Source organism: Heptranchias perlo, chromosome 3 (genome assembly GCF_035084215.1).
Source record: "Heptranchias perlo isolate sHepPer1 chromosome 3, sHepPer1.hap1, whole genome shotgun sequence".
NCBI classification, from domain to species: domain Eukaryota; kingdom Metazoa; phylum Chordata; class Chondrichthyes; order Hexanchiformes; family Hexanchidae; genus Heptranchias; species Heptranchias perlo.
Genome location: NC_090327.1, coordinates 116,822,120 through 116,894,208, shown reverse-complemented (window position 1 = coordinate 116,894,208; position 72,089 = coordinate 116,822,120). Strand labels below are relative to the sequence as shown.

The 72,089-nt window shown below is 44.2% G+C and overlaps 1 protein-coding gene across 1 annotated transcript; it reads right to left on the bottom strand.

Moving 5' to 3' along the window:
* Nucleotides 1-43,602: 43,602 nt before the first annotated feature.
* On the bottom strand, nt 43,603-64,978 carry has2 (hyaluronan synthase 2). The gene is made up of 4 exons (XM_067981641.1): nt 64,376-64,978; nt 53,175-53,801; nt 48,298-48,399; nt 43,603-46,388 (listed from the first exon to the last, which is right to left on the bottom strand). Exons 2-4 carry the CDS (start codon nt 53,799-53,801, stop codon nt 45,459-45,461), a joined length of 1,659 nt encoding a protein of 552 aa, XP_067837742.1. The 5' UTR covers nt 64,376-64,978; the 3' UTR covers nt 43,603-45,458.
* Nucleotides 64,979-72,089: the final 7,111 nt, after the last annotated feature.

Below are 72,089 nucleotides of genomic sequence, written 5' to 3'. Positions count from 1 at the left end.
CTAGGAAGCTGTTTGCAATTTGGATTTCATCTCAATCTCCTGCTATTGTTCATTGCAACTTGGCTTCAAATGAATCCCACATTAACTTGAGTGTAAAGTGCAGATATAATTTGGATTTGTTTATCTTTTTCCAATTTTCTCCCCTTTCAAGACAGTGATTCAACACTGGAGAACGAGGTTCCATGGATACCAACAGCCCTTCAATACCTCAGCCAAGTAATTATTCTTTGTGTTGAAACTGGACAAGTGAGTATTGGTGGGTTTTTGACCATGGCGGGGCTTCACACCCAAGCCTGATTTGACCTCACCCAGTGTCCATGCATGTAGGGGTCGCTGGCCATAGAGCAGAAGTGGAAGCCTGGGTTAATTTTTAATCTTCCTCATCTATTGACACTTTTGTAATAACCCACCACCCCCACCCCCCACCCCCCACACACACACCTCTGCCCTGAGGAGATCAGCTATCTTTTCTGAACCGAGAACCTTCCTTGGTCTTTTTGGATTAGTATCACTCAAGCGGGAGCATCTAACCACTGTATAATTAGAGGAGGCTGTGTAAGAAATTGGTGGGTGCATCATCTTACTTCTGATGATCTTAAAATAAGAAGGGTGATTTTTCTCTCACCCACCCGCCTGGGCACAAGCAGCCTGCACCTGAAGCGTGCTCCACCAATCTAATTCTAACCTGAGTCTACCCGTATTTCAGGTCATTTTAATACACCCACCCAGGGGTTGCCAACTCTGCTTGGATGCATTCCTGGAGGTTTCACCATATGACCTCTCGCCTCCAGCCGCCCCACCCAGTCAAACAGCCTTTCTTCTCCCCACCCACCCCCACTTCCAATATTTTTATAACTAATAAACAAAAGTGTTCCAAGAAAATGTTAAAAATGCACAATTTTTTTTAATGCCCCCTTATGATTTTTCTCCCGGGTTTTTGCTGGCAGCCGTGTCCTGGAGATTCATCTTCAATTCCTGGAGACTCCAGGGCAATCCTGGAGGGTTGGCAACCCCTAGCCTAACCCTTTGGCAAGGGTGTGCACCTGGAAATGGAAGAATGGAAGCCAACTGATGCTGCTGACTTCTCAGGTCTGCAGCAGTGGTAACAGTTGCCACTTTCCAGGTCTTCAAGCTGCTGTCCAAAAACATTGAAGGCGGTAGGACAAGTTGAGAAGGCTGTTAAAAAGGCATAAGGGATCCTGGGCTTTATTAATAAAGGCACAGAGTACAAAAGCAAGGAAGTTATGCTAGACCTTTATAAAACACTGGTTCGGCCTTAGCTGGAGTAACGACCCCAGTTCTGGGCACCACACTTTATGAAAGATGTCAAGGCCTTAGAGAGGGTGCAGAAGAGATTTACTAGAATGGTACCAGGGATGAGGAACTTCAGTTATGTGGAGAGATTGGAGAAGCTGGGGTTGTTCTCCTTAGAGCAGAGAAGTTTATGGGGAGATTTGATAGAAGTGTTCAAAATTATGAATGGTTTTGATAGAGTAAATAAGGAGAAACTGTTTCCAGTGGCAGAAGGGTCAGTAAACAGAGGACACAGATTTAAGGTGATCGGCAAAAGAGCCAGAGGCGACATGAGGAAACATTTTTTTACACAGCGAGTTGTAATGATCTGAAATGCTCTGCCTGAAAGGGTGGTGGAAGCAGATTCAATTGTAACTTTCAAAAGGGAATTAGATAAATAATTGAAGGGAAAAAAAATTACAGGGTTATGGAGAAAGAGCAGGGGAGTGGGACTAATTGGATAGCTCTTTCAAAGAGCCGATATGGGCATGATGGGTCGAATGGCCTCCTCGTATGCTGTACCTACTATGATACTATGATATTATGAAGAAGGGCTAACAGCCCTGATTCTGGTCAGGCTGCACCCATGCCTTCTGAGTCGTGGGTTCAACATCCCATTTCAGAGACTTGAGTACAAAATCCAGGCTGATACTCCTAGTGCAGTACTGAAGGGGTGCTGTCTTTCAGATGAGATATTAAACCGAGGCCCTCTCTGCCCTCTCAGGTGGGTGTAAAAGATCCCATGACCACTATTTTGAAGAAGAGATGGGGAGTTCTCCATGGTGTCCTGGCCAATATTTATCCCTCAACTAACATCACTAAAAAAACAGATTATCTGGGTATTATCATATTGCTGTTTGTGGGATCTTCCTGTGTGCAAATTGGCTGCCGTGTTTCCTACATTACAACAGTGAATATGCTATTTAATAGCGTGTAAATCGCTTTGGGATGTCCTGAGGTCATAAAAGGCGCTCTATAAATGCAAGTCTTTCTTTCTTTTTCTTTTACTGGTTCGCCCCAGAGGTTTGTAACCTGGGGCCTTCTTGGGTCCTCCTAGGGGAATAGATAGGACTCCAGGAGTGAGGCCCACGGTCAGTAAATGCCCCTACGTTTGGGTCTCTATTGATGCGAAGAGCCAGGAAAATTAGGCAGGAGGCATTGTGATGCCACTTCCGCCTCCTTGCCATGGGATGACCAGGGTTGTGCCTAATCTAGGCCTAGTTCTGCCTCGTAGTCTCTGAGTAACATAAAAGGGGGCAAACAGCCGCCTCTTTTTCGTCAGCTTTGCGTCTGGGAAATAAGTATTCCCTGGCGCACAAACAGATTAAAATTGGCCTTAGCGTCTTTTCTTTTAAACTCACAATGCATTTTTATTTAAGTGGCTCTTGTTTTGGAGTGAGGGTAAATTAATCTCTGGTGTTATTTGACCCTGAGCTAAGCTTCCGACCCCATGTTCTCTCCATCACCAAGACCACCTACTTCCACCTCCGTAACATCACCCATCTTCACCCCTGCCTCAGCTCATCTGCTGCTGAAACGATTATCCATGCCTTTGTTACTATTCCAATGCTCTCCAGCCTCCCACCTTGCACGCTCTGTAAACATGAGCTCATCAAAAACTCTGCTGCCTGTATCTAACTCGCACCAAGTCCCGTTCACATCATCCCTTTGCTCGCTGACCTACATTGGCTCCCAGTCCAGCAGCGCCTCAATTTTAAAATTCTCATCCGTGTTTTCAAATCCCTCCATGGCGTCGCCTCTCCCTATCTCTGTAACCTTCTCCAGCCCTACAACCCTCCGAGATCTCTGCGTTCCTCTAATTCTGGCCTCTTGCACTATCCCCAATTTCAAGCGCCCCACCATTAGCAGCCATGTCTTCAGCTGCCTAGGTCCTGAGTTCTGGAATTCCCTCCCTAAACCTCTCCACCTCTCTCTCCTCCTTTAAGACGCTCCTTAAAACCTACCTCTTTGACCAAGCTTTTGATCACCTGTCCCAATATCTCCTTATGTGACTCGGTGTCAAATTTTGATTGATAATCGCTCCTGTGAAGCGCCTTGGGACGTTTTACTATGTTAAAGGTGCTATATAAAGGCAAGTTGTTATGTTAATAACAAAATTGAGAAACAGTAGAGCTGTTTTTTGATATCTTATGATTTCTATCTGCAGCTAATAATGGTCAACCCTTTTCCACCAATTCAATTCAATGAGAAATTGCTCACAGACAATTTTGACTGCTTTGGGTGGGATAAGCATGGTCAAAGCAGAAACTGTAATTATGGTATTATAGACTTTCCTTAAGGAAGGCGAAATTCTCAAACCTCAAGCACCTTCTGGAGGCTTGTGATTGATAATCGTTCTTACAGGATGCGGGTATTCATTCCAACTAGTGTTTACCAAAGAAGAATGTCCAGCCACTATATTGAAAAATACTAAAAGGTCATAATGATTGCATGCAAAGCAAAGCAAAAAACATAAGCATGCCAACACTCACAGTAAGAGTGGGAGACTCCCATATGTTGACACACCACCAAACTTGTGCTTTCTGGCTTCTGAGAAGAAACTTATTCCCAGAATGATTGCTGGGCACACATGGCTAAATTACCTGACACAACGGGGGAAAAATTGGATAGGGGCCATTTTTGGGCGTAGGTAGCATGATGTGCTAGTACCCCACGCCCGATGACCCCTGCGCAGGCAGGACGCGAGTTTCGGCCGGCCTGAGGACTCACCTGCAATCAGCGTTCCTTTCCAGGCCTTGCACGTGGAATCAATGCAATTCGCACTTTCCACCACCACAGGGAGCTCAATCTCTTAAAGGGAGGATGTTTCTTAGAAATCTCTTAAAGGTAGCTGGTACCTGTTATTGGCTGAAAATAACAGTCTGCTGTCTGCAACGAGTCTGAACGGAGATCAGACATCGCACACGTAAAACACAGATGCAAGTCACATCTCCATGTTAACACATTGATGAGTTAAGTTATAACTTTGAATAAAGGTTGCACACTACTAAATCCCACATCCTCCAATCAGCACGCCAGACCTCACCAATCTGCCCATCTGAGTTGGTACCAGGCCTGCGAGAGTGCATGCACCAAGGTTCTCAGCTGATGCACTAGAGACCTTGGTGCAAGAGGTGGACAGAAGGAGGAACATTCTATATAGGCAGGGGGTGGGGTGGTGGGGGGGGGGGGTGCAAAAGGCCCTCCAGACATATACTCAAAAGGCAGTGGGAGGCAGCGGGGGATGAAGTCAATGCCAGGCGCACAGCATCATGAACATGGATGCAGTCCAGGAAGAAGTTCAATGCTTTGACATGAGTGGTCAAGGTGAGTGAGGTCAACTGGCAAGTAGTGTCTCCTACCAACTGCACCACGAACTACACCCCCCATCCCCCACATACCAACAAACTCTTTCCATCAGTACTCAACTCTTCCAATCAGATGCTTCCTCTCACCCTTACACATTACCACTGTTTCAAACCGCCCACCCACAACTCACAGGCCACACACACTGGCAGCCATTCAACCATGACAGGCACATCACCCAGACACACGTCCTGCTTTCTTGCAGGAGAAGGTGGCACATATCAGGAGGCAGCAAGTGGCAGTGGCATTTAGCCCCTCGAGCCTGTTCCACCATTCAATGAGATCACGGTGGACCTGTGACCTAATTCCATATACCTGACTTAGCCCCATATCCCTTAATACCCTTGGTTCACAGAAATCTATCAATCTCAGATTTAACATTCACAAGTGAGCTAGCATCAACTGCCATCTGCAGAAGAGCGTTCCAAACATCTCCCACCCTTTGTGTGTAGAAGCATTTCCTAACTTCACTCCTGCACGTCCTGGCTCTAAATGTTAGGCTATGTCCCCGCGCCCTAGTATTCAAGTCTAGGAGATCTCCAAAAACAGTTAGAAATGTCTCAACAGCCAGAGGCAATAATCCAGCCACTAACCTGTAAATCCTGCATGGTCCCTTTAAATAGCGCTGGTGGGGGGTCCTCCAGGCATTCTAAAACATATTTGGATGGTCTGGGTTAAGACTATACGTTGAGTTGAGAGTTAAGTGCCAAAATTTTCTCCCCACTTTACATGATTCCGGCGTACGTTATCTGTGCCTGCACAAACTCCTATACCAAGATGGCGTCCAGCGCACGTCACACTGGAAACGTGCGTGCGCATCCAAGACGTCATCTTGGATGTCGGAGAGGCCGTGTAGCGCCGAAACAATGGGCGCTACACGGCCCAATTTAGCGCCCATAGCCTGCTGTCGTGGCAGTTGGAACTTATAGAATTTACAACCTCAAAGAAAGAATATTCAACAGCCTGCATTTATATAGCGCCTTTAACGTAGTAAAACGTCCCAAGGTGCTTCACCAGGAGCGTTATCAAATAAAATTTGACACCGAACCACATGAGGAGGTATTAGGACAGGTGACCAAAAGCTTGGTCAAAGAGGTAGGTTTTAAGGCACATCTTAAAGGAGGAGAGAGAGGTAAAGAGGTGCAGAGGTTTAAGGAGGGAAATCCAGAGCTTAGGGCCTAGGCAGCTGAAGGCACGGCCGCCAATGGCGGGGAGATGAAAATCGGGGATCGCATGAGGCCAGAGTTGGAGCAGTGCAGAGATCTCGGAGGGTTATAGGGCTGGAGGAGGATATAGAGAGAGGTCGAAGAGATTTATCAGTTCAATTTCAAATGGCATTTGTTTCACTTCAAAAGGGGCCTCCTGCCCATCACAATTTAACTCTGGGAATCACCAATTTCTCCAAATATGAGCTCAGATGAAGGGAATTTTACAGCACCCTTCAAAACCCTCCTCATTCACCTCCAGAAAGCAAACAGAGATGGGTGGGGGTCTAGCAGAGGAGTGTAACCCTGTAGAATTTTGGGAAAGTTAAATGTTTCCTTCCTTCCCTGTTAGCTATCATCCAATCCTTTGAGTTTTTAATCAATATAACCTATAATTTAGTGATCTTCCAGGTAGAGCTCTGAGATCAGATACTATTCTATAAAGGTTACCTTGGGGACCTGACAATGCATTCTATTCTTATGGTCCTGTATTATGGAAAACTCCATAATAACAATGAAGCAGATTTCTCATACCCAAGAATCACATTATCTACAGCTGCACTAATGATGTTGCATATTTTCCATGAAGGAAATGCTCAATTATCCCATCCAACAATCCATCAGTAATTAGTTATTCTGAGCTTGGAAATAATACAAATAACAAATCCTTGCCATCGACTGCTTTAGCTCTGGCTAATGGCACACTTACACACCAATCTCCTATAAAATATAACAGTCGCATCCTCTTGGGAGATTTTTAAAAAATATTTCTGAAAAATATTTTCTGTTACGTTTTGAAATTATTTAACCTTTTCATTTTTTTTTCAATAAATGGCCAGGAAGAAATATAATTGTATCTAAATCTAGTATATGTCTCGCAGGGCTTTCACTCCCAGATGAAACCCCTTAATCTAACCGGGCAGATGTGCTGCACCACTATTGAGTAAATGATTCCAGCTAGTCATATCATAATCCTAGTCTAAATCATCACTAAGCAAGGACCACCGCAGAGCCAGAACTACAGCCTGAACTTTGTAACCAGATGTTCAACACAGTTTAAGCACCACTGGCTACAATAGTTTTAAATATATCCCTAATTGTAAACAAATAAGAAACAAATTAATTGAAATCCTTTACTGTACAGTCTTGTTTCTACCATGACAAAATGTCACTATATCAGGAGGCAGCTAACTGAATCGAAACTTAGGAAATAGAAAGTCACAATCCTTAAACACACGATACTTGAACTTATTGTTCCCTTTAGCTACGTCACATCGTCAGCTGGATGCAGACCATATAGCTGTAAAACAGCCAGTGATACCGAGACTGAACACTTCCTGCAGCTGAAGTACATGGAGCAGTTTTTAGAAGTGGAACTATAAAAATGGCAGAAAATCTGCACCTCGACCCATTCACACTCGATCTGCAAAAATGCAAAGAGCAAGCCATTCAAACGTTTAACACAAAGCCTGCTGTATCCCAAGTCAGCTACGTCAGATAGACTTCTGAAGACAGTTCGAACAGCTTTCTATTTGGGCTGGGGCTGGGGCTCTTTTCTCTAGAAAAAAAGAAGACTGAGGGGTGACCTGATAGAGGTCTTTAAAATTATGAAAGGGTTTGATAAGGTAGACGTGGAGAAGATGTTTCCATTTGTGGGGGAGACCAGAAGTAAAGGCCATAAATATAAGATAGATACTAATAAATCCTATAAGGAATTCAGACGAAACTTCTTTACCCAGAGAGTGATGAGAATGCGGAAATTGTTACCTGGAAGTTCTGACCTCACAGCACTGTGGGAGAACCTTCTCCACACGGACTGCAGCGGTTCAAGAAGAAGGCCCACCACCACCTTCTCAAGGGCAACTAGGGACGGGCAATAAATGCCGGCCTTGTCAGCCATGTCCACATTCCAAGAAAAAAAATATTCAAATAAGGGGACCACAGAACATTGAGACAGTCAGTCGCTGGCTAGTTTCACTTCAGCAACTAGGCAATAAAAGCCTAAATTGTTCTCGCAGCAGAAAATCTCCCCTAAGATTACGACAGATTCATGCACATTTAGCATATGTTGTTAGGCCTGACACACCAGGAACTTCATCCTTAACAGAAATCACTTAATAACTAAAAAGGAAAGCAAAATACATAGATGCTGGAAATCTGGAATAAAAACAGAAAATGTTGGAGGACACTCCACAGGTCAGGCAGCAGCTTAATTGCTTCTTTATTGTCCCATTATCACCCCCTTTTGGCCTCGCACATCATCCCTTTTGTTGTTTAATCACTCCTGCCCTCACCCTATCACAGACCCTTTTATTCTTTCCCTCCCCCCTTTTCCTGGGCTCTGTATTTGCTTTAAAGCTTTTAATAACCAGCACCTTTCAGTTCTGACGAAAGGTCATCGAACTGAAACATTAACTGTGTTTCTTTCTCCACGGATGCTGCCTGACCTGCTGAGCATTTCCAGCATTTTCTGTTTTTATTTCACTTAATACCTTGTGATTCCTCGGACATCTGTACTGAATCAACCTGCATCTTTAAGTGGAGTGAAACGAACTGTAGGAATAAGAGTGTTGCCTATTCCTCCTTGTGGCCTTTTGTTTTAAGACTGAGCTATTAAACTACCCGCAGATGTATTGCATTGCATTTCTGTGCAAGGTTAACAATTACCCCCTTATTCTTATGGATTCTGGAATAGGGTTACCAAACCTCCAGGATTGTCCTGGAGTCTCCAGGAATTGAGGATTAATCTCCAGGACACTGGGAACAAAAACCCGGGGAGAAAAATCATAGTGACATTTAATAAGATTTTGTTTTTTTTCATTTTCTTTGAACGCTTATGTTTATTAGTTATAAAAGTATTGGAGATGGTGGAGGGGGGGGAAAGACTGTTTGATTGACAGTCAAGCATCATCCAATAACAACAACCACCTGCATTTATATAGCGCCTTTAATGTAGTAAAACATTCCAGGGAGCTTCACGGGGGCATTATCAAATAAAATTTGACACGGAGCCACATCAGGAGATATTAGGACAGGTGAACAAAAGCTTGGTCAAAGAGGCAGGTTTTAAAGAGCGTCTTTAAAACAGAAAAAGACAGTTTCCTAGAAGTAAAGGAAATTAGGGGTTACGGGGAGCGGGCAGGAAATTGGACATGAATTTAGATTTGAGGTTAGGATCAGATCAGCCATGATCTTATTGAATGGCGGAGCAGGCTCGAGGGGCCGATTGGCCTACTCCTGCTCCTATTTCTTATGTTCTTATGTTCTTATGTCTTAAGGAAGGAGAGAGAGGTGGGGAGTTGGAGAGGTTTAGGGAAGGAATTCCAGAGCTTAGGGTGAAACAATTAAAATTGGGGATGCGCAAGAGGCCAGAATTGGAGGAGCATAGAGATCTCGGAGGGTTATGGGGCTGGAGGAGGTTACAGAGATACGGAAACTATTCAATCGGGTAACGAAGAGTCTGTTTGCTTTCCAATTGGCAGTGCACCGAGAGGATGGACGTGTTGGGCGACCAATGGTGGCGGCCTGGGGATAAGTCTTGTGATGAAATCTCCAGGAATACATTCAACCAGAGTTGGCAACCCTACTCCGGAAAGTGTCGCATTTAATTTTGACACGAGGCTGAAGGAAAATCAAAAGGAGCAAAGAAAAGAAATGGTGTCGGAACAGTGTTCATAGAAAAAACAACTGTTTATATTTGAGTATTATAAATTGAATTATTTTAGTTGTCTTTTTCTCAAATTGAGTGAAACCATCAACACATTGCAACGCTATTTTCCATGGCCAGCTTTTCTCCGCAGCGACCTAAGAAAATTTGAGTGAGGATAACAACAAGTTAACTGCCATTTAAAAATAACAGCATTTTGTTGTGATAGATAGCACTAGCTTATGTAGGTCACCAGAATATTGAAGCTAAGTGGATTCTTCCACAGAGATGTTATTGGTGCATCTTGATTTTGTTAAAATATAAAGAGGCCAACAGTACTTTTATTTGCTGAGCTGAATCTGGCAACGAAAACTTTGGATTCGTGCTTTGTTCATTAAATTCCTCAATTGAATTGGCAAAAAAAAAACTTCCATAAGTACAAACAACTGTGCTTTTCAGTTTGGCCGTTTAATGGCAAAGCTAAACTTATTTGGCAAACTTAACTTTTTGGGCCAGGAACACATCTCTATGTATATTATAGCCCTAAATGAATAAAATAAACTAGGCAACAAATGGTTTGCTTATAACCAGACTTGAGTATAACAATTGCCTGTGTTGTCCAAGCCAGGTGAAAATTGGTAAAAGAAAAAGGTGCATTTATTAGAGATGAGTTCTCAGGTAAATGTAGGCTTCAGATTTGTCCTCCCCTAAAGTTCCAGGACAATCCCGGAATGGTGCCATGAGATGGAGAATTTAACTGTCCACACAGCAAGTCAATAGTGGCAGCACATTCACCTCAGAGTCAGAAGCTGTAGTTTAAATTCCCACTCCAGGGACTTGAACACGAAATCTAGGCTGAAACTCCCAGTGCAGTACTGAGGGAGTGTTTTATCCCTCAACCACCACCTAAAAACAGGTTATCTGGTCAATATCACATTGCTGTTTGTGGGAGCTTGCTATGCACAAATTGGCTGCCGTGTGTCCTACATTACAACAGTGAGTACACTTCAAAAGTACTTCATTAACTGCAAAGCACTTTGGGACATCTTGGGGTTGTGAAAGGCACTATATAAATGCAAGCCTATCTTTTTCTTTCTTTTATGATTTCAAGCATGCTAAATGAGGAACGCTGACATTCCTGCCCCCACCTCAATTTCTTGCACGCGCAGCCAAGGGGCACCCTGACAGTTGGGCATCTCATGAAGCTGGTGGAGGGAGTGCTTGTGCCAAAACTGTCCTCAGATCAAAGGATCTGAAGTGGTCCGCCAGCAAGCAGAAGAAAGGCCCAAAGGTGAAAAGGCCATTTTAAAAAAAAGTTTAATGTCAATTCTTGGTCCGCAAATCTTGTAGCTTCTGTTCTCCAATAGCAACCAGAAGGTCCTGGACAGGCATCCTCTTCCTTCCAGCCCTGTTAGGAGATGGGCTTGTGCTGAGGCCATATTAGTGACCCAACCCAGAAAAATTGTTTGGCCTGGACTAGTGCAACAACTTGCATTTATATAGTGCCTTTAGTGTAGCAGAATGTCTCAAAGTGCTTCACAGGAGCGATTATCAAACAAAATTTGACATCAACCCACATAAAGAGAGATTAGGACAGGTGACCAAAAGCCTGGTCAAAGAGGTAGGTTTTAAGGAGTGTCTTAAAGGAGCAGAGAGTGGTGGAGAGGTGGAGAGGTTTAGGGAGGGAATTCCAGAGCTTAGGGTCTAGGCAGCTGAAGGCACGGCCGCTAATGTTGGGGCAGTGAAAATTGGGGATGTGCAAGAGGCCAGAATTGGAGGAACACAAAGGTCTTGGAGCGTTGTAGGAGGTTACAGATGGGCAAGGCCATGGAGGGATTTGAACACAAGGATGAGAATTTTAACGCTCAACTTAATTTGAGATCAACGACTAAAATTGAGACTGTACAGAAGAGAAAGAAATAATAGAAACTGGGGAGGGCAAGGGAAAAATTGATAGGTGAACTCTACCGAGTAAGAGAAAAGATAGCAAACCATAATCACGGTCATAAAATGCAAACTGCGTAAACACCAAATATTCTGAGGGCAGCACAAACGAGCCAAATCTGTAAGAACTGAAATGAGAAATGCACAGAAGCAAAGAAGATACCACGTAAATCATTTTAATGTAGCCCTGTCATGAGTATGATTGTACGACAGTAATTTTTTTTTTATTCGTTCATGGGATGTGGTGAGCCTCCTTCTTGAACCGCTGCAGTCCGTGTGGTGAAGGTTCTCCCACAGTGCTGTTAGGAAGGGAGTTCCAGGATATTGACCCAGCGACGATGAAGGAACGGCGATATGTTTCCAAGTCGGGATGGTGTGTGACTTGAAGGGGAACGTGAAGGTGGTGTTGTTCCCATGTGCCTGCTGCTCTTGTCCTTCTAAGTGGTAGAGGTCACGGGTTTGGGAGATGCTGTCAAAGAAGCCTTGGCGAGTTGCTGCAGTGCATCCTGTGGATGGTACACACTGCAGCCACAGTGCGCCAGTGGTGAAGGGAGTGAATGTTTAGGGTGGTGGGTGGGGTGCCAATCAAGTGAGCTGCTATGACCTGGATAGTATCGAGTGTCTTGAGTGTTGTTGGAGCTGCACTCATCCAGGCAAGTGGAGAGTATTCCATCACACTCCTGACCTGTGCCTAGTAGATGGTGGAAAGGCTTTGGGGAGTCAGGAGGTGAGTTACCCACTGCAGAATACCCAGCACCTTACCTGCTCTTGTAGCCACAGTATTTATAATGCTGGTCCAGTTAAGTTTTTGGTCAATGGTGGCCCCCAGGATTTTGATGGTGGGGGATTCGACGATGGTAATGCCATTGAATGTCAAGAGGAGGTGGTTAGACTCTCTCTTGTTGGAGATGGTCATTGCCTGGCACTTGTCTGGCACAAATGTTACTTCCCACTTATGAGCCCAAGCCTGGATGTTGTCCAGGTCTTGCTGCATGCGGGCATGGACTGCTTCATTATCTGAGGGGTTGCGAATGGAACTGAACACTGTGCAATCATGAGCGAACATCCCCATTTCTGACATTATGATGGAGGGAAGGTCATTGATGAAGAAGCTGAAGATAGTTGGGCCTAGGACACTGCCCTGAGGAACTCCTGCAACAATGTCCTGGGGCTAAGATGATTGGCCTCCAACAACCACTACCATCTTCCTTTGTGCTTGGTATGACTCCAGCCACTGGAGAGTTTTCCCCGATTCCCATTGACTTCAATTTTGCTCGGGCTCCTTGGTGCCACACTCAGTCAAATGCTGCCTTGATGTCAAGGGCAGTCACTCTCACCTCACCTCTGGAATTCAGCTCTTTTGTCCATGTTTGGACCAAGGCTGTAATGAGGTCTGGAGCCGAGTGGTCCTGGCAGAACCCAAACTGAGCATCGGTGAGCAGGTTATTGGTGAGTAAGTGCCGCTTGATAGCACTGTCGACGACACCTTCCATCGTTTTGCTGATGATTGAGAGTAGACTGATGGGGCGGTAATTGGCCGGATTGGATTTGTCCTGCTTTTTGTGGACAGGACATACCTGGGCAATTTTCCACATTGTCTGATAAATGCCAGTGTTGTAGCTGTACTGGAACAGTTTGGCTAGAGGCACGGCAAGTTCTGGAGCACAAGTCTTCAGCACTACAGCTGGGATGTTGTTGGGGCCCATAGCCTTTGCTGTATCCAATGCACTCAGCCGTTTCTTGATATCGCATGGTGTGAATCAAATTGGCTGAAGACTGGCTTCTGTGACGGTGGGGATATCGGGACGAGGCTGAGATGGATCATCCACTCGGCACTTCTGGCTGAAGATCGTTGCAAATGCTTCAGCCTTGTCTTTTGCACTCATGTGCTGGACTCCGCCATCATGGATGGGGATGTTTACAGAGCCTCCTCCTCCTGTTAGTTGTTTAATTTTCCACCACCATTTACAACTGGATGTGGCAGGACTGCAGAGCTTTGATCTGATCCGTTGGTTGTGGAATTGCTTAGCTCTGTCTATAACATGTTGCTTCCGTATGTTTAGCATGCATGTCGTCCTGAGTTGTAGCTTCACCAGGTTGGCACCTCATTTTGAGGTACGCCTGGTGCTGCTCCTGGCATGCTCTTCTACACTCCTCATTGAACCAGGGTTGATCCCCTGGCTTGTTGGTAATGGTAGAGTGAGGAATATGCCAGGCCATGAGGATACAGATTGTGCTGGAATACAATTCTGCTGCTGCTGTTAGCCCACAGCACTTCATGGATGCCCAGTTTTGAGCTGCTAGATCTGTTCTGAATCTATCCCATTTAGCACGGTGATAGTGCCACACAACACGTTGGATGGTGTCCTCAGTGCGAAGACGGGACTTCGTCTCCACAAGGACTGTGCGGTGGTCATTCCTACTAATGCTGTCATGGACAGATACATCTGCGACAGTTAGTTTGGTGAGGACGAGGTCAAGTAGGTTTTTCTCTCGTGTTGGTTCGCTCACCACCTGCCAAAGGCCCAGTCTGGCAGCTATGTCCTTCAGGATACAATTATAATACAATTATAAGAACACACTCTATGAAACAGTAGCTGTATGTCCTCATCAATCATGTGAGGGGAGGGGGTGGGGGGAGAGACTTTAGGTTAACGTTGAGCAACCTATATTTTTTTTCTCCAAATAGCTTTATATTGTTACTGATGAATTAGACAGGAATTTACTAGCTTCCTCAGATAACAAAGTAGACGGAGCAAATAATAGGGATAATTCTGTAATCTGACACTTCCAATGGGGAGTGGTCCACATCTTAGGAAATCATGGGCATGCAGCCCACAATGTTCCAGCCATTAACATCTGCCACACATCTGGTAGTCTGCAAAGGGGCATAATTTGAACATTAACCCACCCAGTGGGAAACTGACGGGATCGGATCAGATGCCTGTTTTACATCCCCCGCCTTTTTTTTTGGAACTCAATGATAAGTAAAATCTGATCGCGTCAGTTTCTCCTCATGTGGGTTGGGTTACAATGGATGGAATGTGAGTGTGTGATGGTACATTTTGGTAGGAGGAATAAGGCCACCTACCCTTTGGAAAATAAGAATCTAAATGAGGCAGAGGTGCAAAGGTATCTATGGGCACAGATTCACAAATTATTAAAGGTAGCAACGCAGATTAACAAAACTATAACCCAGTTCAGTTTTTATTTTTAGATGCTCATTTCTTTTCATTTTGTTGTTCCAAGTATTACGAAGGACTACAAAGAATGACAAAGAACGTACAGCACAGAAACAGGCCATTCAGCCCTGCAGGCCTATGCCAATGTTTATGCTCCATGTGAGCCTCCTCCTACCTTTCTTTATCTAACCCTATCAACAGATCCTTGTATTCCCTTCTCCCTCATGTGTTTATCCAGCTTCCCTTTTAATGCATCTATGCTGTTTGCCTCCACTACTCCTTGTGGTATCAAATTTCAAATCCTTACCACTATCTGGGTAAAGAAGTTTCTCCTGAATTCTTTATTGGATTTGTTAGTGACTATCTTATATTTATGACCCCCAGTTATGGGGGTCTCCCCCACAAGTGCAAACATCTTCTCCACGTCAACACTGTCAAACCCTTTCATAATCTTAAAGACCTCTCTCAGGTCACACCTCAGCTCTGTTCCCTCTAAACTGCAGGTGGGGGCGGACGTGCAGCAGTCTGTTGTGTGCCGTGCATAAAACCGTCCAAGCGCCAAATCAGTGCTCTCTACACTGACCAGTCCCCAGACCCCTCTCTCACACTGACCAGTCCCCAGGCCCCTCTCTCACACTGACCAGTCCCCAGGCCCCTCTCTCACACTGATCAGTCCCCAGGCCCCTCTCTCACACTGACCAGTCCCCAGGCCTCTCCCCCACACTGACCAGTCCCCAGGCCCCTCTCTCACACTGACCAGTCCCCAGGCCCCTCCCCCCACACTGACCAGTCCCCAGGCCTCTCCCCCACACTGACCAGTCCCCAGGCCTCTCTCCCACACTGACCAGTCCCCAGGCCCCTCTCCCACACTGACCAGTCCCCAGGCCCCTCTCCCACACTGACCAGTCCCCAGGCCCCTCTCCCACATTGACCAGTCCCCAGGCCTCTCCCCCACACTGACCAGTCCCCAGGCCCCTCTCCCACACTGACCAGTCCCCAGGCCCCTCTCCCACACTGACCAGTCCCCAGGCCCCTCTCCCACACTGACCAGTCCCCAGGCCCGTCTCCCACAATGACCAGTCCCCAGACCCCTCTCCCACAATGACCAGTCCCCAGGCCTCTCTCCCACACTGACCAGTCCCCAGGCCCCTCTCCCACACTGACCAGTCCCCAGGCCCCTCCCCCCACGCTGACCAGTCCCCAGGCCCCTCTCCCACACTGACCTGTCCCCAGGCCCCTCCCCCACACTGACCAGTCCCCAGGCCCCTCTCCCATACTGACCAGTCCCCAGGCCCCTCTCCCACACTGACCAGTCCCCGGGCTCCTATCTCACACTGACCAGTCCCCAGGCCCGTCTCAAACACTGACCAGTCCCCGGGCCCCTCTCCCACACTGACCAGTCCCCGGGCCCCTCTCCCACACTGACCAGTCCCCAGGCCCCTCTCCCACACTGACCAGTCTCCAGGCCCCTCTCTCACACTGACCAGTCCCCAGGCCCGTCTCCCACACTGACCAGTCCCCGGGCCCCTCTCCCACACTGACCAGTCCCCAGGCCCCTCTCCCACACTGACCAGTCCCCAGGCCTCTCCCCCACACTGACCAGTCCCCAGGCCCCTCTCTCACACTGACCAGTCTCCAGGCCCCTCTCCCACACTGAACAGTCCCCAGAAACTCTCCCACAATGACCAGTCCCCAGGCCCCTCTCCCACACTGACCAGTTCCCAGGCCCCTCTCCCACACTGACCAGTCCCCAGGCCCCTCTCCCACAATGACCAGTCCCCAGGCCCCTCTCCCACACTGACCAGTCCCCAGGCCCCTCCCCCCACACTGACCAGTCCCCAAGCCCCTCTCCCACACTAACCAGTCCCCAGGCCCCTCTCCCACACTGACCAGTCCCCAGGCCCCTCTCTCACACTGACCAGTCCCCTATCCCCTCTCCCACACTGACCAGTCCCCAGGCCCCTCCCCCACACTGACCTGTCCCCAGGCCCCTCCCCCACACTGACCAGTCCCCAGGCCCCTCTCCCATACTGACCAGTCCCCAGGCCCCTCTCCCACACTGACCAGTCCCCGGGCTCCTATCTCACACTGACCAGTCCCCAGACCCCTCTCCCACACTGACCAGTCCCCAGGCCCCTCTCCCACACTGACCAGTCCCCGGGCCCCTCTCCCGCACTGACTAATCCCCAGGCCCCTCTCCCACACTGACCAGTCCCCAGGCCTCTCCCCCACACTGACCAGTCCCCAGGCCCCTCCCCCACACTGACCAGTCCCCAGGCCCATCTCCTACACTGACCAGTCCCCAGGCCCCTCTCCCACACTGACCAGTTCCCAGGCCCCTCTCCCACAATGACCAGTTCCCAGGCCCCTCTCCCACAATGACCAGTTCCCAGGCCCCTCTCCCACAATGACCAGTCCCCAGGCCCCTCTCCCACAATGACCAGTTCCCAGGCCCCTCTCCCACAATGACCAGTCCCCAGGCCCCTCTCCCACAATGACCAGTTCCCAGGCCCCTCTCCCACAATGACCAGTCCCCAGGCCCCTCTCCCACAATGACCAGTTCCCAGGCCCCTCTCCCACACTGACCAGTCCCTAGGCCCCTCTCCTACACTGACCAGTCCCCAGGCCCCTCTCCTACACTGACCAGTCCCTAGGCCCCTCTCCTACACTGACCAGTCCCTAGGCCCCTCTCCTACAATGACCAGTTCCCAGGCCCCTCTCCTACACTGACCAGTCCCCAGGCCCCTCTCCTACACTGACCAGTCCCTAGGCCCCTCTCCTACACTGACCAGTCCCTAGGCCCCTCTCCTACACTGACCAGTCCCCAGGCCCCTCTCACACACTGACCAGTGCCCGGACCGCTGGCCCTTCTCCAACTCTGCCTCCCCAGTCCCCAGTGCTCCAGCCCCAGGCGAGCTGCTCTGCCTCTGGTTCTCGGGAGTGTCCGGAGGTCCGAGTGTCGCATCCCGCGGCTCCGGCCCCAGCTGCCACATTGTTTACCACGTTGTTAGCAAATGCAGTCAGTGAGCAATTCATTGGCTGCGCGGAAACCGGACCAGGAAGTAAAATCGAAACCAATTGGCAAAACCGATGTGTTTGTCAGTAGCCAATCACAGACCGAACCTATCCACCCAATCGCAGACCAGGCAACTCCACCCAATCACAGTAATTTGTTAAACCCTGCTGAGGATTCAATGTGGGGGGGGGGAGCTTTAATTAAACTGTTCCCTGTCCCCAAATTCACACTGACCAATTTAACAGTTGTTTTGTATTTCTGACTTAGTTTAAAAATTCTGATTGCACACCATTTATTTCTGTTTGAATCAGAGTCATTAAGCTGATTCAACAAAAAGCTGATTGGAATCGTTCCCATCAGATAATTTTTAATAAAATATAATGAGACTGGCCTGCTCAATCCTAGTGCAACTTAAGAAACTCATTTCATAAATTATATAAATTTATCAGCCAAAATAACATTAAATTGTTACAATTATCCATTATTTTGTACATTTGTTCTGTTTGTTATTTACCCTGAATAATGTTTTCTAAAAATATTAGTCAAAGTTATGATTTTTTTTACGGTGGCGCACATAGCCTTTATATTGGTGCACAAACCCAAATTCATTCCGCACATGGCCGAAAAAATTAGAGGGAAGATTATCTCTCAGTCTTCTCTTTTCTAGAGAAATGAGCCCCAGCCTATTCAATCTTTCCTGATAGGTATAACCTCTCATTTCTGGTATCATCCTAGAAAATCTTTTTTGCACCTTCTCCAGTGCCTCTCTATCCTTTTTATAGTGTAGAAACCAGAACTGTTCGCAGTATTCCAGATGTGGTCTAACCAAGGTTCTGTACAAGTTTAGCATAAATTCTCTGCTTTTCCATTCTATCCCTCTAGAAATGAACCCCAGTGCTTGGTTTGCTTTTTTTTATGGTCTTATTAACCTGCGTTGCTTAGTGATTTGTGTATCTGTACCACTAAATTCCTCTGCTCCTCTACCCCATTTAGACTCTTATTTTCCAAGGACTATGTAGCCTCCTTATTCTTCCTACCAAAATGTACCATCTCACACTTATCTATATTGAAATTCATTTGCCAATTACACGCCCATTCTTCAAGTTTATTAATGTCTTCCTGTATTTTGTTGCAGTCCTCCTCAATACCCACGATATCCCCCCCCAATTTGGTGTCATCCACAAATTTTGAAATTGTACTTCCGATCCCAGAGTCCAAATCGTTTATGTAAATGGTGAATAACTGTGGTCCCAGCACTGATCCATGTGGAACATCACTTCCCACCTTTTGCCAGTCTGAGTAACTACCTTTAACCCCTACTCCCTGTTTTCTGTTTTGTCGCCAGCTTGCTATCCATTCTGCTACTTGTCCCCTATCTCCACATGCTCTGACGTCTCCACTTTCCTACACAACTTTTTGCTTAAATGGATCTTATTCCTTTAGATTTAATTAAGGACCTCACTGTTTTATTGGTTCCCTAATGTTTCATAAAGGTTTCCAGGTACAATCCTGTTCCGAACAAACATTTGTTTCAATATTTCTATGTATTTTTTATTTTGTATCTACTCAGGTCAACCCTGGAATTGTTCCCTGTTTCTAATTAGGGCCAATCCATGTAGGGTTATTTTGCTTGATTTTAAAATTCTCATCCTTGTTTTCAAATCCCTCCATGGCCCCACCCTATCTCTGAAGCCCCCTCAAGCCCTACAACTCTCGGGGATCTCCGCGCTCCTCCAATTCTGGCCTTTTACGCATCCCGATTTTAATCGCTCCATCATTGGCAGCTATGCCTTCAGCTGCCTAGGCCCTAAGCTCTAGAATTCCCCCCTTAAACCTCCCCACCTCTCTCTCCTCCTTTAAGACGCTCCTTAAAATCTACCTCTTTGACCAGGCTGTTGGTCACATGTCCTAATATCTTCTTATGTGGCTCGGTGTCAAATTTGTTTGATAATCGCTCCTGTGAAGTGCCTTGGGACTACATTAAAGGTGCTATATAAATGCAAGTTGTTGTTTGTTGTTGTTGTTGTGATTCAGCCGTTCCTTATTTCTAGTTGCCATGTTTCTAGTTCCTTTACCTCTTATACTTCCAGTTGTGTCCCTTGTATCTTTACATCCTTGCTGTCAGTATTGGCAGCAGTACTCTAAGGTTGGTGATTACTTCTACAGGTGCTAAAACCAATCTGAAGAGATGATTTTGCCGTGCCGTTTCCAGTGTCCTGGTGCCAATGGCGACAAATAAAAAACTCTACCATTAATGTGGGATGCTATTTTTTTCTGGCCGTAGATCAGGGATGTGAATGGCAATATTCTGTTCAGCAGATTTATGGTATCTATTTTCAAACTTTCTGCACTGCAGAATCTGCCTTTAATTCTCTCAATGTGTCCTTCTCCATCCTTGTGGAGAAGGATCACTTGCATGCTGCCAGTATTTTTGCATGCCCCTGCTTTGACGCCCCAGTCTTCTCTTCCCCAATCTAATCTGTCCCCCGACCTAAATGAGAACACCACACCCCCCCCCCCCCCGGATCATAGCACTGATATTTTTATAAATGATTTTACATGTATTTATTGTACCATAACTTACAAAGGCACGAGGGCAGCACAGTTTTGTATGAATCATGGATACATGATTGTGCCAAAGTACTTTGAAAATCCAATTTGAAAAATATTTTTCTTCAACACATCCGCCGCCAATCATCCTAAGACTTTAGCTCCAGGAATCTGTAACGTCTTCACGAAAGTAGAAGAGTATACTTAAAATACAGAACACACTGGAGCCAGGAAAATGAAACTGATTCATGTTATATTTACTTTTTCAGTTCCCGTACTCTGAACAGTCAACTGTATTTAAGTTGTCATTTTAAGTATATATATTTTTGGAAGCCAGAATTTCTCCTGGATTTCAAACCTTCTATTGAGTCCAAGTAGTTATCCCAAGATATTAAGGTTATGAGTCAGTTCCAAGGCCATTATGTATCATTGTGTGCAATGTCATTGCACCGAAGGCTACAAAACTCATCTTCCATCAACCCTGTTCTCTTTAGGAAATTATCTGGCTAATAAATGAACTGGCTGAAGTCTGAGACTCTGCTATATACAGAAGTTACTTCATTGACTAGTTCTTACATCTGTCTTGCAAACTCCTAAAGCAGAATCATTTCTCAGATTGTGCAATCACATTTGATGTCAAGAAACAATAAAGACATTTCTCATTCAAATGGGTGGCAGTGAAGGACAGCGGGAAGGAGCATTTAATGGAAGAATGAAGGGCCAGAAGCTGGACCCCTCTTCATGACCATCCATTGCCCCTCTTCATGGCCATCCATTGCCCCTCTTCATGGCCATCCATTGCCCCTCTTCATGGCCATCCATTGCCCCTCTTCATGGCCATCCATTGCCCCTCTTCATGACCATCCATTGCCCCTCTTCATGGCCATCCATTGCCCCTCTTCATGGCCATTCATTGCCATCCATTGCCCTCTTCATTGCCATCCATTGCCTCTCTTCATTGCCATCCATTGTCCTGTCCATGCCATCTATTTCTTCCCTTCACTGACCCCATTTGGGGTGGGGTACATGTGAACAGGGAGCTAGCATGCCAGCAATAATAGGGAGGGGGAAGGAAATAGTGTCAGCATTAACTGAAGAGGTTGAAAGGGGAATAGAGTGCCAGGGTGAATGGGGCCGAGGGGAGGATGTGTGGGGTGGGGGGAGGCAAGAAGAATGCCAGGGTGAATTGAAGGAGAGTTGGAGGAGGCGCAAGTCTCTATGTGATCGGGTAGAGTAAAATATCTCTTGGTCTGCAGTAGGTAGGGCACCTCTCTAAACTGGGTCAGTAGGGTGTTGGATGCAGGACAGTGACTGGCAACTTTTAGGGAAGTGATGGTCTGGTTAGTCTATTAAAAAATCCTAGTTACTTTGTGTTTTTTTAAGATTTATAATTTATTAATTGAGAAATATAAAAGCATTAGAAATGTTCCAGAATGCATCATTTTGAATGTACGAGTTCTAAAATATTCTGGGAACCATGCCCCCATACCCTTCCCCAAAAAATGCGCCACTTATTTTGTGCCTTCAACAGTTGGACTTTAGTCTTTCGTGCACTTACGTTTTGTCCCTTCGATGCAAGTGAAGGAATGTTGATTATGCATACAGCTGAAGTTACAAAGCTCATGTAACTGCTTGTTTTCACACATCATATGTTTATACTTAGGTCCGTTCTTGAGTTGACAGCTCATTCGAAGCTGCTGGTTTGCTTTTGCTAGTTCTCAAGGTTGCCATCTTTGTAAAGGACAGAATTAACAATGGACATTCCTACAACCGCCAACTGTTCTAAGCGTTCTAGCAGACAGCATTATCTTACTTATCAATTGAAGATGGAGAGCAAGGAGAATATCTATGGCTACACTTGCACACTTAGACCTGCTGTATATCAACAACAACAATTTGCATTTATATAGCACCTTTAACGTAATAAAATGTCCCAAAGCGCTTTACAGGAGCGATATCAGAGCAAATTTGACACTGAGCCACATAAGGAGATATTGACGAAGGGCCATTGACCAGAAATGTTAACTCTGTTTCTTTCTCCACAGATGCTGCCTGACTTGCTGAGTATTTCCAGCATTTTCTGTTTTTATTTCAGATTTCCAGCATCCGCAGTATTTGCTTTTGATTAAGGAGATATTAGGACATGTGACCAAATGCTTGGTCAAAGAAGTAGGATTTAAGGAGCGTCTTAAAGGAGGAGAGATTGGTAGAGAGGCAGAGAGGTTTAGGGAGGGAATTCCAGAGCTTAGGGCCTAGGCAGCTGAAGGCACGGCCGCCAATGGTGGAGCAGTGAAAATCGGGGATGCACAAGAGACTAGAATTGGAAGAGCGCAGAGATCTCGGAGGACTGTAGGGCTGGAGGAGGTTACAGAGATGGGAGGAGCAAGCCAAAAGCGCTTTACACCAATGAAGTACTTTTGAAGTACAGTCACTGTTTTAATGTAGGAAACGTGACAACATATTTGCGCACAGCAAGCTCCCACAAACAGCAATGTGATAATGACCAGATGATCTGTTATTTAGTGATGTTGGTTAAGGGATAAATATTGGCTAGAGCACTGAGAAGAATTCCCCTGCTCTTCTTCGAAATAATGCCATGGGATCTTTTACATCCATCTGAGAGGGCAGATGGGGCCTTGGTTTAACGTCTCATCCGAAAGACAGCGCCTCCGACAGTGCAGTACTCCCTCAGTACTGGCACTGCGAGATTCAGCCTTGATCTTTATTTAGACACAATTTCCCAGTTTTTAACCAGTATGACGTTCAATCAACTATCACTCCACATAAGATGGGCATTCAAGGCTTCTAATGTGTAGTTTACAGAATTGCTTTTAAAATACCTTAGAGAAAGACTTGTAGCAATATTTCTAAGTCATTTCTAAACTTCATTTTGATTTTTCATGTTTCCCTCCTGTTTCCACTTAGTTGGTTAGGCGACACTGTGCCAAATGACCTAGCACTGTCAATTTTTGGTGTGTCCATCATATTGGGACAGTAGCTTTCCCAATGGGATTCCCCCTTTAATTTTGGTCTTTTTTTTGGAGGAAGAGAAGGAACAATGGAGAGATGCTAGGCAGGTCAGATTATACCCACCTGCTAATAGCCTTCCACCCACATTTATGGGCATAAGTGCACCTAACTGGCAATGACCATTCGGAAGTGGGTGCAGCGTCTCTGAGTCAGTGGACAGTTAGATGTAGAGCAACTGCTCCCATAGTTTGGCACTGTCAGTGGCATTAATGGTCGTCTGCACCTTCAAGAAGTCTTCCTCTACCTCCATCCAGGCAATGCTGTCCAGTTGTGCTACGGGGAGGGTGCTGTGGAAGGGGTAGCAGTGCCACCCTCTTTACTGGCATATCATTTTTGTACCACCTCCAATTCGCCAGCCCTCAAACAAGGAGTTAGAATTTTGTGCCTCTTCATCATTGGCCACGGACTCCATTTCCTACCTTTAGATTTATTTGTCAGTCGGGTTTTGCCTGGCTTTTTGTTGCTGAAGCAATCTTTGCAATGGCTCAAATACAAATTAAAAATATCAAGGGGATGATTTTAAACCCCAAGAACGGGTGTGTTGGGGGCGGGTGGGAGTTGAAAACAGTTGTTTTTAGGACGCGACTTCAACCCGGCTTTATTTCCGGGTTTAATGTCAGCACGTATAAGTACAGGCTTCCCACTGGGAATGCAAAGTCCGAAAATTTTGCGGTTGTGACCCAAAAGAACAACTATTTTCAACTCCCGCCCACCCCCAATCCACCTGTTCTTGGGGTTTAAAATCACCCCCTAAGAGTTGCTTTTGTAATTAACTTTAAATGGGTGCATCCCTTTAAATTTACCATTGTCCCTTGTGAGCAACCTGTGATTTTCCATTCCCTCTGGTGAATTCCTAACGCCAGGCCCAATGTGGGCCAGGAACTCGCAGACTCTGTAAATGAAGCTGGCTCTGCAAAATCAGGCAGGGTCAGCATGCTAACAGTTAGGAGGGCACTAAAAATGCACTTTCAAACAACAGCAACCACAACTTGCATTTATGTAGCGCCTTTAACGTAGTAAAACATCCCAAGGCGCTTCACAGGAGTGTATCAAACAAATTTTAAAACCGAACCACATAAAGAGACATGAGGACAGGTGACCAAAAGCTTGATCAAAGAGGTAGGTTTTAAGGAGCGTCTTAAAGGAGGAGAGGGCGGTAGAGAGGCAGAGAGGTTTAAGGAGGAAATTCCAGAGCTTGGGGCCTAGGCAGATGATGGCACGGCCTCCAATGGTGGAGCAATTAAAATCGGGGATGCACAAGAGGCTAAAATTGGAGGAACATAGAAATCTCGGAGGGTTGTAGGACTGGAGGAGGTTACGGAGATAGGGAGGGGTGAGGCCTTGGAGGGATTTGAACACAAGGATGAAAGGACAACCCAGTTGGAAAACCTTACCTTGAGCATCAGCAGGCAATATTTTCCAAGAGAGGCATAAAAACTGAACGTGATCCTGTCCACACATCACATCCATGTACTTACATTTCCATCAGATTAGTGACGGAGAGCAGGAAATCTGGTATTTTTGCCCTTGCCTACCAGAAGAGGCCTGAATGCGTTTGTTGCACTTCAATTCCTAACCTAGCTGAGATCAGCAAACTGGGATAGGACCTGGTCTGTAAGATTCATCAGAATGAAAGAAAGAAAGCAAGAAAGAAGGAATGAAAGAAAGAAAGACTGATTTACAATTATATAGCGCCTTCCATGACCTCAGGACATCTCAAAGCATATTACAGCCAATGAAGTACTTTTGTAGTGTAGTCACAGGTGTAATATAGAGCAGTCTGTTAATACCATTCAATAGCACATGTCATGTGATGGTATAATTGCCTGCAGTCTTGCTTCCAAATCTATAGTCTTTGCAACATTTGGTGGAGAACAGGGCAATGGAATGTATTTATAAACAAAACTTGGTTAACACAGAATGTTCAGACAGAATCTAGATACTAAGGCCCAAATTGTTTGCTTCCTGATCATGTACTGTATTGGGAAATTCCGCACCTCCTGCCAGTAATTCTCCAACTATTAAAAGTTTCTGATATGCACGAGTGCTGAGGCAAAAAGACCAAGCCCCAAATCTTTCATGTTTTTTGTGATTTTAACTGTAGCATCCAAATACTTTAATGATCCTTGATAGCAGGACTATCAAACCCTGTTCCATTACACAAAGTGGATGTATGACAAAAGTAAATCATGGAAAACTTCATTGAGTTTGCCTGATATTATAGCTCTCACAGCGGCAAATTTCAGTATTTGACACTGGGACGCCAGGAAACAATTTGTGACGTGAACGTATCAATGGATCTTTCTCCGAGAACGTCAGCCACACTGGCGTCCAGTTCCTTATGCTTGTGAAGTAAGATTTGATAGAGACTGGGCATCCACAGAGTATTTGTTTTGCCATAGCAAAATCTGACAAGAGACTTTCCTGTAGGTCAGGACCTTAATTACTTTGAATCACATTTGACTGACATTCTCGGGCTTAAGTTGTGCTCACGTTGCAAATTGCTTTCCTGACGTCCTGGGGTCAAACTGCTGCTTGACCCTTTAGACATTGATTAAATAAATGTAATGTTAATGGGGTTATAAGGCAAAACTCGACCTGGAAACTTTTCCAGTTAATTCAGTCTATGCAGCATGCAGCCTTGACCGATTGGTTTAAAAAGAACCTCGCACCTGCACTGTACTTGAGGTGCCTAGTTCTAAACATGCAAATTGGTTAGAGACAATGAATGATGCCCGTCCGTATCTTGAACTTAATAAATTCTACAAATATTGTAAACCAACACCAAGACTAGTTTCTATATTTGTAATGTTTGCGTGCTTATTGATTTTTTAAAAACTGAATTTTAGACCCTATCGAAAAGTCAAATAAATAAATAGAGCAAAACTTGCAAGAAGGAGCAATTCCCAGCAAATGAAGAAAGCAAAAGAAAGAACTTATATTTATATAGCGCCTTTCATGACCTCAAGATGTTCCAAAGCACTTTACAGCCACTGAAGTACTTTTTTTTGAAGTGTACTCACTGTTGTAATGTAGGAAGTGCAGCAGCCAATTTGCGCACAGCAAGCTCCCACAAACAGCAATGAGATAATGACCAGATAATCTGTTTTAGTGATGTTGGTTGAGGGATAAATATTGGCCCAGGACACCGGGGAGAACTCTCCTGCTCTTCTTCGAAATAGTGCTATGGGATCTTTTACGCCCACCTGATAGGGCAGACGGGCCTTGGTTTAATATCTCATCCGAAAGACAGCACCTCCAACAATGCAGCACTCCCTCAGTACTGGCACTGGAGTGTCGGCCTAGATTTTGTGGAGTGGGACTTGAAGCCATGACCTTCTGACTCAGAGGCAAAAGTGCTACAGACTAAATCATTTTCTATCTATCTTTCATGGATGCTAGATACCTGAAACAAGATGTTAGGGGGCGTGCATCTGTACTTGTGTGAACATGTGTACATGATGGAGTGATGTGAAGAAGAGAAGCTGTTTTGCTGTTTGTGTTACATGACAGGTTGGATGGCAATATTATTTGCCTCATAAACAGTAGTTATGGGGTGTGTTGTAGGCTAACAGGGCAATTCGGTTAATTAAGAAGAGTTAATGTGGTGTTGGATGGCACAGTGGGTTAGCACATTGCCCTTTCACCTCTGTGACCTGAGTTCAAATCCACTTCAGACTGACGGGATGAAAGCTCCTTTCTAACAGCTGCAAGGTTCTTAAGAAGTGAGTTTGGACAGTCTCAATCCCCTTCAGTACACTATAATTTGGTGCTAATGGCCAGTCTTACCACATGGATGCCTGGGAAATAGAAAACTACGCACAGGTGGGTGCTGATCTGAATTTTGAGATAAAGCACGTTGTTGAGATAGAGTAGAGGGAGCTTTACTCTGCATTAGACTTACGACATACCTAGCCTGTAAGTAGCTGATACTAAAAGTGGAAAATCGCATTCTCTAATACTAACATACCTCATCCTTACCAACAAGCATATGAAAAATATGTGTAGAGAGCAGCAGCAAGAATTTTGCACCACTGTTAATCCAATTTCATAACTGCCACTATATATGTCAGTTATATTTTAATATTCAATGGTTTAATCCAATTGGTCCTTTGGGGGAAAAAAATCTAAAATACTTCATATGCAGTACTGTGTACAGGAAAAAAATTGCGTTTACTGACTTGCATTTCTATAGTGCCGTTCACGACCTCAGGACATCCCAAAGTGCTTTACAGCCAATGAAGTATTTTGAAGTGTTGTCACTGTTGTAATGTAGGGAAAAAGCATACCAGAAATAGTGGGGAACCAAGGGGCTAATGAGAGTGTGGAACTTAAAGTAATTAATATCAGTAGAGAAAAAGTACAGGAGAAACTAATGGGACTAAAACCCGATAAGTCCTCTGGACCTGATGGCCTACATCTGAGGGTTCTAAAACAGGTGGCTGCAGAGAAAGTGGATGCATTGGTTGTGATCTTACAAAATTACCTTGATTCTATAATGGTCCCAGCAGATTGGAAGGTAGCAAATGTAACCCTGCTATTCAAGAAAGGAGGGAGAGAGAAAACACGGAACTACAGACCAGTTAGCCTGACATCAGCCGTTGGGAAAATGCTGGACCCCCTGATTAAAGAAGTAGTAACACAGAGTTTAGAAAATCATAATATGATTAGGCAGAGTCAATATGGTTTTATGAAAGGGAAATCGTGTTTGACAAATTTATTAGAGTTTTTTGAGGATGCAACTAGCAGGGTAAATAAAGGGGAACCAGTGGATGTAGTATATTTGGATTTTCAAACGGCATTCAATAAGGTGTCACATAAAAGGTTGTTATGCAAGATAAGGTCTCATGGGGTTGGGGGTAATGTATTAGCATAAATAGAGGATTGGTTAAAGGACAGAAAACAGAGAGTAGCGATAAACGGGTCAGTTTCAGGTTGGCAGGTTGTAACGAGTGGGGTGCCACAAGGATCAGTACTTGGGCCTCAACTATTTACAATCTATATTAATGACTTAGATGAAGGGACTGAGTGTAATGTATCCAAGTTTGCTGATGATACAAGGCTAGACTCAGAAAGTAAGCTGTGAGGAGGACACAAATAGTCTGCAAAGAGATATTGACAGGTTAGGAGAATGGGCAAGAAGGTGGCAGATGGAATATAATGTGGGGAAATGTGAGGTTATTCACTTAGGTAGGAAGAATAGAAAAGCAGAATATTTTTTAAATGTTGAAAAACTATCAAATGTTACTGTTCAGAGAGATTTAGGTGCCTTCGTAAAAAAAACAAAAAAGGTTAGTATGCAGGTACAGCAAGCAATTAGGAAGACAAATGGCATGTTGGCCTTTATTGCAAGGGGGTTGGAGTACAAGAGTAAGGAAGTCTTACTACAATTGGGTGGGTCCCTTAGAGGCAAAGGGACCGTTCTAGAATCTAGGGAATTTTGGACGATCACAAGCAAGCATCCACTATCTCTATAGCCACCTCTTTTATAACCCTAGGATGTAGGCCATCACGTCCAGCGGATTTATCGGCTTTTAGTCCCATTAATTTCTCCAGTACTTTTACCAATATTATTTACTTTAAGTTCCTCACGCTCATTAGACCCTTGGTTCCCCACTATTTCTGGTATGTTTTTTGTGTCTTCTACAGATACAAAATATTTGTTTAGTGTCTCTGCCATTTCTTTATTCCCCATTATAATTTCTCCTGTCTTTCCTCGAAGGGACCCACATTTACTTTTCCTACTCTCTTCCTTTCTACATACTTGTAGAAGCTCTTATAATCTGTTTTTATATTCCTTTCTAATTTATTCTCATTCTATTTTCTCCCTCTTTATCAACTTTTTGGTCGTCCTTTGCTGGTTTCTGAAACCCTCCCAATCCTCAGGCTTACTACTCTTCTTGGTAATATTATAAGCCTCTTCTTTTAATCTAATACTATCCTTAACTTCTTTAGTTAGCCACAGATGGATCACTTTTCCCGTGGAGTTTTTATTTCTCAATGGAATGTATATTCGTTGAGAATTATGAAATATTTCTTTAAATGTTCGCCATTTCTTATCTACCGTCATATCTTTAAATTTAATTTAAGGAGTAGTTGAGGTGAATAGCATAGATGCATTTAAGGGGAAGCTAGTTAAACACGTGGGGGAGAAAGGAATAGAAGGATATGCAGATAGGGTTAGATGAAGTAAGGTGGGAGGAGGCTCGTGTGGAGCATAAACACTGGCACAGACCAGGTGGGCCGAATGGCCTGTTTCTGTGCTGTAAATTCTATGTAATTACTTCCTTCCTGGGTGTCTTTGAGCTAGAGGACAAGCAATGTTATTCTACAACCACCTGCTGAAGATGCATAAAAGGGACTCAAAGATTGACTGTCCTTCCAACTCTCCTTCCTTCGTTGTGGGACATGGTGGCATCTGTTCACTGCCTTCTCAAAGCCGAAATCAGGAATGAATTCTGTTGCAGCTTGTGAGCATAAGCTTATATCCTGCCATTCTGTGCAAAACTATGATATAACTTCTTTTTGTATTTCATAGAAAATCAAACTTCCAGATCACCTCCATTAAACATAACTAAGATCTTGCAGCAAAGGTGATAGTACTGGTCAGGTTTCGAGACAAGATCATGCAAAATTCAAATCTTTGTACTCTGCAATACCATAGGAAAACTATGAACAAACAAGATGTCAATTGTATCATTAACTACAGTGAGCTTGAAAAAGCCTTCAATAGTCTAGATAGAATAATACTTTATACAGTAAAGTATTATTATACAGAATTGTATTCCAGCACAATCTGTAACCTCATGGCCCGGCATATTCCTCACTCTACCATTACCAACAAACCAGGGGATCAACCCTGGTTCAATGAGGAGTGTAGAAGAGCATGCCAGGAGCATCACCAGGCGTACCTAAAAATGAGGTGCCAACCTGGTGAAGCTAAAACTCAGGACTACATGCATGCTAAAAGTGGAAGCAACATGTTATAGACAGAGCTAAGTGATTCCACAACCAATGGATCAGATCAAAGCTCTGCAGTCCTGCCACATCTAATCGTGAATGGTGGTAGACAATTAAACAACTAACGGGAGAAGGAGGCTCTGTAAACATCCACATCCTCAATGATGGCAGAGTCCAGCACGTGAGTGCAAAGGACAAGGCTGAAGCGTTTGCAACCATCTTCAGTCAGAAGTGCCGAGTGGATGATCCATCTTGGCTTCCTCCCGATATCCCCACCATCACAGAAGCCAGTCTTCAGCCAATTCGATTCACTCCACGTAATATCAAGAAATGGCTGAGTGCACTGGATACAGCAAAGGCTATGGGCCCCGACAACATCCCGGCTGTAGTGCTGAAGACTTGTGCTCCAGAACTTGCCGCGCCTCTAGCCAAACTGTTCCAGTACAGCTACAACACTGGCATTTATCAGACAATGTGGAAAATTGCCCAGGTATGTCCTGTCCACAAAAAGCAGGACAAATCCAATCCGGCCAATTACCGCCCCATCAGTCTACTCTCAATCATCAGCAAAGTGATGGAAGGTGTCGTCGACAGTGCTATCAAGCGGCACTTACTCACCAATAACCTGTTCACCGATGCTCAGTTTGGATTCTGCCAGGACCACTCGGCTCCAGACCTCATTACAGCCTTGGTCCAAACATGGACAAAAGAGCTGAATTCCAGAGGTGAGGTGAGAGTGACTGCCCTTGACATCAAGGCAGCATTTGACCGAGTGTGGCACCAAGGAGCCTTGGTAAAATTGAAATCAATGGGAATCAGGGGGAAAACTCTCCAGTGGCTGGAGTCATACCTAGCACAAAGGAAGACGGTAGTGGTTGTTGGAGGCCAATCATCTCAGCCCCAGGACATTGCTGCAGGAAGTTCTCAGGGCAGTGTTCTAGGCCCAACCATCTTCAGCTGCTTCATCAATGACCTTCCCTCCATCATAAGGTCAGAAATGGGGATGTTCGCTCATGATTGCACAGTGTTCAGTTCCATTCACAACCCCTCAGATAATGAAGCAGTCCGTGCCCGCATGCAGCAAGACCTGGACAACATCCAGGCTTGGGCTGATAATTGGCAAGTAACATTCGCACCAGACAAGTGCCAGGCAATGACCATCTCCAACAAGAGAGAGTCTAACCACCTCCCCTTGACATTCAATGGCATTACCATCACCGAATCCCCCACCATCAACATCCTGCGGGTCACCATTGACCAGAAACTTAACTGGACCAGGCACATAAATACTGTGGCTCCAAAAGCAGGTCAGAGGCTGGGTATTCTGTGGCGAGTGACTCACCTCCTGACTCCCCAAAGCCTTTCCACCATCTACAAGGCACAAGTCAGGAGTGTAATGGAATACTCTCCACTTGCCTGGATGAGTGCAGCTCCAACAACACTCAAGAAGCTCAACACCATCCAGGACAAAGCAGCCCACTTGATTGGCACCCCATCCACCACCCTAAACATTCACTGCCTTCACCACCAGTGCACCATGGCTGCAGTGTGTACCATCCACAGGATGCACTGCAGCAACTCGCCAAGGCTTCTTCGACATTACCTCCCAAACCCGCGACCTCTACCACCTAGAAGGACAAGAGCTGCAGGCACATGGGAACAACACCACCTGCACGTTCCCCTCCAAGTCACACACCATCCCGACTTGGAAATATATTGCCGTTCCTTCATCGTCACTGGGTCAAAATCCTGGAGCTCCCTACCTAACAACACTGTGGGAGACCCTTCACCACACGGACTGCAGCGGTTCAAGAAGGCGGCTCACCACCACCTTCTCAAGGGCGATTAGGGATGGGCAATAAATGCTGGCCTTGCCAGTGACGCCCACATCCCATGAACGAATAAAAAAAAATACAGGTTTCACACTACAGGTTGATTTCCCACACATTGTTCACAGATAGTTTTGGGTTTAGAAATGATTGTATTTAACCTGACCTCTCCCTTCATAGCCATTGCACAAATACTCGCTGTGGGAAGTAGTTTAAATGCAAAGGGTATAGTAGGGTAATGGTTATGATGCTTGAGTGGTAATCATGAGGCCTGAACTAGTAATCCAGTGCAGAACATGAATTCAAATCCCAGCGTGGCAGTTTGAGGCTTTGAATCTTGCTTTTTGTAAATGTGGAAATAAAAAACTGTCTGATTGTGGTATAAACCCCAACAGATTCACTACAATAACAACTTGCATTTATAGAGGCCCCTTAATATAGTAAAACCTGCCTGGCCTATATGTGACTCCAGTCCCACACCAATGTGGTTGATTCTTAACTGCCCTCTGAAGTGGCCTAGCAAGCAACTTAGTTGATTCGAACTGCAATGCAGAGGCTCGCGAAGGAGACCCCACGAAGGCAACTTGGGATTGGGCAATAAAAGCCAAGCTTGCCACTGGCGCCCACATCCAAAGAATGAACTAAAACAAAATTGGCACACCCTGAGTTCAACTGAGGCTTACTGTTGCAGTTTTTATAGATTGGAAGATGCTTCTAAATACTTAGTTCCTGTCCTTGGCAAGAGGCCAGGTTATCAAGGTCTTTGAAGCCAACAGGAAATGGCTGTTTTTCTCTTTTTTTAATACTTTTGACGCTGTGAAGCGTGACATCTGAAGTGTGACGTCTGAAGTGTGACTTCTGAAGTGTGACGTCTGGAATATGATGTCTGAAGTGTGACGCCTGAAGTGTGATGTCTGAAGTGTGACGTCTAAAATATGATGTCTGAAGTGTGATGTCTGAAGTGTGACGCCTGAAGTGTGATGTCTGAAGTGTGATGTCTGAATTGTGACGCCTGAAGTGTGACGCCTGAAGTGTGATGTCTGAAGTGTGACGCCTGAAGTGTGATGTCTGAAGTGTGATGTCCGAATTGTGACGCCTGAAGTGTGACGCCTGAAGTGTGATGTCTGAAGTGTGACGCCTGAAGTGTGATGTCTGAAGTGTGATGTCTGAAGTGTGACGTCTGAAGTGTGATGTCTAAAATATGATGTCTGAAGTGTGATGTCTGAAGTGTGACGCCTGAAGTGTGATGTCTGAAATATGATGTCTGAATTGTGACGCCTGAAGTGTGATGTCTGAAGTGTGACGCCTGAAGTGTGATGTCTGAAGTGTGATGCCTGAAGTGTGACGCCTGAAGTGTGACGCCTGAAGTGTGACGCCTGAAGTGTGATGTCTGAAGTGTGACGCCTGAAGTGTGATGTCTGAAGTGTGACGCCTGAAGTGTGATGTCTGAAGTGTGACGCCTGAAGTGTGACGCCTGAAGTGTGACGCCTGAAGTGTGATGTCTGAAGTGTGACGCCTGAAGTGTGATGTCTGAAGTGTGACGCCTGAAGTGTGATGTCTGAAGTGTGACGCCTGAAGTGTGACGCCTGAAGTGTGATGTCTGAATTGTGATGTCTGAAATATGAAATATGATGTCTGAAGTGTGACGCCTGAAGTGTGACGTCTGAATTGTGATGTCTGAAATATGAAATATGATGTCTGAAGTGTGACGCCTGAAGTGTGATGTCTGAAGTGTGATGTCTGAAATATGGGGCTCGATTTTGGCGTCGTGTTTCCGGCGGGTTTCCAGCGGGGGGGCCCGGAAAATCCCGATATCCGGTCACATGACCGGATCGCGACGAAATCCCGGCCACTTCCGGGTACCGCGCTGACGTGCGGGGCTGCGCGCGCAAGCCCCGCTGGTGGGAATCCCGCAGGCAATTAAAGCCAGCGGGGTTCCACTTGAGAGTACTTACCTTGCTCGTTGTGGTCAGTTAATGAGCTGAAGCAGCTGTCAAAAGAGGAAGTGTGGGATTTTAGGTTCAAGGCAGTGAGCTTCACACACTGGGGGAAACAGTCCCTCCTCAACCAGGCATGTTGCATCCAGCAGCCTGTGGCAGGTGCCAAGGTGCACTCCACGGGGGACAGCCCTCACCCACGCAGGAGGCTACCGCGTCACATAGGGCAACCCCTGCCCCCCACCACCCCCCGCCAAGCCCGAGGACAGACCGACACGAAACCGCAGCCCCAGTCCGAGGAACCACCCACCTACCCTGCACAACCCCTCAGACAAACACCTGCCAGATGGGTGGTGTGTGGACACCCTCGGAGGACGAAGAGCATGACCAGCCCCAGCAGCCTCGCAGTCCACGCCGTCTGCCGCAGAGACGTGGATCCCCCCAACACGGTGTTGTTGCACGCCCACCTGCACAGCAGGAGGGAGGGCTACCGCAGAGAGAGACACATCGCAGAGGGCACTACCCTCGCCAGAGGGTCCACAGACCGAGGCGCAGCTCCCCGGACCTCTCCGAGCAGCAGTGCACAGGGAGGCGCAGATTCGCTCGACATGTAGTCGTGGAGATCCGCAGGCTCTTTCATGCCGAGCTGCTCCTGGCTGGCCTCAGCACCAACTGCTTACCTGTCGCTGTCAAAGTCACCACTGCCCTCCACACCTTCTCCTCCGCATCCTTCCAGGGTGCAGCCGGCTACACCGCCGATGTCTCTCAGTCGTCTGCGCGGGCGAGCCCTGCACCTACTCTGCAGTAACACGATGGGTGGCATAAGTGGTGGGTCCTCATAGTGATACCCAGGAGCGGGCATTATTGGACACAACGGACAGGATTCGCGGAGACATGGCAGTGGTGGTGTCAATATAATGTGTGCTGTTTGTTGCTCTGAAATTCAATATAGGTAACACCCATGACAAACCCTCAGACACCCTTGTGCACCCCCTTCATGCTCACGACACGTTTGCCTTACGCTGCCTACTGCACATATGTGATGCATGCCCTGTGGCTGCAGCACAGGTGGAGGCAGGTTCAGTGAGGCTGGCCGTGAGGGAGATGCACGAGAGGGTGAGTATGGGATGGAGCAATGAGATTGTATGAGGATTGGGTTGTGTGTTAGTGGCAGGATGAGTACTCGCGAGGTGAGTAGGTGGAGGTAATATGAGGATGGGGTTTGAGTGGGTATGAAGGGTGATGTGACAGAGTAGTGTTGGCGGTGCCGAAGGAGATGTGGGGTGGGGGCAGTGTTGTGGCAGACGGAGTGTAGGGGAAAGACTTCGTGTTCTCACTGCGGCTGACCTACTGCGGTCATTGGAGCGCCTCCTGCACCGTATGCAGGTGGGCGATATGTTGGTGGCGCAGGTGACCCCCTCTGCCACCTCGAGCCAGGCCTTCTTGGTGGCAGAGGCTGGCCGCTTCCTCCCGCCCGCCGGGTGGAAGATCTGTGTCCTCCCCCTCCTCCTCACCCCATCTGATGATACCTGGGGTGAGGCATCATTAAACTGGGAGCAGCCTTCCCCCTGGGCTGCACCATGCTGCAATTTGTTCCATTGGTTGCAGCATCTGTCAGTGGAGGACTGCCCCTTTAACTAGAGAGCCTCCAGCTGACAGATCTTACTGCGCATGCGCAGCCCGACCGACGCGCAGGCCAGCGCCGTGGACCCCGAAGGAGCAGGTAATTGATTCCTATTAGTGGGTTGCCTGCTACGATCGCGCGGGAAACCCACTAATTTCACCGAGCGAGTTGACCACGCTCCCGGAGGACCACCCGCTGGGAACCCGCAGGCCTGCTAAATTCGAGCCCATGATGTCTGAAGTGTGACGCCTGAAGTGTGACGTCTGAAGTGTGATGTCTTAAGTGTGATGTCTGAAGTGTGATGTCTGAAGTGTGATGTCTAAAGTGTGATGTCTTAAGTGTGATGTCTGAAGTGTGATGTCTGAAGTGTGATGTCTAAAGTGTGATGTCTGAAGTGTGATGTCTGAAGTGTGACGGGCACAAGCTAGACACAAATGTTCTACACATATATGTTACAGATTTCCTCAGAAATATATAAACATCATTATGGAAATCTATGATAAATGATCATTGTGTTAAAATAAGAGGACAGAGCAAAAAATGATTCAAAATAAAGTCCAATGCCCATCAGGGTTGAGTCCTTGTTACCCCTGTTATTTAGACTGTCAGTAGCCTCATCAATTTGCAATGTCAAAGAGGAGGAGAACAGTGAACTCAGGTGTAGTGGACAGAAAACACTTGGGAAATCTAGATTTCACAGAAGGCACGGTAATATTGGCAGGAATGGAAGAAGAAATGCAAAACAGAACTCATCGGCCAAATTGGGCAATAAATCAGATTAAAGACCTTTCTGAAGGAAACAAAGATCATAATGTTTGGAATGGATCAGACCGATAACATCAAGTTTAGAGAAGAACAGAACATCGACCATTTCAACTATCTTGGACATAAAATATGCAGCAATGATGTCGGTGGGAATGATTTAATAAAATTAGACTTGTAAAAGCAGTTACTGCTTTTAACAAACTGGCTAACATCAAGAACAATAATAAACCATCCCTCAAGACAAAGAACAGAATGTACAATAGCAAAGTCTTATCCACCTTCCTATATAGCACTGAAACCTGGCAAATGACAAAAACTTAGAAGTCTAGTAAACAATGAGGAGACTAGTAATCAACTTGAAGAGGACATGGACAGACTGGTGGGATGGGCGGACACATGGCAGATGAAATTTAACGCAGAGAAGTGCAAAGTGATACATTTTAGCAGGAAGAATGAGGAGAGGCAATATAAACTAAATGGTACAATTCTAAAGGGGGTGCAGGAATGGAGAGAGCTGGGGGTCTATGTACACAAATCTTTGAAGTTGGCAGGACAGATTGAGAAAGCGGTTAAAAAAGCATACGGGATCCTGGGCTTTATAAACAGAGGCATAGAGTACAAAAGCAAGGAAGTTATGTTGAACCTTTATAAAACACTGGTTCGGCCACAACTGGAGTATTGTGTCCAATTCTGGGCACCGCACTTTAGAAAGGATGTGAAGGCCTTGGGGAGGGTGTAGAAAAGATTTACTAGAATGGTTCCAGGGATAAGAGACTTCAGTTACATGGATAGACTGGAGAAGCTAGAGTTATTCTCCTTAGAGCAGAGAAAGTTAAGAGGAGATTTGATAGAAATGTTCAAAATCATGAACGATTTAGATAAAGTAAATAAAGAGAAACTGTTCCCATTGGCAGAAGGGTTGAGAACCAGATGACACAGATTTAAGGTGATTGGCAAAAGAACCAAAGGCAACATGAGGAAAAACTTTTTTATGCAGCGAGTGGTTATGATCTGGTTATGCGTTGCCTGAAAGGGTGGTGGAAGAAGATTCATTCATGGCTTTCAAAAAGGAATTGGATAAATACTTGAAGGGAAAAAGTTGTAGGGCTATGGGGAAAGAGTGGGGTAATGGGACTAGCTGGATTGCTCTTACTAAGAGCCGGCACTGGCTCGATGGGCTGAATGGCCTCCTCCTGAGCTGCAACCATTCTATGATTCTATGACTACCAAGAAGAAACTTGACGTTCTCTCAACATCAGATGCTTTCACAAGATATTGAGAATCAGCTCAACAGATAAACCGATGGAGCAAAATTTTCGGGAGGTGGCACAAAACAGTTGCCAAGTAAGCCAACTTGCAATGCAAAAGTGCCACCATTGTCTAAGTCAAATATTCAGGATACAATCCAAAGCGAAACAGAACTCATCAGCAAGTCAAACTGAAAGCCATTCTGAAGGAAAGAAAGATCATAATGTTGGGAATGGATGACACCAATGTTAAAATCAAATTAAAATTGAGACTGTCTCTCTCTCCGTCTCCAGGCCCCAGTCCCTCTCTCTCTCTCTCTCATTCTCTGTCCCCAGTCCCCAGTCTCTCCACCTCTCTCTCTCTGTCACCAGTCCCCGGTTCCTCTCTTTCTCTCCATCTGTGGAGAATTGATAGTCTAAATAACAGAGATAACAGGTTCACAGCCCTGCTGGACATCGGTCTTTATGCTAAATCATTTTTTGCTCTGTTCTCTATTTTAACACAACTTCCATTTATTCCTTAATGTTGCTCCAGGCTACTGCTTAAATTAGAAAGCATTAAAGCTGATGAAAAGAGCTGGCAAAGCGTGGTATAGAACAAGCAGCTACAAGTTGATGTCATCTGGGAAGAGGCGCAGTATCTAGCCACACACAGGGTGGAGTGGAAGGGATTGATTGTGTGTTGAGGACTCTATAGAATCCGTCATTACATGTGGATGTGCGCATACCTCCCACAAACTTTTAAATAAAGTCTGCTCCATAGCCCAGCTGTAAAATGCTGGATTCCTTTTCTGGGGACATTGAACTTGATTTAACCCTTAATGGATGATATTGGAGCTACCAGTAGATGGAGCTTGTCACCATGGCAGAGAGTTCAATGTTTATTGTTGTTTTTAATTTAATATAGGTTATTTTTCCCGCCAATTTCCTCTCCTTAGTCCCTGCTCCCTGCTCCAAAAGGCACTGACTCATGTTGGGAGTGCGGTCCCAAGGCGTGCAGGCAACTCCCAAGTGACCATCCTTCATGTGTGAGCCTATAATGCGCATGTCTGCAGATTGCTCACTCCAAGGAGAACATCGACCATCTCCTCACCCAACATCCACACGCACTTTCCAACATTGTGATCAGAAGTGGTAAACCTGAGTGATTTTTCTCCTCCCTAAACCTAAGGAAATTGGAGACCAGTCTCAATGGAGGATGGCAGCACCAGAGCCACTGGGAGTGGGGGAGGTGTGGGCTGGTACTTGGTGGGGGGAGGGGAGAGATCCCCTATTGGTTCACGGCCGGTGGTGGGGGGGGGGTCCGAAACCCTGGGATCTCCCTGCCTTTCTCCGCCACATTCCCAGGCTACGGGATCCTTCTCCTTTGCCAGATTTTCCATGTTTCCCTCCCCCTCTGCTATTCCACTGTGACCATTTACAGCTCCTCTAGACCCATCTTTTGTTTCTTTACTTGTCCCATTACCACCCTCCTTGCCTTGCACCATCATCCCTTTTGTCATTTATTCACTCCTGCCCTCCATCCTATCAAAGACCTTACCTTTTGTTCTTTCCTACCCTCCCCCCCCCCCCCCCCCCCCCACACCTTTCGCTGACTCTGTACTCGCTTAAAAACTGTTAAATCTCTAACATCATAGCTAATACTAAAACATGGCTTAAAGAGCGGCAGGAATGGCAGCTCAACATTTCTGGTTACAGGGTGTTCAGATGGGATAGAGGGGCGATAAAAAAGGAGGGAGGGTGGCAATATTGGTTAAAAAAAACAATTATAGCTGTGAGGAGGGATGATATGCCAGAAGGATCATCAAATGAAGCCATATGGGCTGAGCTGAAGAACTAAAAAGGGGCAATCACATTGCAGGGAGTGGACTATAGACCCCAAACAGTCAGAGGGAGATAGAAGAGCAAATATGAATTTCTGAAAAGTGCAAAAACAATAGAGCAGTAATAGTAGGGGATTTCAACTACCCCAATATTAACTGGGATATAATCAGTGTAAAAGGTATAGAGGGTACGGGATTTTTAAAATGCATTCAAGAGAACTTTTTTAGCCAGTATGTAGCGAGCCCAACAAGAGAGGTGGCAGTTCTGGACTTAGTTTTAGGGAATGAAACTAGGCAAGTGGAAGGAGTATCAATAGGAGAGCGTTTTGGTGGTCATGATCATAATTCAGTTAGATTTAGCATAGTTATGGAAAAGGACAAAGATAGAACAGGAGTAAAAGTTCTCAATTGGGGAAAGTCCAGTTTTACTAAGCTGAGAAGTGATTTAGCAAAAGTGGACTGGAAACAGCTACTTGAAAGTAAATCAGTGTCAGAGCAGTGGGAGGCATTCAAGGAGGAGATAGTGAGGGTTCAGAGCAAATATGTTCCCACAAAGAAAAAGGGTGATACTCCCAAATCTAGAGCCCCCTGGATGTCAAGGAGCATACAGGGTAAGATAAGGCAAAAAAGGGAAGCTTATGTCAGATATCAAGAGCTCAATACTGCAGAAAGCCTAGGAGTATAGAAAGTGCAGGGATGAAATTAAAAAGGAAATTAGGAAAGAAAAGAGAGGGCATGAAAGAACTTTGGCAAGTAAAATCAAGGAAAACCCAAAAATATTTTATAAATACATAAAGAGCAACAGGATAACTAAGGAAAGAGTAGGGCCCATTAGAGACCAAAAAGATTACCCATGTGTGGAGGCGGAAGATGTGGATATGGTTCTTAATACTTTGCGTCTGTCTTCACAAAAGAGGGGGACGATGCAGACATTATAGTTAAGGAGGAGGAGTGTGAAATATTGGATGGGATAAATATAGTGAGAGAGGAAGTATTAAGGGGTTTAGCATCTTTGATAGTAGATAAATCGTCTAGCCCGGATGAAATGTATCCCAGCCTATTAAGAGACGCAAGGGAGAAAATAGCGGAGGCTCCGACCATCATTTTCTAATCCTTTCCGGCTACAGGCGTGGTGCTGGAGGACTGGAGGACTGCTAACGTTGTACTGTTGTTTAAAAAGGGAGAAAGGGATAGATCGAGTAATTACAGGCTGGTCAGCCTAACCTCAGTGGTGGGCAAATTATTGGAAACAATTCTGAGGGACAGTATTAATCATCTTTTAGAAAGGCACAGGTTAATCAAGGACAGCCAGCACGGATTTGTAAAGGGAAGGTCGTGTCAGACTGACTTTATTGAATTTTTTGAGGAGGTATCAAGGAGGGTCGATGAGGGTAGTACGTTTGATATAGTCTACATGGATTTTAGCAAGGCTTTTGACAAGGTCCCTCATGGTCAGAAAAGTAAAAGCCTATGGGATCCAGGGGAAAGTAGCTAGTTGGATCCAAAATTGGCTCAGTGGCAGGAAGCAAAGCGTAATGGTCGACAGGTGTTTTTGTGATTGGAAGGCTGTTTCCAGTGGGGTTCCGCAGAGCTCAGTACAAGGTCCCTTGCTTTTTGTGGTATACATCAATGATTTAGACATAAATGTAGGGGGCATGATTAAGAAGTTTGCAGATGATACAAAAATTGGTCATGTGGTTGATAGTGAGGAGAAAAGCTGTAGACTGCAAGAAGATAAAAATGGACTGGTCAGGTGGGCAGAAAAGTGGTAAATGGAATTCAATTTGGAGAAGTGTAAGGTAATGCATTTAGGGAGGGCAAACAAGGCAAGGGAGTACACAATAAATGGGAGGATACTGAGAGGTGTAGAGGAAGAGAGGAACTTTGGAGTGCATGTCCACAGGTCCCTAAAGGTAGCAGGACAGGTGGATAAGGTGGTTAAGAAGGCATACGGGATACTTTCTTTATTAGCCGAGGCATAGAGTATAAGAGCAAGGAGGTTATGCTAGAACTGTATAAAACACTAAGTAGGTCACAGCTTGAGTACTGCATACAGTTCTGGTCACCACATTACAGGAAAGATGTGATTGCACTAGAGAGGGTACAGAGGAGATTTACGAGGATGTTGCCAGGACTTTTAGCTATGAGGAATGATTGGATAGGTTTTCTTTGGAACAGAGGAGGCTGAGGGGAGATTTAATTGAGGTGTATAAAATTATGAGGGGCCTAGATGGAGTGGATAGGTAGGACCTATTTCCCTTAGCAGAGGAATCAATAACTAGGGGGCATAGATTTATAAAGTAATTGGTAGAAGGATTAGAGGGGAGCTGGTGAAAGATTTTTTCACCCAGGAGGGTGGTCGGTTCTGGAACTCACTACCTGAAAGAGTAGTAGAGGCAGAAACCCTCAACTCACCTGAAGTGTCGCAACCTACAGGGCTACGGACCAAGAGCTGGAAAGTGGGATTACGCTGGATGGCTCTTTTTCGGCCAGCACAGACACGATGGGCCGAATGGCCTCCATCTGTGCTGTAAATTTCTATGATTTTATGATCTTCCAGTTCTGATTAAAGGTCATGAACCTGAAACGTTAACTCTTTTTTCTCTCTCCACATATGCTGCCTGACCTGCTGAGTGTTTCCAGCATTTTCTGTATTTATTTAGAGGCCAGTTGTAATTTCCCTGCTGCCACTAATCCAGTATCATAGTATCCTACAGCACAGATGGAGGCCATTCGGCCCGTCATGCCTGTGCTGGCTCTTTGAAAGAGCTATCCAATTTAGTCCCACACCCCAGCTTTTTCTCCATAACCCTGCAAATTAGCCCTCTTCAAGTACATGTCCAATTGCCTTTTGAACGTTCCTATAAAATCTGCTTCCAATATCCTTTCAGGTAGTGCATTCCAGATCTTAACAATTCTCTGTGTGAAAAAATTTCCCCTCAAGTTCTTTTGCCAATTATTTTACATCTATGACCTCTGGTTACCCACCCACTTGCCAATGGAAACAGTTTCTCCCTACTTGATCTATGGAAAACCCTCATAATTTTGAATACCTCTAAAGATTCTCCCCTTAAGCTTCTCTACTCTAAGGAGAACAATCCCAGCTTCTCCAACCTCTACACATAACTGAAGTCCCTCGTCCCTGGTATCATCCTGGTAAACCTCCTCTGTTTCCTCTCCAAGGCCTTGACATCCTTCCTAAAATGTGGTGCCCAGAATTGTACACAATACTCCAGCTGAGGCCTAACCAGTGATTTGTAAAGGTTTAGCATAACTTCCTTGTTTTGTATTCAATGCCCCTATGTACAAAGCCAAGTATCCCATACGCTTTCTTGACCACCTTATCAACTTCAAAGATTTGTGAATATGCACCCCCAGGTCCCTCTGCTCTTCCACCCCCATCAAAATAATACCATTTACATTATACTGCCTCTTCATGTTGTTCCTCCCAAAGTGCATCATTTCACACTTATCCATATTAAATTACATCTGCCATGTCTGCCCATTTCACCTATCTATCTATGTTCTCCTGAAGTCTGCTACTATCCTCCTCACTATTTACTACATTGCCAAGTTTTGTATCATCCGCAAACTTCGAAATTATACTCCCTATACTCAAGTCCAGGCTATAGAACAAGAATGGTCCTAATACCGATCCCACTGCATACTTCTCTCCAGTCAGAGAAACATCCGTTTACCACTACTCTCTATCTCCTATCCCTTAGCCAATTACGTACCCAAGTTACCACCACCCCTTTAGTCCCATGTGCTTCTATTTTCTGAATTTTACTACACAGGTTCAAACTGAGGCTTTGTTCAGCTGCATGGCTCCAACACTGCCCAGAGCATGGGCACAGACCTAAAGAGCTATGGGGGGAGGGGGGACACTTAGCTCTTTATTCTTAATGCAAAAGAATAAACAACTGTGCTGTGTTATCAAAAATATTTATTCATGTAGGATTCATAACTTTATCTAATACAATCTGTATTTTGGAATATGTTGCAACATTGCTTAAATAAATATAGGCAGCTATGTTAACATTCTACAAGGAATGATATAGGCTACATAAGACTTTCAGGTGTTTGCAAATTTATGAGATTTAATGATTTGCATGTACATTTTTGGTTATTATTTGCAATAACATGTCAAAAATTATCTTTTAAAAAAAACATAATACTGCTGAGTACATCAAGAAAATTACCATTTATTTTATTTACTTCTGAAAATGAAGTCAATTTTAACCAGGAAATGTAAACAGAAATCAACGTCTAGCAGACGCAATATAGTTACTCATAATCCCAGATAAAAACCTATGGATTCCACCTCTCACTAGAATGTCTTGCAACCTTAGGACAATATGTTCACAACGTAAAAAAAACTCAAAAAAGACGAGCATATGAGAATCACATCTGTTATTAAAAAAATAACCCAGTTGTTCACAAGTGTTATTGTCAGCATTTGATATTTTCAGTTATTATATGTATTATAAATGTATTGTAGAAATGTCAAGTTGTCACACAGAAGTAGGGGGGAGGAGGAGGCGAAAGACATTAAACCTCATTTAGATGGCAAGTATAAAAATTAATGCAATAGTACTAACCTTTGATCCACTCAGTAAAGGTATATTGTTCAATAACCAATTGATTCCAGTACGTCTTCTAACTGTGTTGTCTTGTCATACATCACTTTGTTTTTGTAATCTTGTGCTTTTTCTAATAGTGGTATGCATCATTCCTCAATAATCATTACAGTTTCATTCATAATTCCAAGAATCCGAAAAGTTGACTCTTATTGTGTCAAAAAAAAATTGGATTAGTTGGCCCACAGGATTTCTTTTTTCACCACCAGGGCGGCGCACTCCTTCACTTTCCTTCAGCAGGCAGGGTGGGTTTAAACAGATCACGGGACTTCTCAACAACTCTTCCACATTAGGCTTACGGAGACTACACCAGATGTAGGTGTGAAGGTTGAACATTTTTGGTTCTTCCCCTCTCCTCAGCCCACCCCTGACAAAGTGGAAGTTCTACGCTCCCGTAAAGCACTCCTCAGCCTAGTTGAGATCCAACGAAACTCATCCCAACAGTAGCATTCATTAGTCAAGTGGCGGGCACCACTAGGATCTTGAGTCTACTGTCAAACTGGCTTGAAAGCCATCATTAAACCTGGCACTAACCTGCCTATAATAACTCTTATGGAAAAAAAAATCTAAAACATATTGAGGCGCAAATATGTTTTCCAGTTCCATTTTAGTGCTTGACCTGGTGGTGATTATTCTTTCTTTTGTTGACACTGGACATTTCTTATTGCTGTACGACAAAACTGTCATCAGTATAAAATCAGTTTTTTGTAACATTTCACATTTTCATTCACATATTCACATAAGTCATTCAATGAAAAGTTTAAAAATGGCGATAAAACTTTGGTTTCATTTTAAAGAAAAACAAACAATCATAAGATATGCAGAAATCGTATCACTCCAGTCTGCTGCTTTCGTGAAAATACAAATATAAGTAAACTTACACAAAACACTACTATATCACCGAAAATAAAAAAAAGTCAACTTTTAGGCCTGAAAGCCAATAGTTTGTGAAGGAAGTATAGTCAGGACTCATTTACTTTCACCCAGTCAATATGGCTTGGTTTTAATGATACATCAGCTGAGGTTGCATGGAGGAGTGGGCGAATGAGTCACTTCAAGAGTTCAAATGTTAAGGTCCACTCCACTATCCACAAGCACTGCCAGTGAGGTATTCTGAAACACCATCAAGCATTTTGCCCAATGAAAAAAAAAGTGCAGAGACATCAAAACAGTCATAATTGTTCCACACAAGATTGGTTCCTTCAGCATGAATTGCATGTAGATCTAACGTATTTTAGTTTCTTTGGCAACGATCATATGAACTCTATTGCATTCCTTGAAGTAACAGCAGCAATGATTCATATCCTTTGGCGACATCACCTGATAATGCCACCTGATGCTATAGTTTTTTCACTTGATTTTGTAACTTGTCAATAATAATGATACCTGCTCATGTAAATATCATACATCAAGCACCATGTCATACTGTTGCTCCTTTTTCCGCCTGCAGCATTTGGTGATAAGGACAATGTACAGAGTTAACAGCAAGACCCAGTAACAAGCATATAGTATCGCCCCAATAATGAGAACTGTCTGCTCAGAATCAGAAAAGGGATCCCGGGTTTCGTTGTATATGGTGTACATCACCCCTCCCAGAAGTATACTGAACCACACCGATACCGGGATGAGCCCAATGAAGTTCACCACAATGGTTTTTCTTCCTGACGTCCCCCAGCCTGCTTTGTTTATGGTCGCGATGGCAAACATCTTCGCCGGAAGTAAACTTGACATGTAGAGCACGGAATAAAGAGACATGAAAATCATCACAATGTTGCCCCTCAGGCAGCTGGCGAAGGAAGATTTGATGAGGCCCACCAGCTGGACGGTGAGTAGAAACAGAAGAATGTTCCAAATCCTCCCTCGGTAAAAAAGCTGGATGACGGTGGCTATGAGGAAGAAGGGGAAGAATCCAGTGATCACCGCTTCATACGTCATCCACAGATGATGTTTGTGGAACCACAGGGCATTGTACAGCCACTCCCTGAAGTAGGATTTGCTCCAGCGCGTCTGCTGGTTCAGCCACCTCAGGTATTGTGTAGGGGTTTCCGTGAGGCATTTCGATCTCGCTGTGTATTTAGTGGCATATCCCAGGCTCAGGACACGGTTCGTCAAGTGCCGGTCGTCCCCAAAGCTACACTGCGAGCCCAGAAATTCCTGGTTGTACCAGTCCTCCATGAACTCGTGGAGTAAGTCGTTCCTGTACATCCCTAACGGCCCACTAATGCATTGCACGCAGCCAAAGTAGGACTGGCAGGCTCTCTCGATGTTGAAGGCCATCCAATACCTGACGCTACTAAGGAATGAAATCCAGGAGTCGTATTTGTTGAGAATCTGACAATTGGCAAAGAAAAACAAAAGTTATTGTGTATAATGATCCAGTGGCTACAGTTAAAGGGCCAGTTGCATGATGACAAAAGTAGGTGGCAAATATTTGATCGTTTGTTTGTTGGGCCAGCAGATCCAATGGCACCACTAACATCTGCAAATGTCTGACTTAATCATATTATTGGATGCACCCAATCACAATATGGCATGTTTTCAGTGATACTGTCATGAAGTAGGTGTGATCAACAGCCAGCATACCCCAATTGGCTGTACCCACAAACACATCACACCATTCATATCTGCAGGCCCTGGAACACCCAATTGGCAACAACAGCAGGAAACTTGAGCAGGAAACTTGTCTTCACAGTGTGCAGATCACCAGAGAGCCAGATGCATAGAATCATACAACACAGAAGGAGGCCATTCTGCCCATCGTGACCGTGCCAGCTCTTTGAGAGATCTGTCCAATCAGTCCCACTCCCCCTGCTCTTTCCCCATAGCCCTTCAAATTTTTCCTTTTCAAGTATTTATCCAATTCCCTTTTGAAAGTTACTACTGAAGCTGCTTCCACCACCCTTTCAGGCAGTGCGTTCCAGATCATAACAATTTGCTGCATAAAAATAATGTCTCCTCATTTCCCCTCTGGTTCTTTTGCCAATTATCTTAAATCTGCATCTTCTGGTTACTGATTCTCCTGCCAGTGGAAACAGTTTCTCCTTATTTACTCTATCAAAACCCTTCATCATTTTGAACACCTCTATTAAATCTCTCCTTGACCTTCTCTGCTCTAAGAAGAACAATCCCAGCTTCTCCAGTCTCTCCACATAACTGAAGTCCCTCATCCCTGGTACCATTCTAGTAAATTTCCTCTGCACCCTCTGCAAGGCCTTGACATCCTTCCTAAAGTGTGGTGACCAGAACTGGACACTGAGGCCCAACCAGTGTTTTATAAAGGTTCAGCAGGTTTATAAAGGGCTGAGCCACCTGCTACAAGGGACACATGTGGCTACAGAGCTGATTCATGCAGTGATAGTAACGGTCAGCTGTGGCCTGAAACATGTCTCCACCTCCTTGCGATGCTGACCTATGGAAATGGCATCACAAAGTGACACAGTGGGCAACTCTCCTCACAACTACCTGACGCAGCAGCACCTCCACTTCAGGAGCCATGAAATGGAGGGGGATGGGGTTGGGTGCTGGGCTGCTCCGCCATTTGCCTGCAGACTCGCGCCTTATGCCCTGGACATCCTTTCCCCTTCAGCCTTGGCAAAAGCTGCCCGTGGGTTGAAATATCTGCCACCTTTTCTAAAGCCATACGGATTTTTCCCCTCCCCCTCCCATATTGACACTTCCCTTTTTTAATTGCCTGAATCCCTTTAAATCAGTTTTCAATTTCCACCATTATTGTGGCTCTACACCTGGAACTGTGCATAATTGTGACAATTGGGTGCAATGCTTTTTAGTATGATTGTGCATTTTCGTGATACATTGAGAACTCTCGATTATAACCCACACTGTTCAACACAGTGATCTGTTCAGTGCATCAATAAAAGAAGGGAGCTGGATTTCTGGTGTGACTATCAATCTTTTTTAAGTGTTACTCATTTTCTGTTTGTAATATTCAAGATTTAAGCCTGGAAGATATCTGTTTTATTGCTGTCTTTATGGAATAAATCCTCGAAACGCAAAAAAAAAATACACTTTCATTTGGGTCAGTATAGAACCCATTTCAAACTGGCTGCCATGTGGTAAAATCGAATCCTCTGGGGTTCCAACATGAATACAAGGGCCCCATTCCCCAATATTTATATCTTTCACCTTAATGACCATTATAATTCACCCATTCTCTCCCACCACTGACAGAAGATTTCTCAATGGACAATTTCAGGAAATAACTGAGGGCACTGTACTGTACCTGGACATCGCCACCAACTCCTCCCACCATTGGATCCTCCTCCAGAATTTTAACCATCTCCACTGTTGCAGCGGGATCCAGCATTGTATCCGAATCACACACCTGCAGAAAGAAGGGCAGGTGAGTTAACCACTTAAGCGCACCTATCACAACGCACCTTTTTACCCTTACATTGAGTCTACTGCATAGAAACAGGCCATTCGGCCCAACTGGTCTATGCCACCATTTATGCTCCATACAAGCCTCCTCCCGCCCCTCTTCTTCAGTGATCCTATGATCCTAGAAGTATCTGAAATGACTGATTAAAATTACATATCATACTTAGTGTGGTTTGCAAGAAGAAGGGGGATTGTCCATAAGATGAGCTACTTATCCATTTTTAAAATGTTTTCAGTGCAAGTCACAGCATCAGTAATGTTCTGCCACAAATGATGGTTTTAAAAATTCTCCTACTAATTCGATTTATATTGCCTTGCTCTGAAAATTTCTTGAAATGACTTTGATGACGTTTGCTGAGATTTCTCCATTGTTCAATGATACTATTTCCCCTCTTTCGAGCTCAGTGGAGGTGTCACAATCCATTGAAGTGTATTTGATGAGCTCTCCTTATGGATCAGTGAGTTAAAATGCATTACCTAAGTTTACGATATACTGATCAAGAAAGTGCTGAATTAACTATCTCGTCAGGACCATGGTGCAGTGGGACATTTCAATATAGCCCTGAGTGCCACTGGGCTAAGGAGAGAAATATCAGCCAGGGTTCTTGCTCCTTTTTCCTGCTGGAAAGTTAAGTGCATGTGGATGTTGGGATGAGGGAAAGATCAGGATTGTCTTTTTTGGCCCCCAATATCAAATAGGCTGCTGACAGTCAATGTCTGGGTTTACACTTGAAGAATGACCACCCAGGCGAGGGCTGCCAGTACCTATCGCATTACTCACTCCCTCCAGGAAAAGACACTGGAAAAACGTAATAATAAATGTTGTAATTATTGAAAATGGAATTGTATCACCTGTAATCATGATCAGTAAAGTTTCATGAACTACCTTGATTTCAGACCCAAATAGTTTTCCGAATCTTTCCTTCATTACGACAAGGGAGGAAAGTTTAACTTTGCTAGGATACAATTACCTGGCCATAGTCTTTCTGTGCATGTCTTGCATTGGGCTCATTAACACTGAATCTTTCCTCATTACTTGGGAGGTGTAGGCCTTATTTAGCTTAGTATATTATGCAAGTGAAATGAATGCCCTACTGGCACAAACAACTGGGCGGGTTCATTTACGCATTTGCTTTCTTTCTCTGCCAAACTTTCTACTATTCCCTCTTGTAGTGAGTCCTTGCTGTAGTATGGTTCTACAGACACCCAATTACCATGCAGTACCTCATGTAATGACTATTCGTTAATGGCTGTTATTCACTGCCTTTGCAATGAATGTTGGCCAGCTATTTACCTACAGAGGGCATCGCTGATCCTAAGCATGCACACTTCCAGCAAGAGTTGCTAACTAAATGGTGATCAGTAGTGGGAGCCCTGGCCAATCTCTGCCTTCTTATCACTGAGGGCCATTGAGGCCAATTGTCTTGCTCTTCCTGCCATCCCAGTTGAGATCAACTAACTCTGCACAGACCAAGGATCAAACTGGGACTCTGCTGATCTCTATGGCTAACCTACTCATTGGGCAAACTCCTCAAGTCTTTGGGGGGACCTTATGGTAAATTTAAATGAAATGGTCCGGAGAAGAGATTCAGTGTAAGGTAACTGGACTGAATTTGTTCATATTTGTGTACGGCCAGATCTAGGCTAGTCATCAGGATGTGGTTCTTTTCCCAGAGAATAGTGGACCTCTGGAACAGGCTTCCGGCTCGGGCTGTGGACGTCAATTTGTTGAATTCCTTCAAGCGAGAGCTGGACCTGTTTCTGGCTGGGGCAGAGATCAGCTCTTACAAAAGGTGGGTACAGCATAGAATTATCAGGGCCAAAGTGATCTCCTGGACTAGTTTCAATTGCTTATGGTGGGGGGGGGGGAGGGGTTTGGAAAGGAATTTCACAGATTTTTTCCCCCCCCAAATTGGTCTAGGTTTTTATCTGGTTTTTCGCCTCTCCCAGAAATGACATGGTTTTGGGTGGGGCGGGGTGTGTATATATTGTGATACACAAGGTATAACAATTACATGGGACAGACTGGATAGACCAGAGGGCCTTTTCCTGTCTGTCATTGTTCGTATGATACTGGAAATTGCTTCTGGACATAAGTTTTATTACAGTCTGAAAACCATTTACAGTTCAGTTGCAGATAAATTAAGCATTCAATCTGACTGTGTGTGTATAGATATATATATACTTTTATATATATATAAAATATTCCCATTCCACATAGCAATACATCAGCTGCTGACAGGGTCAACCTGGAACACATTTGTGAGGAAGAATCATGTTGCTACATCAAACATCGTGTCCACTGCCTATGTCTCTGTTTTGATTCAGTGTCGACGAGCAATGCTGAGATCCCTTTATTTATGATGGTACAAGCTGAACTTTTATTTTAGATGAGGAAATGGGCATTTGACTACCTATATATCAAGGATGAAAGGAAAAGTTTGTAGATCACTTCCCTGCTCCTCAAGGACCCCAGAGTGTACATGTGTTGAGGATTTGTACACTTTATAAAAGGAAAAGATCTTTTACGCTTGAGGTTCCATGGGCAATAAAATAAATCAGATGTCTCAAAGGCAAACAATTAAATCTACACATCGTAAGGGTCCTCTGCCAGTTGGAAACGTGCGACCTTCGTACATTTTATAATAACACTGTAAGAGCGGCAATGCTGTTACTAGCGCACTTTACCTTCACAGAATGGCTGTGTTGCATGTGCTGACGTACTAGTATCTGAACAACGTTTCAGTGCTATTACAATGGGGATAATGGACACTCGGGAGTGATTATAAGGCAGTTATCTAATTGAGGGCTTTGCATGTTAGTCACAAAGCCTGGAAGAGGAGATTAAATGGTTTATAATGCTTATCCGAAACCCCAAGATCAGCTTATTATTTGAAATCACACTGGACAATTTTATTTGTTATAACATATGTTAATTTTATGTTGCCAGTTTTATTCAGTATCAGGTCCACTTTTGTGTGAACATTGGTAGTAACTGCCAATCTGAACTGGTATTCTTATGTAATGGCATTCATGCAGAGGAGTCAACAATTGTGAAGTAGTTACCATAACCTTGTCAAGAAATAATTATTGAGTAGTTTTCCAGGAAATTCTAAAGCTATCATATATTGAAGTAATTTGTCATATAGTGAAAGAACTGCGAGATTATACTTATCAGGAAAGGCTGAAAAGAGAAGGCTGAGGGGTGACCTGATAAGAGGTCTTTAAAATTATGAAAGGGTTTGATAGGTTAAACGTAGAGATGATGTTTCCACTTGTGGAAGAGACCAAAACTACGGGCCATGAATATAAGATAGTCACTAATAAATTCAATAGGGAATTCAGGAGAAACTTCTTTACCCAGAGAGTGGTTAGAATGTGGAACTTGCTACTACAAGGAGTAGTTGAGGCGAATAGCATAGATGCATTTAAGGGGACGCAAGATAAGTACATGAGGGAGAAAGGAATAGGAGGTTATGTTGATACGGTTAGATGAAGAGGGGTGGGAGGAGGCTGAAGTGGAGCATAGACGAGTTGGGCTGAATGGCCTGTTTCTGTGCTGATCTATATAATTCTATGTAATATGAAAGCTCATACTTGTGAGAACTAGGTCACATTTTTGGTATTGATAAGAAGCTCCAATGAGGTGCACAATTTAAAATGAAAGAAATTATCTTCAGCTAGTTAATAGCCGCAGGTATAAAATCTTGCAAACACTGATGGCCCAGTTGGTGAATTTGGTGCCTACCAAGCCATAGCAACCTAAAAGATCCTAATTTTGATCCCTAATCCATACTAAGGTAGCTGATCTCAGCCAAAGATCTAATAGGAGATGTTACAAAGGTCCTGTAAGTTAGTGGGTGAAAAACAACCAAGGTTCTCACTCCCAATCACTATCCAACAACTCCTGTTGGAAAAGAGTATTATGGATATTGGGTGAAAGCGGGATCAGGCTCTGCTCTGATACTCCCTGTGACTGAATAATCTTCAGATATATACTGTCTAGGCTCACACATGAAGGATGACCACTTGGTTGAGGTATTGGAGACGTAAGAGGTGAAAATTAGAGATGGGGTTTTATTTTTTAATCTAGAAACTATACACAGAAGAACAAAGTTACTATTTGAATGAATTTACATGTGTGAGAGGTGTTTGTGTAAGGCCAGGCTAATGCATCATGTATCATAGTCCTTCCTCTCTAGAACTAGGTTCAAACTCAGTTCAAGGAAAGCAGAGGAAAGTCTCTTGCAATCAGTGATGGTTATTAATATAGAGTCTAGTTGGCATCCGTCCACATCTCAAAAGTTTGGCATCGAATTTGCCAGTTTTTTTTTCTGAGACAGGAGGATAGAATTGGGCTGCTGTATTCTAGTGGAATACTTTTCTGTACTGGGGTTTAGATGACATGATTAGACTAATTTAAAAGACCTCCAGCACTGTTATTTAGTCCCCCCACCATATTAGACCACACAGACTGAGGTGCTTACTATAGGAAAATCTAATCTTTCTTTATAATCGGCAGAATTTCCTTAAATGCATGACTTCATTATATATATTACGAGGGTAATTTTTCTTAAAAGATTTACCTAACGTACATAAGAAGTTTTATTGCAACAATATACAAAGTATATATAGAGCTCCTATATGTCACATCATTTATAGAGTTGTTCCATGTTCTCATTATTTGACTTAGAACCGTTTCATAGTACAAGAGCTTACTTGCACGTAATCCACAGTGCGCCCCAATGCCTTGAATGCAGTGTACATCACTTCTCGTTTACCTCCCCACTTCTGCATTACGCACACGCTCTTGTTCGACCTGATCAACCCTGTCAGATATTGCATGCTCTCGACGTGGGAATCGTCACTTTCACCCGGGCCCTTCTCGTGGAAATTGCTTTTCCATACGTAGCTGGCTGATCGATCCCTTCCCATGATCTCGCCGAATATGTCCATCATGTACAGATCATCCTCGTTATTCCCATCTATGACCATGATGACATTCATCCCCGGGTAGGTCAGCCTTTTGACAGACAGCAAACACTTCCTCAGGTAATCTGGGTCTTCCTGATAGGCGGCGATGCACAGAGCCACCGACTTGTTCAGCTTTATGGGGGTTTCCAGGGACCGTTTCATTTTCCTGTGCTCCAAGAATGCGAAGAGGCTTTGAATGAGGAGATGCAGGGCTAAGATGGCCCCATACAGTCCGAAGGAAAAATAGTAATTGTCTGTGGCTATGAACTGATACCCTGCGATATAAGCAGCTGCGATTCCCAGCAGAAGAGCAAGACCAAATAGGGTTGTCCCCACTATCCTCAGGATGGAGGTCAGATTTTTGCAACGCATCTGTAACATCACAAGTCAGAAAAAAAAAGCGGGTTTTAATTTCCAAAGAAATATAAAATGTCATTCATAAAGCACTTTCTCATATTTAATACAGTACACATGTTAACTTTTTGGGCCCAAGATCACCGACCTTTGCTGGGTTTGAGTTCAACGTTCATTTGCAAGAATAATCCTCGTTTCATTCCATTCCAGCCGGAAGTCTCTCTATATGGTTATGTTTCCTCTTGATCCCCTGTCTTTTTATGCCACTCTTACTCTAAAAAGGGGCTGCTAATTTTCAAACCAGGACTAGTACTGCTGCTAAAAGGGTTACATTTTGAGGACAGGTTGCAGAGACTAGGCTTTTATTCCCTTGAATATAGAAGATTAAGGGGTGATTTAATTGCAGTGTTTAAGATGATTAAAGGAATTGATAGTGGGTAGATAGAGAGAAACTAGTTCCTCTGGTGAGGGAGTCTAGAACCAGGCTGCATAACCTCAGGGGTGATGTCAGGAAGCACTTCTTCACACAAAGAGTAGTGGAAATCTGGAACTCTCTCCCCCAAAAAGCTGTGGAGGCTGGGGGTCAATTGAAAATTTCAAAACTGAGATTGATAGATTTTTGTTGGCCAAGTGTATCAAGGGTTATAGAACCAGGGTGAATAGATGGAGTTAAGATACAGATCAGCCATGATCTAATTGAATGGCGGAACAGGCTCGAGGGGCTGAATGGCCTACTCCTGTTCCTACATTCCTAGTTTAGCAAGTACTGCGATTTCAGCTGTGACCAGATAGCCAAGACATTTGGAGAATGTTATGGTTTACCAACACGTGAGGTAATCTGGATGTTGATGACAAACTATTCACGAGTAACAAATGAGACAGGAAGACCGAAGAGTGTTATTTTTTTCCCCTCCCAGTGTCAAGTGAGCTGAAGAAAGAAGCGTCAGTGCAGTAACTGAAGTCTGAATCTGTTCTACGTCTGGCCGGGTATATTTATTACGCTTTGGCCTGTACTTCATGCTTTAGTATTTGTTTTTCCATTTGTCTCTGTTTATGTTACCTTTCAAGGGACAGTATTCTTTTTGTTGGCTCACACACCCATACACACACTGCATTTTCTTTTTTAAAACAAGGTTTATAATCAAACTGGCACACTTTGTGCAAATGTAATTCATTTCAAGGTATATGTTTTCCTGGGAACAGTTCAATCCTGTTCTATTCCGATTGGAGCCATGTCAGTGTAATCTTTCAGGTAATCTTTCGGCTATCTCTTTGATCAAGCTTTTGGTCACCTCTGTTTGTGGCTTGGTGTCAAATTTTGTCTGATAACGCGCCTGTGAAGCACCTTGGAACATTTTTACTATATTAAAGGCGCTTAAAGGCGCTATATAAATCCAAGTTGTTGCTGTTGAGCCATGCAGTAAATGGATGTAAAGTTGTAATGAATTGGTGTGTGACAATATTATTACATTCCCCATTCTCCTAACCCTTGTTTTTCTATTGAGTGCAAAAATATGCATTACTGCAAAATGGATAGAGCCAAACATTTTCAAACTACCCCAGAGGTCCTTGGAAGGATCCCTCCATCTTGTCCAGTCCGCAAAATAAAACATTTCCAATGGTCCGGCAATTGCTAATTGGACTGTTTTATTAAAATAAATGATAGGAAAGAGTACAGGACTATAACAATGTGATCAAACTGCTTGAAATTGCTACCTAATGATCCAGCGATGACTGCTGCATTTACACTATAGCAGGGGTCGCAGACGCGTACCCTGTTAACACACTGCCTGGTCGGAACACGATTCTCCGATGCGTGATGCTCCTCCACACTGTTAGCATTTTAAAAGTTTAAGAAGGGTAGGCAGCAGTGTCTGCACTGTTGTGCAAGAGTGACCAAGAGGCACTTTTAAACCCCCCCTTGATACTGCAGTAAAGATACTTTATACTACATGCAGCGTCAAATGGAAGGGCGGTGATCCTCCCTCCTTCAGGGAGTCTCAGAGATGTCAAGTAGTTCTCGTTTCACACCAATCCTTGGGAGTGTAAAATTGGTTAGGGTCCAACCTGATTCCCAAATGAAACGAACTGAGACTTCCTGAAGCAGATACTGCATCTACAACAACAACAACAATTTGCATTTATATAGCACCTTTAATGTAGTAAAATGTCCCAAGGCCCTTCGCAGGAGCGATTATCAGACAAAATTTGACACTGAGCCACATAAGGAGATATTAGGACAGGTGACCAAAAGCTTGGTTAGAGGTTAAGTTTTAAGGAGCACCTCAAAGGATTTAAAATTCCCCCTCATGGGGGAATCTAAAACTAGGGGGCATAGTCTCAGAATAAGGGGTCGCCCATTTAAGAAGGAAATGAGGAGGAATTTCTTCTCCCAGAGGGTCATGAATCTTTGGAATTCTTTACCCCAAAAAGCTGTGGAGGCTGAGTCATTGAATACATTCAAGGCTGAGTTAGACAAATTTTAGCAAAGGAGTCAAAGGATATGGGGAAAGGGCAGGAAAGTGGAGTTGAGGTAAAAATCAGATCAGCCATGATCTCATTAAATGGCGGAGCAGGCTTGAGGGGCTGAATAGCCTACTCCTGCTCCTATATCTTATGATCTTATGGTCTTATGGAGAGAGAGGTAGAGAGACAAAGAAGTTTAGGGAAGGAATTGCACAGCTCAGGGCCTAGGCAGCTGAAGGCACAGCCACCAATGGTGGAGCGATTAAAACCGGGGATGCACAAGAAGCCAGAATTGGAGGAGTGCCGAGATCTCAAAGGGTTGTAGGGCTGGAGAAAGTTACAGAGATAGGGAGGGGTGAGGCCATAGAGGGATTTGAAAACAAAGATGAGAATTTTTTAAATCGCCGCATTGCCAGAATGGGAGCCAATGTAGGCCAGCAAACACAGGGGTGATGGGTGAACGGGACTTGGTGCGAGTTATGATACGGGCAGCAGTGCATACCCAGTGCCATGAACCTTGCTTTACAGTAATGGATCCTGGGTATTTTTTCAGCACAATCTAACCTTTAATTTAAATGCTTGGCGAGTGGGACTCTGCCCTCCTCCTCGCTGAACATTTACATTTATATCTGTTGGTAGATAGCTCCATGCATGCTGGTATCCAAGCATGCGCAGACCTCTCTCTTGGGCAGAGTGATTGGATGTTGCAGCCAGGCAGGAGCCGAGCATGATAAACATGGTACTGTACCACCTGGCAGGAACCAGAACTGCAGCTACCAACAACAACAACTTGCATTTATATAGTGCCTTTAACGTAGTAAAACGTCCCAAGGCACTTCACAGGAGCGATTATCAAACAAAATTTGACACTGAGCCACATAAGGAGATATTAGGACAGGTGACCAAAAGCTTGGTCAAAGAGGTGGGTTTTAAGAAGCATCTTAAAGGAGGAGAGAGAGGTAGAAAGGTGGAGAGGTTTAGGGAGGGAATTCCAGAGCTTAGGGCCTAGACAGCTGAAGGCATGGCCGCTAATGATGGAACAATTAAAATCGAGGATGCGCAAGGGGCCAGAATTGAAGGGGCACGGAGATCTCGGAGGGTTGTAGAGCTGAAGGAGGTTACCGAGATAGGGAAGGGGCAATGCCATGGAGGGATTTGAACGCAAGGATGAGAATTTTAACATCAAGGCGTTTCCGGACCCGGAGCCAATGTAATTCAGTGAGCACAGGGGTGACAGGAGAATGGGACTTGGTGTGAGTTAGGATACGGGCAGCAGAGTTTTGGATGACCTCAAGTTTATGGACGGTGGAAGATGGGAGGTCGGCCAGGAGAGCATTGGAATAGTCAAGTCTAGAGGTAACAGAAGCATGGATGAGGGTTTCAGCAACAGATTAGCTGAGGCAGGGGCGGAGACGGGCAACGTTACTAAGGTGGAAGTAGGCAGTCTTGGTGGTGGAGCGGATATGTGGTCGGAAGCTCATCTCAGGGTCAAATAGAATGCTAAGGCTGCAAACGGTCTGGTTCCACCTCAGGCAGTGGCCAGGGAGAAGGATGGAGTCGAGATTGCACCCTCACACTGCTTCACTCCAGAGTTGGGTCCAGTCCCACTCCAGCTTTACACTACAACTCTTAGAAAAACAAAGAAAGAGAGAACTAGCACCTTTCACAACCTCAGGACATCCCAACTGTAGTGTAGTCACTGTTGGAATGTAAGAAACACAGCAGCCAATTTGCGCACAGTAAGCTCCCACAAACAGCAATGAGATAATGACCAGATAATCTGTTTTGGTGAGGGATAAATGTTGGCTACAACACGGGAAGAACTCCCCAGCTCTTCTCGAAATAGTGGGACCTTTATGTTCACCTGAGAGGGCAGAAAGGGCCTTCATTTAACATCTCATCTGTAAAATGACACCTCCAACAGACTATATTACTCCAGTCTCTGGAGTGGGACTTGAACCACAGCCTTCTAACTAAGAAGTAAGAGGGCTACCCACTGAGCCATGGCTGACACGCTGCAGCACTGCTTAAGGTTAATGGTTTTGCACTAATTCTAAAGTAAGCATATCCTATATTGTATATGATACAACCGAATCATGAAATGATATGGAGCAAAAATGCCATGGCTGGGCTTGCAGTGAATAGTCTTGCACATTGTTATACAAACCCAAGGCACCTTCAGACAATTCTCATTGGTGAAACAATGTCTGGAGTTTTTGGTGCTGTTAATCATTTCATTTGGAAAGGTGAGTATCTTGACATATTAAAAATGATAAATATTATGTGGTGATGCTTACCTTTTTTTTAATGAAATGACGAACTGACTTCCTGAAGTCTATAACAGGACCAACTAAAGCACCAGAGTGGTTTATGTTTCATTCGCCCCCCAAATGGGCTCTGGACTCAATTATTCAACAGAAGCTACACTTAGGCAAACATTTCATTTTTCATTCTTCCTTTTCCCATTCGGATTGTTTATTCATCTGCTGCCTTGGAAAAGGCTGACGTTGAAATGTCATCGCCCCATCTGTTGGCCAGGCCCCTGGCTCATAATCACTGCCCCATTTACATCATTTGTTTTCAAAAAATTCACTTCACGGTTGCGAACATGGGAGTGGGTTACTTCAACTGTGAGTCTCCTGTCTCCCTGACCTCTCGGTTAGTGGGAGAAAATTAATCATGAGGAGCGTCGGGTTCATTTTGTACAAGAGCAGGTTTACCCATTACTTAATGCATTTCGAATCGAATTTCTCCCCGAAAAAAAAATGTTATAATAACCAATAATATCATATTCAGGTGATGAAAGGTAAAGGGTGAGATTTTATAAAATGCGAGTGAAATAATGTACATGGGGGGGAAAAAACTAAATAATTTCTTAAGCAAATACAAACTTTTTTTAGGCTCTTAAAGGGCACTCAGGGTTCTTATTTTATTGAGAAACCTTGTAAGGAGAATTCAGAAACTATAATGAAGTTTAATGCATGTTACGACGCTAACTGGAGCGGCGACGGCTGCTGCCCTTTCCTTCCTCAAAGGAAATGGAAAAAGACAGTAGATTGAAGCACTGCCAATAGGTGAGAATATCAGCGAGAGGAGGTCAGAACTGCTCTGCTCACTTGTTTAATGGAGCAGTTCATTTATATTTTATGGCCCTTGAGAAGAATCGTCCCAGTGCCTTTCCGACCTTCGAGCCTCTCTCTCTGGATTGCTTCAGTAAGACCTGACTAATTACATAGAATTACATAAAAGTCTACAGCACAGAAACATGCCTTTCAGCCCAACAGGTCAATGCCGGTGTTTATGCTCCACACGAGCCTCCTCCCACCTACTTCACCTCACCCTATCAACATATCCTTCTGTTTCTTTGTCCCTCATATACTTATCTAACTTCCCCTTAAAGGCAGCTTTGCTATTTCCCTCAACCACTCCATGTGGTAGTGAGTTCCACATTATCACCACTTTCTGGGCAAAGAAGTTTCTCCTGAATTCCTTATAGGATTTATTAGTGACTATCTTCTATTTATGGCCCCTAGGTTTGGATTCTGCCACATAACTGCCAAAGCCCCGTTAATAGAATGAATCCCGAGCTCCACAATGATCAGATGGTGGAATCTATGAGTAGCCGAATCCACGCAGATCAAGACGGGCCCCAGGTTCCAATTCCCTGCCTATGCTGAGTTAGTTGATCTGACGAGAGCCGACTAAGCGGTATCCTGGATCGGAGAGGGGGAAGTCAGATAGCTTCCCCATTCCTGATCGCTATGGAATGACCCCCCTCCCCAGAAGCGTATGTGTGAGGATGTTACCTGAGGACAGTTTGGGTTCCCCATGGTTGAACAGCCGGTCAACATTTACTGCCTAGGCTAATACATGAAAGATGGGCACTTGGACAAGGTATAGGAGGGTGACACGTGCCTGGGGACCACATTCCTCCCAGGAATCAAATGTCTTTGGAAATTATGAAAAAAAATATTTTTTTAAAAAGGACGTACGGAACTCTTTAAGAATTTTGTTTAGAGCAAGGAATTTGATTTCTCCTGTGAGTGCAATACAATTGATGAAATTGCTACGGCGTAACTATACCTTGTATTTTTCTATTTGCATGATTTGGCATGAACGTGTTGTCTGAGATAAGTCAGCGAGGTACAAAAACTATCTGACAGTACGAAAGTTGGTGTATGCGGTTTAATTTTACCTTTCACATGCTAATATAGACTGTGTTCAAACTGTTGCGATTTTGGTTCAGTGATAATGTGAAGAACGATAGAGTACCACACTCTATCCAAGGGTCCTTGGTATTAATGAGCTGGAGTGTGATGAAAGGCTGTTACAGTGATGGCCTCAGTATTTGAAGATTGGACCAAGTGCTGGATCTATGATGTCACATGGCTCAAACTGAAACCAAACTTGTTGCGGTTAAACAAGTTCCTGTGACCGCATCATTTAAAGGGATACCCTCTCCATGAGATAAAGTCTGTGGCAATTTTTTTTCCTTTTTGAAAAAAATTGACTCCATGACGTAAATCACACAAGAAATCTATCGCTTGCTCTTGGACATGTGACTCCTCTGGCTCTGTCCCCCGTTCAAAATAAAGGTTTGTCAGGCACATTTTAATGAAGATAGTACCCTTGAACATATATACAAGTTTGAGAATTAGAGCTGGAAACTATGATCACTAATTGAAATGCATTGACATCAGATTGACAGACGCTCAGTGCTGTCTAGAGCACCGAGAATCGAATCCCAGATTTACAAGTTATGAAATAGTAATGCTTGTTCTGCATTGGCTGTACAGTTTTCAGATCTGAAACTGGAGTAGTAATGCAGTTTATTGGTTTCTGATTATGCTAAGATCATTATTACAACAGTTACTTGGTTTCAACACATTGTCTAACATTGATCTGACAGTATACAGAATATAAAGTACAGTATACATCATATAGTGAGAGGGAGAGAGCCTTGCAGACCAGGGCAGTGGTTCTGATGAACCGTAGAAGTATCCGCCTTGTCTCAGTTGGTAGCACTCGCGTGGTTCAAGTCCCACTCCAGAGACATCTAGGCTGATATTCCCAGCGCCAGTACTGAGGGAGTGCTGCACTGTCCGAGGTGCTGCCTATCGACTGAGACGTTAAACCGAGGCTCCTTCTGCTCTCTCAGGTGGACATAAAAGATCCCATGAGCACTATTTTGAAGAAGAGCAGGTGAATTCTCCCCAGTGTCCTGGGTCAATATTTATCCCTCAACCAATATCACTAAAACAGATTATCTGACCATTATCACATAGCTGTTTGTGTGACCTTGCTATGCGCAAATTGGCTGCTGTATTTCCCTACATTACAACAGTGACTACACTTCAAAAAGTACTGTAAAGCGCTTTGGGATGTCCCAAGGTTGTGAACAGCGTTATATTACTGCAAGTCTGCACTACATTGTTTACACCCGGAAGCTTATGCCTCTGTAACATTGTGGGAGCGAACCACGTCCTTCTGGTTGCCAGAAGTGTTACTACTTTCTTAACAGTGTCTTTAGGAGAGAGTTTAGACACTCAAGCATTGTTTGGATTTGGTGACAGTCGAACTATGGATGAACAGGAGAGTGTGATTGTCGCCGCACAATGAAACTAGATGACTGCTGATGAGTTGTACAATTGCATTTAGTCACTGTAGGTTACCGCTCCCCTCCTGGCTAACGCCAAGAGAAACCCGTTTTTAAAATAATGTTCAAATCAAGTTACAATGGTAATCACGTCCATCTGGAAACAGCAATCCCGGCCTTACTGAAAGCTCCCACCCTGCAGATGGGGAGTTAAGGGTTACATCTGGAATTGATATACTGAACTAACGGAGCAACTGTATATATAACAATCAAGACACTATACTTTTTGTGTTAACTTATTTCTAAACAATCTCTAAATTTACAGATCCCATATATTTTCACTTCCAGATAAGGAGGTAGTTAGAAATCAAATGGCTTATTTCAGCTGCTTGATGAGTATCTGTAGTTCCTGTTAGGGGAAATTAGTAATTGAAGCAGAGACCTTGTCAACATTTAATAATGGGTTAGAGCGGTGGTTGAAGTAAAGTGGGATGAAGGAATATGGGAATAGGGCGGGCACACGGGATTAGGGCTACCCGTGGTGTGGAGGATAAACATTGGTTGGAACCAATAGCCCGTTCCCGTATTGTACTTTCTATGTAATTCTATGTTGTCATTCTGTTCGACCATAATCTCAATACAATGTTTTATCATTTTTTTAAATTATAATTGTAACACAATCCTTGGTGCATAGCAACGCATTAGTCGTGGCGATAAAGCTATTAGTAATTGTCTAAAATCTAGATGAAAATGTTGAAACACACAAGTTTCTACACATTATCTGCGCTACATGAACCCGTTCACTGTCAATGACGCGATGTTGCGGCCGCTCCGCCTTTTCCTGTCAGGTAGCCAGGAGTATATATTTAAAGCTCTACTTCAGCAACTGAACAAGACGCCGCAAAAAAACTCAAAAAGCAGATTCAGATCTCCACAGAATTCTAAAACGTTTTGACGGGAAAAAACGCGTCCCCTTTTGGATAAACACAATTGCATCTATGTTTAAATGAATTGAGCTCCACATCTACACATCCCTCTCTCGCTTTCGGGAAACAGTACTTTCTTTGTAATGCCTTTCAGCATCTAAAGCCAAAAAAAATTCATTTGACAAATCTCTTAAGATGTCTGTCAATTCACAAGGCTGGATTGGTAAATGGCTTGACTGTCTGAGCAAAGTTACAATTTAAACCATTCACGGTACACCAGTAACTGACCAATACCGTGCCTAACGTTGAGAACGTTGGTCTACCTTGACAAGCAATGATATTTAAATGAAATCTCAAGTGGTATATAAATGCAAGTTGTTGTCTGACCGCAGTAGTTCGAAGGAAATGTGCATTCAGTTCATATGTATTAAACCTTACGAGGTGTTTCAGGGATTAGTAAATGAAAATTCTTCATTTAAACCTTCATTTAGACCTTTGAATAAGAGCCTACCCCGCGAGCACGCGCGTCACTCCCGGGGCTCCCGAATCCCGAGGGGAATTCCCTTTCCAGCCAATCGGATGCCGGCCTGCCGTTGGGTGTGACGTGGGCTGGGATAGTGACATACGAAAAGGGGGCGATTCCCATGCCGCTGCCACGAGGTTCCACTACAATAGAAAGCCAGGCTGCTGGAAGTTGCATTCGCCTTGTTCACCCATCCGTTCAACACTTGCAAGGAGCCGTGGGGTTTAATTAATTAACCAAGTCTAACACGCCCCTATCGCATGCTGTCGATTCCTGAACTTACTTTTTTTGTTCCTTTGATCTCCTGCAAGACAAAAGCTTCCAACTGTAGCACGCAAATACAAAGGGCCCCCAAAACTCAATTAAGTCTCAACTTGTCATGATTTAACTCAATCTTACCAATGTTATCTGTTCCCAACGATTCCGTTTGCAAATACCGGAAAGTAAAGGTCATATTTGAAATGTATTGTTTACTTAACATAAAAGCCATCAGAAATCTTAAATATCAGATTTAAAAGTTTGTGTGTGTGTGTGTAAAGGGGGGTTAAAGAGACAGATCCAATCATTATTTCGGTTATAATTGCATTAAAGTGTGCGATGCCGCGTGGTTCTGCTGTACCTGTATAACGTGCTCCTTAACCGCAAACTTTCCTTAAATGCACGCTACAGCCATTTGAATACAGCAAGAGATCGCATTTCCCTGAAAACTGGACTGCTCTTTTAAGGTATATGTGAACCCCTTTGTGCTTGGTTTAATTTTTGTTTTGTACTGTGACTCTTATATTTGCGAGCTATGTGTTGAGACAGAGGGTGAGAGAACAGTCCCACAGCAAACCAACAGAGCCACCTCTATCCACTGCACAGAAGTTAAGTCTAAATCTTCATTTGCACCAACACTTCATGGCTAACAAGAACCTTATTCTTTATTTCATGTGCTTTTTGGCAGCGAACCCTTTCCAATTCGTCAGTTAGAATTATGTATCACTATGTCCCACCGATACAAATTATTATTTTTTTGCAATCAAGCGAGTAAAAGCATGTCCATCGGGTTTAAAGTGTTTTAAAAAAGTAGTTGACGTACCTTGCTATATCCTTTGATGCTGGGAGATTGAAGTTGTCCAGCTCTTGTCTTTAAAGCCCAGTTGTCCCCGTGTGTGTTTGTGTGTGTGTGTGGTCCGCAGTCTGCTCTCTCTCACTTTTCAAGTCTAAGGATAAAGTCAGTGCTTCATCGTTTGCGTGAGTACTTCGTTCACAGGACTCCTTACAAGTCTCAAAATGACCCGAATTTGTCCAGAAACAAGGCAGCCTGTTCCAAAAATCTGTACAAAGTTTTTTTTTCTACTCATGCGCCGCTCTTCAAGACAAGTCTTCAGTTCCAATACCAGAGATTTAAAAAAAAATTCACAAGCTTTTCCCAGCTGTTATTTATTTCAGCATTAGATGTCAGTGCTGAACACCTTTTGTTATCACGAATAAATAAATCTTAAATATTTTTAAAATAGTTCACTCGCATGAGTTATTTTTTTTTAAATCACAATTTAAACCCTTACACGTACAGGAGGTAAGACCCAACCCCAGGTCGAAGCAAATCCACGCTCAAAAGTTTCTTTACACTAACCCGTGTGTAATTCCTACCAGACGCCAAACTTTTTTTTTCGTTGCTCCCCCTCCTTCTGTGCTGACTTTTTCTAACCCAAGTACAGCCCAGAGGAAGTTTCGCGGACTTTTATAACAAGGCCAACTTTTTTTTTGTTAATGAATCGAATCGAGGGGTTTTAAGGGGAGGGGGCTATCTAAACCCGCCCACCGGCGCAGACTGAGCGCAGATACGCAAATCAAAGCTTCCTGAAAACCAAATCGGCCAGCTCACTTATCTGAATACCTAGAATGAGACTGAAATTTCGTGACGGCATTCCCTCTACACGTTATATTTCAGAACACATGTGTATTTAACATTTTGGCACCATGATTCCATCCATACAAAGACTGCTACTTGGCAAGATCTCTGTGTGCCGTGCACCTACATATGCTTTTAAAAGTACCAAGTAGCTCTTTCAAAGAGCCGGCACCAGTTCGATGGGCCGAATGGCCTCCTTTTGATCTGCATCATTCTATCATTCCATGTTGGGGTTTTAAATTTTAAAAAGCTAGCAGTGGATGCATGGGGTCATGTAACTGCAGTGTATCCCTCTCACACACTGACACAAATAAAATCTTACAAGCACAGTCGGAGGCCATTCGGCCCATCGTGCCTGTGCTGGTTCTTTGAAAGAGCTATCCAATTAGTCGAACTTCCCTGCTCTTTCCCCATAGCGCTGTAATTTTCTCCCCTTCAAGCATTACGTACTTGTAATGTACGTTATAATAGTTATAACGCTTTAATTGCTTTTTTAACTGTGCATTGTCTTATGTGGGAATGGTTAATAGGAACGACTCTATAAAAATACAATGGGATTTAGAATACGGGTGTCCAGATCCATTAACATTATTCTTTTTGCTCTGCCTTGTAACATTCACTCTATAATGATCAACAGAGGGCGCCGCCGGCGGTGTTTGGGAACTAAATTGCGGACCCAGGGCAAGAAATAATGTACAAGAAATTCGTTCCCAAACAGAAAGTTGTCAAATCGAATTAACACTTTAATGACAGTCGCTAAGTTTATTGCATAGAATTTACAGCACAAGAACAGCCCATTTATGCTCCACAGAAGCCTCTTCCCACCTTACTTCATCTAACCCTATCAAACATATCCTTCTATTCCTTTCTCCCTCATGTGTTTATCTAGCTTCCCCTTAAATGCATCAATGCTATTCGCCTCAACTACTCCTTGTGGTAGTGAGTTCTACATTCTAACCAAAGTTCCTCCTGAATTCCCTATTGGATTTATTGATGGCTATCTTATATTTATGGCCCCTAGTTTTAGACTCTCCCATAAGCGGGAACATCTTCTCCAGGTCTACCCTACCGAACTCCTTCATAACCTTAAAGTCCATCAGCCAAGTCACGGTTGCAGATGTCAATGGGTCACAGGTAAAGAGGGGTTAAGGTGAAGAGACACAGGCTTGTGATTCCACTCCATTCAGGAGAATTGTATGGAGCATTCATAATATTGCGCTTTGCATATTTCCCTTGCAACTCCATATAAGGGTCATACTGCAAAATTCATTCTGGCAAAACCGTGACGCGTTGTTTCGTTGTGACTTCCAAAACCCGACGAAAACGTTAAAACATTTTTTAAGCTAGTTTGGAGTTTAAAATGCAATGCATTTTTTTAACCCGGAGTTCAGACATTTTCACTAAAATTGAATTAAACCCTACGGTGTAAAACATGCTTTTTATTTACAGGTCCACAAAAGTGCAGTCACTAATTAATTACACCGATTAGATTACATTTGTTTGGTAACACAGTTTATAAGGAGAATTCTTAGATATAGATTAGTTCCGTTTTTTGAAATGCAGCCGGAGCTTCTCCTGCACAGTATCTCTTGAAATTCACACAAAGTTCTGAATGTATTTGGTCAGAAGTCACTCTGGTTCAAGGAATAAAGTTCTTTTGACAACAGAAGTAATAGTTTAGGGTCTAATAATGCAAAGGAAGTGCAGAACGTTTAACGGGGGTTCCCGGAGTGCGCTGACCTTTTCAAGGATTGTTTCTGTATAATTGGACCCGTGTTTGGTAGTTCTCCCAATTCAGGGCTGGGCACTGGAATAATTCGCTGTTTAAAGAGAGTGTGGCAGTAACTACCCCTTCAAAATTAAACAGTTGCAAGGAATCATGATTAGCAACGATCCACTTTGTCTCCCTTTAAAGGGGGAAAGTCTACTTACGACACACCTCGCTCTCTCTAATTACCAATATACAAGAGCTTAGCATTGTCCATGTAGAAGTTATATTTCGTACTATGGACCGCACCGCCACAAAGAAATGAGCATCCTCACTGTATATCTATCCAACTCTGAAATGACACCGCCTTAGCCTTATGCAGTCAAATTGAACTAACGCTATCTTACCTCTACCTCCGCCTTCTCCCTCAATAAAAAGCGAGGTACCTATGGATTCTCCCAGGTAATGTAAGCACGATCTCTCTCCCTTCTCCGTCAAACATGTTAATATTCAAACTGATACTGCATTCTGACCCAATTTACAATCACGTCAGATGTTTAATTCGATAGCTTTAAAATACACCAAGTGTGAGTGTAAATGTAGAAAGTTGCATTTGGTCACAACTTCTAAAGGGGGCATTTAAAGTGGATAGCATTGCTTCTGTGAAATGTGTTTGCCAAAGCACTTTGTTGTTGTTTGGAAAAGGGAACAGAGCAATGTGCTATTGCTGTCACAGTGATGGAACCTGTGAGTGTCAACAACAACAACTGGCATTTATATAGCGCCTTTAACACAGTAAAACGTCCCAAGGAGCATCACAGGAGCGATTATCAAACAAAATTTGACACTGAGCCACATAAGGAGATATTAGGACAGGTTACCAAAAGCTTGGTCAAAGAGGTAGGTTTTAAGGAGCAAATTAAAGGAGGAAAGGCAGAGCGGTTTAGGGAGGGAATTCCAGAGCTTAGGGCCTGGGCAGCTGAAGACACGGCCGTCAATGGTGGAGAAAAGAAAATCTGGGATGCGCAAGAGACTAGAATTGGAGGAGCACAGCGATCTCAGATGGTTATAGGGCTGGAGGAGGTTGCGCAGATAGGGAGGGAGAGGCCATAGATGCTCCTGAAGGCGGTGACTTCTCTCCTGAAGATGGTGACTCTTGCTGGGCTGTGCCTCCACAGGGGTCAGCAACCTTCTTCACCAAATTGGCCATTCTCCATATGTGAACCGAGACAGTGAGGACTAGCATATTTTTTTTATTTGTTCATGGGATATGGGGGTCGTTGGTGAGGCTAGCATTTATTGCCCATCCCTAATTGCCCTTGAGAAGGTGGTGGTGAGCCGCCTTCATGAACCGCTGCAGTCCGTGTGGTGACGGTTCTCCCACAGTGCTGTTAGGAAGGGAGTTCCAGGATTTTGACCCAGTGACGATGAAGGAACGGCGATATATTTCCAAGTCGGGATGGTGTGTGACTTGGAGGGGAACGTGCAGGTGGTGTTGTTCCCATGTGCCTGCTGCTCTTGTTCTTCTAGGTGGTAGAGGTCGTGGGTTTGGGAGGTGCTGTCGAAGAAGCCTTGCCGAGTTGCTGCAGTGCATCCTGTGGATGGTACACACTGCAGCCACTGTGTGCTGGTGATGAAGGGAGTGAATGTTTAGGGTGGTGGATGGGGTGCCAATCAAGTGGGCTGCTTTATCTTGGATGGTGTCGAGCTTCTTGAGTGTTGTTGGAGCTGCACTCATCCAGGCAAGTGGAGAGTATTCCATCACACTCCTGACTTGTGCCTTGTAGATGGTGGAAAGGATTTGGGGAGTCAGGAGGTGAGTCACTCGCCATATTCAACCATGAGTGGCATAACAGCCCAGCCTGATTCTATACTCACCCAATATGTGCCAGCCGTGGCTCAATTGGCAGCATTCTTGCCTCTGAATCTGAATGTTATGGGTTCAAGTCCCACTTCAAAGATGTAAGTACAAAATCCAGGCTGCCACTTCCTGTGCAGTACTGAGGGAGTGCTGCACTGTTGGGGGTGCCGTCTTTCACTTGAGACGTTAAACCGAGGCCCGTCTGCCCTCTCAGGTAGATGTTAACGATTCCATGGCACTATTTTGAAGAAGAGCAGGGAATTCTCCCTGGTGTCCTGGCCAATATTTATCCCTTAACCAAAATCACTTAAAAAACAGATTATCTGGTGATTATCACATTGCTGTTTGTGGGACCTTGCTGTGCGCAAATTGGCTGCCACGTTTCCTACATTACAACAGTGACTGCACTTCAAAAAGTACTTCATTGGCTGCAAAGTGCCTTGGGTCGTCCTGATGTCGTGAAGGGCGCTATACAAATGCAAGTCTTTCTTTTCTATTTCATTGTGCACATCGAGACACATTTTCAACAGGATGTCACTGGACAGTGATCCGAACCAGTAACTCTGGCTGATATTTGTCGTTCCCTAACTTAGCTGTGCCAAGGCCAATTTAACACATCAATACTGCTTCAGCTAAGATAATTTTTTCCCCTAGAGCCAGACGACTGACCATATGAAGAAGGTCGAGGAAAACTCACACTCTTCAATACTGATAAGAGGTGGAATAGAGGTGTAAACAATACTAAGTGAAATAGAAAAAAAGTCAATCCAGAGGGGTATTTCAAGATAACCATGTCTCTTAAGTCAAAAAACTGTAAAAGGCAAGTTGAGAATTGGTGTCAGGAAACCTTTCTTTATACAAGGAATGATTAATATTTGAAATGGTCTTTTGGGGAGTAAAGTCTGGAATCATTAATGAGGCAAATGGATGCAGTGATGGTGGGGCCATAGGTTCTCTGGAAGGATGAGCTGAACGGCCTCCCTGATCGGTTCTTATTTTCATGATCACTTTCAGCACAAACCAAGCAGTGAATGTCAACCCTCCTGGTATGTATGATTTATTTCTTGCACCCTGTTTTGAAGGCGCTGACTCATGCTGGAGTATGGTTCTGCAGGCACCAGCAGTACTCTGGAACCTCACCGAATTGGCCAGTCTTTTGTCTTCCTGCTTCTTCTGCCAGTTTTCACCCACTTCCTCCTTCTCTCCTGAAGGAGTTGACTCCCTTCTGCAGCACATTTTCCCTGGAGTTGGTCATCCTCTAAAAGAAAAGAAAGAAATACTTGCATTTATTTAGCGCCTTTCACAACCTCAGTACGTCCCAATGAGCTTTACAGCCAAAGAAGTACTTTTGAAGTGTAGTCACTGTTGTGATGTAGGAATCTAGTAGCTTGTCTAACTGGCCATTCTAGTGTGAGCCTGACAGAGAGTGTTGGTAAGCTATTCAAATTCCAGAGGTAACATAGCCAATCTTAATCTGTCCTCACCCAATATTCATATATACACATTTCCAGCAGTGGTATATTAGCGATGATCAGGGGTGGGAACCCTGGCCAATCTTTCTCTTCGTAACTTAGCAGTGCTAAGGCCAGTTGTAGCAAGCATACAGTTGCTTCATCTGACATCAAGTCCCCCATACAATCTGAGGATAAAGTGTGATGCCTTCATGATCCATATGGTTGAACTACTCAAAGCCTTTTCACAGCAGGAAACCTAAGTGACCATTCTTCATACATTAGCCCGGACCATGAGTATTGGCAAACCATTTAGGAGTTTAAGTGGAGTAGGAGTTTAAAGCCGAGACGGATTTCTTGTCACACAACATCTACCAAAGTATATTTTACAGCAAGGATCACTAGATAATGGTCAAAAGCAGAACCTGGCTGATTTTTCCTCTCCTTCCCTGCAAAGATGAGGCCATTTGTAGCATCCCAAATGCTGTCCCCGATCAGATCAACTAACTGCACAGACCTGGGACCTTCTATACATATGGCTTAGGCCTTAGTATTACTTTGGGGGATTGCTTTAAACCTGAATTCTTTGGAAAAATTAAGAACATCTTCGAATCCACTGCAGAGACCAGCCCTCACTACCTTTGCTAAGAACATGCAAAAGTAACTGGTCTCAAAGGTCATAAATACTTGAAAAGGAAAAATATATAGGGCTATGGGGAAGGAACAGGGGTGTGAGACTAATTGGATAGCTCCTTCAAAGAGCCGCCATTGGCACAATGGGCCGAATGGCCTCCTTCTGTGCTTTATGATTGAACGAGGTTCAATCAAGCCCATTGGAAGCTGGAGAACCATGATTCACATTATAAAAAAGGAAAGGAGTCCAGCTTAGCGGTTTTACATTTAAATTGAGATCTGCAGCAGCTCATGAGATGCATAAAACTGTCAGTTTCTGATGTCATTGGGTACTCTGGACCTCCTCAGGTTATAATACTGTCCCCCCATAGGAATACCGTTCCTCTGCAGCACTCATCTAAAGTAAAAGATCCTTACCATTGATGATACTAATCTCTTGAGGAAAGGTTCTGAAAAGTTTTCCTCTGCTCTCCACCCCCCCATCCCCCCAAGATAAATTAAACAATGATCCCACATACCTGTCTGACCTTATACATTTTACATTATTCATTAATGCATTTTTGTCAAATAAAAACATAAGGAATATCAAGGACATGTAAAGGCCATTTGAGGGGAAGCTAGATAAGTACATGAGGGAGAAAGGAATAGAAGGATACACTGATGGGGTTAGATGAAGTAAGATAAGAGGAGGCTCGTGTGGAGCATAAACACCAGCACAGACCAGTTGGGCCAAATGGCCTGTTTCTGTGCTGTAAAATTCTATGCAATTCTATGTAACTCACCAAACCGGGTCCATTTATTATTCTAACCCTTCTAGTAAGCCATTCAGCTGCATGTCCCCAGAATACTGACTCCTACTTGGCAGATTATTCCAGACATTTATCATCCTACTCTGATGTTGATTAAAATTTAGTTTATATTTGTTACCTCTGATCACCATCCTATCTTAGTTAGGATAATGGTCAAGGATTTACATTATCTAAGCCATTCATTATTTTATATACTTCAACCAGGTTTCCCTTTAAACATCTTCTCTCCAGACCGTAAAGTTTGAGCTCTCTTAACCTTCCATCTCGTCGGATATTTTATAGAAAACAATCTTTGCCTGCCAATTTTAACATGATACTCAAGTACACTCTGATCTTACAAATGGAAGATTCTAACCGCTGGAATCCGAAGAACATAGGAACAGGAGCAGGCCATTCAACACCTCAAGCCTGTTCCACCATTCAATTGGATCATGGC

Coding starts and splice junctions, on each gene's coding strand:
- has2 (XM_067981641.1), bottom strand. CDS start 53,801: ATGCGTTGCAAAAATCTGACCTCCATCCTGAGGATAGTGGGGACAACC. Junction 48,400..53,174: donor GCACTGTGGATTACGTGCAA/GTAAGCTCTTGT, acceptor TTCTTTCTGCAG/GTGTGTGATTCGGATACAAT. Junction 46,389..48,297: donor GAGTTGGTGGCGATGTCCAG/GTACAGTACAGT, acceptor GCCAATTGTCAG/ATTCTCAACAAATACGACTC.